We start from the raw sequence: 72,089 nt of genomic DNA on the forward strand, positions 1-72,089 counted from the left end.
TTTCGTGATAATGTTGACCTTTAAAATGAGGGTTGAGTTTTCTAAACTCTTGATGAAGTTCAATATCGAGGGTATGTGTCTAATGGAAAAGGATACAATATGAACTTCACCTATGTGAATTTTGAGATGGTGTTGTCTCAAAGTAAGAGTTGGAGTTTCTCTCACGGAAAATTCATGAAACAGGAAAGCATATTGCCATAAATAAGTGTTAGGCGAGATATATAGGGGAGGAACACTTAAAGAATATGTGTAAGGTAACGCCAATCTAATCATATGGATTAATGGTTTAAAAGAATTGCTACCTAACATTCCGATTAAACTTTGCGTTGTCCTCGTTAAGGTTAAGTTTTAAATCGAAAGATACCTAACTGTATTAACATTCTTTATTCCTCTTTTTGTGGAATTGATCTTGTCATTATTAGAATAAGTGGGGGATTATTGTAAATTATTAAGAATTAATAATCTTGAGTGTGTTCCAAAACGATAAGAAAATATGCAAGTGAAGATTAATTTTGAATTCAGAAATAGGCAACACTTGTGAAGTGTTGCAGTGAGTTTGAATTCAGAAATAGGCAATGTAACACCCCGATAATAATACGATAATTATTAAATTAAGTTAATAATATATTTATTAATTTAATTAGATAATTGGATTATTATTATTATTATTTTTGGAATTATCGAATTATTATTATTGGGATAATAATATAAATTGGAAAATTATATAAGTGTGAAATAAGGAAAAGGAATCCCATTTTGGTAAAAAGAGTTCTACGTGAAACAGAGAAGCGGCTGAAAAGTGGAAAGTGGAGAAAGGGCAAAGAGGAAGAGCAAGGGCAAAGGTTGGAGAAGAGAAAAGCTTGGAGCTCAAAGATTTGCCGGATTAATCAGGTAAGGGGGGTTTATCGTCGTTTAATGGGTATTATAGATTAACATGTAAGGGGTAGTGATAAACCGTTGATTTGACCCTAATTGGGATGTTGAATGCTGAGAAATTATGTTGGATAAGTGTGTTAAAGTTGTACTTAAATCTGTAATTGAGTGTATTGTGATTTTCCGAACGTATCGCTTCTTACGGAATTGGAATCGGAGGTCCGGAAGTCCTCCAACGGCGGAAAATGCGGAGAATTCTGCATTCTGCTTCGTGTTAGCGCAGGAACAGCTTTCTGTCTTGCGTTAACCGGTTAACCCAGGGTGTTAACCGGTTAACACTGTTGTAATTTGTGAAAAATTGCTAATCTGTCTGCGTTAACCGGTTAACCCAGGGCGTTAACCGGTTAACACTGTTGTAAATGGCCAGAAAGCGTGTTCTGTCCTGCGTTAACCGGTTAACCCAGGGCGTTAACCGGTTAACACTGTTGGAAAAGTGATAAATCGAATTTTGCTCAGAATTTAATGGAATTCGTCGGGGTGAGTCGGGTGATATTATCGTTAATTGTGATGAGTAATTTTGTTGAGTTTATGTTATGAAGTGTCGATACAAGTATGTTGCTGAGTTGTTCCGTGTACGGAAAGTTGTTAAAGATACTGAGTTGTAGGCTTGGTGAGCCAAAGTTGATTATAAGTTGCTTATGTTGAAACCATTGTTGTGTTGCTATTATTATCATGTTGTCGAAATTTTAAGTCGTGCATGTCATGTAAATCCATATGCATTAAGTCGGAGCTTTGCTCACACCACGTTGGCCTGGATTGGCAAAAGTTGAAAGTTGAAGGCTTATGCCTTGATGCCCAATAAAATGGCAATGATTTTTAAGTTGGGAGTTTTACTCCGAATGGTACCACATGCATGACGAGTCGAGTCTCATTAGAGTTGCATTGTGTTGGTTTGTTGTATGGAATATAGTATGAATGGATGTATTCCAGTATTATATGTGTGTTGTGTGTTGTGTGTTGTGTTGATGTTGAGTATGATTGAGTTGATATTGCCGTTGCTGAATGTGTAATCTGATTTGGGTGATGAAACGTGTTAAATTACTTAACATTGCATGATATTTTATAATGCTTATTATATCGATTGAGGAACTCACCCTTACAACTATTTTTCAGGTAACGAGCAGTGATTGAGTAGAAGCTAGTGCTTGGAGTCTAGTGTAGTCTCCTTAGTGGGTCATGCTCTGATAGATGTAACATCGGGACGGGATGTCTTTAATTGTTTTATTGTTGGTTGTGAACCAATTTACATGTAATATATTATATGTTTTGATTGGTTGATTTGATTTCTATCCGCTGCGAATTATGCAAAAATGTTATTTTGATTAAATAAAGAGCATGACAGTTATTATGGTGTGAAGTAGTCATGTGACACCCTTGATTGCATATTTACTCTGATTGATATGTTGTTATTTTAATTATATACTCGGGGTATTTTAGAAGGGTGTTACATTAGTGGTATCAGAGCAGGTTGGTCTGTCCGGCCAGTTGTCGTGTCGTTACTGTGTAACAATTGTGTATTGTTACTAATCTAACTTTTAAGTTGTGTTGTATTGATAAGTTGGAATGGCTGGAAGGAATGATGCTGCAATGGCTGCCGCAATGCAAGCAATGGCACAAGCTGTGCAGAACTTGCCAAATGCTGGTGGAGATGCTGGATCACGTAGCTTGGCGACTTTTCAAAGAGAGAATCCGCCGGTGTTTAAAGGGAAGCATGATCCAGATGCAGCCTTGGGATGGTTGAAAGAGATCGAGAGAATCTTCCGTGTTATGGATTGCACTCCAGCTCAGAAGGTTCGGTATGGTACTCACATGCTAGCAGTCGAAGCTGATGACTAGTGGCTAGAGACTCACGAGAGGTTGACCGTGGCAGGTGAAGTCATTACTTGGGATGTATTCCGTAGGGAATTCATGAGAAAGTATTATCCGGAAGATGTCCGTGGTAAGAAAGAAATTGAGTTCCTTGAACTGAAGCAAGGAAACATGTCTGTCACTGATTATGCTGCAAAATTTGTGGAGCTGTCCAAATTTTATCCTCATTACACTGGTGCTGGTGCTGAGTTTTCAAAGTGCATCAAGTTTGAAAACGGACTGCGCTTTGAAATTAAGAAGGTTGTTGGGTATCAGAAGATACGCATTTTTACTGAATTGGTTGATAGCTGCAGGATATTTGAAGAAGACAATAATGCTCATTACAAGATTGTCAGTGACCGCAGGGGCAAGCAACATCAAAACCGTGGCAAGCCGTATGATGCCCCAGTGGGAAAAGGGAAACAAGGAGCTGCTCCGGCTCAGAGGACTAGTAGGGGAGGTGATCCTGCTGGTATAGTTTGTTTCAAATGTGGTCAGGCTGGTCATAAGAGTAATGTATGCACTGCTGAAGTAAAGGGGTGTTTTCGCTATGGTAAGACTGGCCATGCAATAGCTGATTGCAAGCACAAGGAAATGATTTGTTTTAATTGTGGCGAAGAGGGGCATATTGGAAGTCAGTGTCAGAAGCCAAAGAAATCTCAAACTGGAAAAGTGTTCGCATTGACCGGAACTCAAACCTCCAGTGAGGACAGACTTATCCGAGGTACATGTTTCATAAATGGTACTCCTTTAATTACTATTATTGATACCGGTGCTACACACTGTTTTATTTCTGCTAACTGTGCTCGAAGACTGGGTTTAAAATTGTCCGCTTTGGATGGTGAATTGATTGTTGAGACCCCAGCTAAGGGATCAATAACTACTTCTTTGGTATGTTTAAAATGTCCTTTGTCGATCTTCGATAGAGATTTCTATGTTGATTTAGTATGTTTGCCGTTGGATGGGATGGATGTAATTCTTGGTATGAACTGGTTAGAGTATAATTATGTTCATATAAATTGTCATCATAAGTCGGTAAGGTTTTCCACTCCTGAAGAGGAAGGAGTTGACTTATTACCTTTCGGAGAATTGCGAAAATTGATGAAAGAGGGAGCTCAGATGTTTTCTTTGATGGCGACGTTGTCGGTTGAGAGTAAAGCTAAGATTGAGGAACTGTTAGTGGTGAAAGAATTCCCTGAAGTTTTTCCTGATGAAATTCCTAGTGTGCCGCCAGAGAGGGAAGTTGAATTTACTATTGATCTGGTACCTGGTACTAGGCCTATTTCGATGGCACCGTATAGAATGTCGGCATCGGAATTGTATGAATTAAAGAAGCAATTGGAAGACTTACTTGAGAAGAAGTTTATAAGACCAAGTGTGTCACCGTGGGGAGCTCCAGTGTTGCTAGTAAAGAAGAAAGATGGTAGTATGAGGCTTTGTATTGATTATAGACAATTGAATAAGGTAACGATCAAGAATAAGTATCCACTACCGAGAATAGATGATTTGATGGATCAATTAGTGGGTGCTTGTGTGTTCAGTAAAATTGATTTGAGATCGGGCTATCATCAGATCAAGGTGAAAGATGAAGACATCCAGAAGACAGCGTTCAGAACTCGGTATGGACATTATGAGTATTCTGTGATGCCTTTCGGTGTTACTAATGCGCCGGGAGTATTTATGGAATACATGAATCGTATTTTCCATACTTATCTGGATCATTTTGTGGTAGTATTTATTGATGATATTTTGATTTACTCTAAGTCCGAAGAAGAGCACAAGGAACATTTGGGATTAGTGTTGGATGTTTTGAAAGATAAGAAACTTTATGCGAAGCTGTCCAAGTGTGAGTTTTGGTTAAGAGAAGTCAGTTTTCTCGGCCATGTAATTTCAGGAAAAGGTATTGCTGTAGATCCTTCCAAGGTCGAAGCTGTTTTGCAATGGGAGACCCCTAAGTCGGCTACCGAAATTAGAAGCTTTTTGGGATTAGCTGGATATTATAGAAGGTTTATTGAAGGATTTTCTGAGTTAGCACTTCCGTTAACTAAATTAACTGGTAAAGGTAAAGCTTTCGTGTGGGATGTTCAGTGCGAAGAAAGTTTTAATGAATTAAAAAGGAGGTTGACGTCGGCGCCGGTTTTGACTTTGCCAAATCCGGAGGAACCGTTTATAATCTACTGTGATGCTTCATTGATGGGTTTAGGAGGTGTGCTCATGCAAAATAATAAAGTAATTGCTTATGCGTCGCGACAGTTAAGAATTCATGAAAAGAACTATCCTACGCATGATCTTGAACTTGCTGCTGTGGTGTTTGTGCTAAAAATCTGGAGGCATTACCTTTATGGTTCCAGATTTGAAGTTTTCAGCGATCATAAAAGTTTAAAGTATCTATTTGATCAGAAAGAGCTGAACATGAGACAACGTAGGTGGTTAGAATTGCTTAAGGATTATGATTTCGGGTTGAATTATCATCCAGGAAAAGCAAATGTTGTGGCCGATGCTTTAAGTAGAAAGACCTTGCATGTGTCAGCAATGATGATTAAGGAGTTGGAATTAATCGAGCAATTTCGTGATATGAGTTTGGTTTGCGAAGTAACCCCGCAGAGTGTAATGCTAGGAATGCTAAAGATTAATAATGATTTTATGGATAGTATCCGAGAGGCACAGACATTGGATGTGAAATTAGTAGATATCCTTAATCGTTGTGGTCAATCAGAGAAGAGTGACTTTAAGATTGATGCGAGAGGTGTGTTGAAATTGGGGGAAAGAATTTGTATTCCTGATGATGCGATTTTGAAAAGAAGCATTCTAGAAGAGGGTCATAGAAGCAGTTTGAGTATTCATCCAGGAGCTACTAAAATGTATCAGGATTTAAAGAAAATATTTTGGTGGCCCGGAATGAAAGAAGATGTGGCTCGTTTTGTGTATGCGTGCCTAACTTGTCAGAAGTCAAAGATTGAGCATCAGAAGCCGTCTGGGCTAATGCAACCGTTGGCTATTCCAGAGTGGAAGTGGGATAGTATCAGTATGGATTTTGTTTCTGGTTTACCGAGGACAAGTAAGAGTTTTGAAGCTATTTGGGTGATTGTTAATAGATTGACGAAATCGGCTCATTTCATTCCGATTAGAATGGATTATCCGTTAGAGAGATTAGCTGAGTTGTATATTGAGAAGATTGTAAGTTTGCATGGTATTCCGTCGAGTATTGTTTCGGACAGAGATCCTAGATTTACATCGAAGTTCTGGGAAGGTTTGCAGAGGGCTTTGGGAACTAAGCTGAGATTGAGTTCTGCATATCATCCGCAGACTGATGGTCAGACTGAGAGGACGATTCAGTCATTAGAGGATCTTTTGAGAGCTTGTGTTTTGGAAAAGGGAGGTACTTGGGATTGTTATTTACCTTTGATTGAGTTTACCTACAACAATAGTTTTCATTCGAGCATTGGTATGGCGCCGTTTGAAGCTTTGTATGGTAGAAGATGTCGGACACCTTTATGTTGGTATGAGTCCGGTGAGAGTGCTGTGGTTGGACCGGAGATTGTTCAACAAACTACGGAAAAGATTAAGATGATTCAGGAGAAGATGAGAATTGCTCAGAGTCGTCAGAAGAGTTATCATGATAAGAGGAGGAAGTCACTTGAGTTTCAAGAGGGAGATCATGTGTTTCTTCGTGTTACTCCGATAACTGGGGTTGGTCGAGCTTTGAAGTCAAGGAAGTTGACACCTCGATTTATTGGTCCTTATCAGATTCTAGAGAGGATAGGAGAGGTAGCCTATCGTATCGCTTTACCGCCGTCACTTGCGAATTTGCATGAAGTTTTTCATGTGTCTCAGTTGAGAAGGTACATTCCTGATCCGTCGCATGTAGTCCAAGTGGATGATGTACAGGTGAGAGATAACCTGACTGTTGAAACATCACCTATGAGGATCGAGGATCGAGAGTTGAAGCAGTTGCGGGGTAAAGAGATTGCCTTGGTGAAGGTAGCTTGGGGAGGACCAGCGGGTGGCAACGTGACTTGGGAACTGGAGACTCCGATGAAGGAGTCTTATCCGGAGTTGTTCGCTTGAGGTATGTTTTCGAGGACGAAAACTCTTTTAGTGGGGGAGAGTTGTAACACCCCGATAATAATACGATAATTATTAAATTAAGTTAATAATATATTTATTAATTTAATTAGATAATTGGATTATTATTATTATTATTTTTGGAATTATCGAATTATTATTATTGGGATAATAATATAAATTGGAAAATTATATAAGTGTGAAATAAGGAAAAGGAATCCCATTTTGGTAAAAAGAGTTCTACGTGAAACAGAGAAGCGGCTGAAAATTGGAAAGTGGAGAAAGGGCAAAGAGGAAGAGCAAGGGCAAAGGTTGGAGAAGAGAAAAGCTTGGAGCTCAAAGATTTGCCGGATTAATCAGGTAAGGGGGGTTTATCGTCGTTTAATGGGTATTATAGATTAACATGTAAGGGGTAGTGATAAACCGTTGATTTGACCCTAATTGGGATGTTGAATGCTAAGAAATTATGTTGGATAAGTGTGTTAAAGTTGTACTTAAATCTGTAATTGAGTGTATTGTGATTTTCCGAACGTATCGCTTCTTACGGAATTGGAATCGGAGGTCCGGAAGTCCTCCAACGGCGGAAAATGCGGAGAATTCCGCATTCTGCTTCGTGTTAGCGCAGGAACAGCTTTCTGTCTTGCGTTAACCGGTTAACCCAGGGTGTTAACCGGTTAACACTGTTGTAATTTGTGAAAAATTGTTAATCTGTCTGCGTTAACCGGTTAACCCAGGGCGTTAACCGGTTAACACTGTTGTAAATGGCCAGAAAGCGTGTTCTGTCCTGCGTTAACCGGTTAACCCAGGGCGTTAACCGGTTAACACTGTTGGAAAAGTGATAAATCGAATTTTGCTCAGAATTTAATGGAATTCGTCGGGGTGAGTCGGGTGATATTATCGTTAATTGTGATGAGTAATTTTGTTGAGTTTATGTTATGAAGTGTCGATACAAGTATGTTGCTGAGTTGTTCCGTGTACGGAAAGTTGTTAAAGATACTGAGTTGTAGGCTTGGTGAGCCAAAGTTGATTATAAGTTGCTTATGTTGAAACCATTGTTGTGTTGCTATTATTATCATGTTGTCGAAATTTTAAGTCGTGCATGTCATGTAAATCCATATGCATTAAGTCGGAGCTTTGCTCACACCACGTTGGCCTGGATTGGCAAAAGTTGAAAGTTGAAGGCTTATGCCTTGATGCCCAATAAAATGGCAATGATTTTTAAGTTGGGAGTTTTACTCCGAATGGTACCACATGCATGACGAGTCGAGTCTCATTAGAGTTGCATTGTGTTGGTTTGTTGTATGGAATATAGTATGAATGGATGTATTCCAGTATTATATGTGTGTTGTGTGTTGTGTGTTGTGTTGATGTTGAGTATGATTGAGTTGATATTGCCGTTGCTGAATGTGTAATCTGATTTGGGTGATGAAACGTGTTAAATTACTTAACATTGCATGATATTTTATAATGCTTATTATATCGATTGAGGAACTCACCCTTACAACTATTTTTCAGGTAACGAGCAGTGATTGAGTAGAAGCTAGTGCTTGGAGTCTAGTGTAGTCTCCTTAGTGGGTCATGCTCTGATAGATGTAACATCGGGACGGGATGTCTTTAATTGTTTTATTGTTGGTTGTGAACCAATTTACATGTAATATATTATATGTTTTGATTGGTTGATTTGATTTCTATCCGCTGCGAATTATGCAAAAATGTTATTTTGATTAAATAAAGAGCATGACAGTTATTATGGTGTGAAGTAGTCGTGTGACACCCTTGATTGCATATTTACTCTGATTGATATGTTGTTATTTTAATTATATACTCGGGGTATTTTAGAAGGGTGTTACAGGCAACACTTGTGAAATATTGCAGTAGGTTTAAATTCGAAAATAGGCAACACTTCGTGAAGTGTTGCAGAATGAAAGTATGCAACTTTTGAAGAATGTTGCAGTATGTGAAACAACGTAACTTTTGGTAAAAATACATAACTTTTGGCAAAAGCTTGTAACTCTTGGTAAAAGGAAGTTGTTTCACCAAGGGTCACAACCTTGTGAAACAACATCAATATGGACTATAAATACTTCATTCCGAATTCAAAAAAAAAAAAAAAAAAAAAATGCATCATCTTTACTAAAATTCCATATACTCTTCTTTACATTCGAGTTTTCATCGGTCTTGTGCAAACTCGAGTATATGCTGAATTATCTTGGGCATTCCTGCGTTTCAACTCTACGACATTTGAGAGTGCTTGAAATACTTATAAGAAAAGTTATTTCATTCGCGATTGTAACCTCGATGAATTTGATTTAAATTAACTTTTTAACAATCTTTAAATGGGAGCTAGATCACTTAAAAAGAAAGAAGTTGAAATAAGTGTTTGTGATTAGGCTTGGTCCATGTGATCGGATACACTAGAGATATTTAAGGCAGTTTGAATAACTTTTTTTTAGGTTTTAAAATTTTATTTTTGAAAATTTATTTTTAAGAAGAGAATAGAATAAAAATATGTTTGACACACATATTTTTAAAACTATTTTATAGATAAAAAATGAGAAAACTTTATTATATAGTTTAAGTTTTTAAATCTATTTTAAAAATAAGAAAATAAAAATTTCATTATGTTTAAATGTATATTATGAACTTATAAATAATCAAATCTATATTATTAACCAAAAGAATTTTATAATATATATTTTAAATTATAAAAAATTATCAAATATACATTTTTTATATAAGGCATATATAGATTAAAGATGCATCATAAATTATAATTAATTAAATTAAAGTATTTGTTTATATACTTGTTGCTTGAATATTTAAAGATATACATACATGTTTTAAGTATGGTTTTATTGTCCATTAAAGTATGTTTATCTAGCATCATTAAAATTTATTAAAATGTATTTAGGTATTACCCAAAAGTGAAATTAAATACATATTTAAGAATAATTAATTCAAACTCATAAAATTTATTCAAAGTATTAATGCAAGAACGTGTTTTAAATGTTTGCAATTGCTAGTTATATGTTTGCTTCGACAATGAAATGACAAATTTCAATGGGCTGAACTTTGTTGATTGGTTTTGAAAACATCAAGTTTCAATTAAGTATTATGGGCTTGGGCATAACATTGATAATGAATGAGAAATCTACAACCATTACGGATGATTGTACAGAAGATGAAAGGATTTCCTTTGAGACTTGAAAAATGTTCAACAAGTTATATTTGAACTTGATGAGAAAGGACAACGTCTAGGATCATTTAAAAAGCTTCTCGAAAGTCATGGTAAATATGCACAATATACTATGCCTTTAAAACCACAACAAAATAGTGTGACCGAGACGCAAAATTATACTCTCATGGATATGGTTAGATCAATGTTAAATTATAGTAGGATACCATTATCATTATGGACGTATGCAATAAAGACTATTGTGAATTTCTTATTAGAGTTTCTAGTAAGACAATTACTAAGACTCCTTATGAACTATGGACAAGAAGGAAACATAGAATAAGACATCTTCATGTTTGGGGCTGCCAAGCAGAAGGAAAAGCGTATAATCCACATGAAAAAATGCTTAATGCAAGAACCATTATGGTTTTTTCATTTGGTATTTTGAAAATCATTAGAGTATAAATTGTAATGTCTAAATCATAGTACGGGAATAATTAAGTATGATAATGCTTGGTTTATTGAAAAAGGTCAATTAAGTGGGAGTGAAAAATCATGTAAAGTGGATATTATGGAGACTCGTGGTGAATCTTATTCACCTAAAAAATCTCCTCAGGTTGGTCTCCCTCTAGTTTTGTTACCAAAATACAACACAACCAGACAACAAATAAATATTCAAAACTCACAATATGAACATGTATTTGTTGAGCCAATTGACAATGAGTAGGAACAAGTGATAGAATAAATATAAGAAATGACAGTAAGAAGGTCTGAAAGACAAAGAAACCCATCTATTTTGAAAGATTATATTATTTATTCACCCGAGGATGAATGTCACATGAGCATTGATGAGGATCCAATCTCATTCACACAAGTCATAGAAAGTTGCAACGAATGATCTTAGGTACTTACAACGCACCAAAGGTTACACATTCACATACAAAAGTTTGGATCACCTTGAAGTGGTTGACTACTGGGATTTAAACTTTGTTGGATGTGCTCACATTTGGGTTGTTTTTCTTTTGACTGTAGGAGTATTATCATGGAAGAATAAAAATAATATATAATTTATACTTCTACTATGAAGGCACAATTTGTGGCATGATTTGAGGCAACAATTAAACCATTATGATGGTGGAGTTTTAACTTAGGGCTTGGTATTATCGATAGTATAGTTAGATCACTAAGGATCTATTATGATAATTATAAAGTTGTCTTCTTCTTTAAAAATGATAAGTATTCATAAGGTGTTAAACACATGAAGTGAAAGTATTTACCAATGAAAGAAGAAGTGTGGAAACAAAAAATTTCATTTTAACATATTGATACTAATTTAACGATAGCAGATATGTTAACTAAAAGTTTGTCGCCCAAGAAATTTGTTGGTCATGTGAAAAGGATTAAAGTTATATAAAAGTCATTGTTAATATTATAGTATGATCAATATATACATGTATAGTTTAATGTTTGTATTTAGGAGGCCTATTTGTTCTAACTTTAAAAAAATATATTTTTTCTTTATATTTTCAAAAAATATTTTTAGGAAAACGTTTTTCAAAATATTAAAAGTTTTTTCAAATTCATTTTTTATAAATTGAAAGATTAATTTTGACATCTTATAACATAAAAATATATTATTGAAGATAAAATTATAGTCAAAATCATAATTTTTACAAAAAGTTATATCTTAAAAATTATTTTTATGAAAAATTATTTGAAATAACTTCAAAATTAAGTGATTTTTGAAATTTTGATATCAAAAAAAGTTTCAATAAGTTGATAAAATAACCTAAAATAAAATTTTAAGAACACTTATTCAAACCAAATTTTTATTTGAATCTTTTATTAAAAAATTCTTTGTAAATTTTTTTAAAACAAAAATAAGTAACACTATAAAAATTATTTATAAAAAAAAACTAAAATAAACGGGTCCATAATAACACTTGTGAATTCAATTAAGGTTATGTTTCTGCTTTATTTTGTTATCCACATTATGTTGTATACATTATTGTCAATATGTGATGACAAATGTATCTTGTAAGAGACATGAAAGACATATATTGGTGTATCCTTTAAAGTTATTTGAATTGGATTAATTTGTGAAACATGGAAGGGATCAAGTTGATGAATAACTCGTGATCGTCATGGTTTGATCATTTCAATTAAATTAAAGATGATGGCTTGATAATTTTGATGAGTGGTGTACAATTATAGTATAAGATTAAAACATCAAGTTGTCACATGAGTCAAGTGGGAGACAGTTGGGTTAATTTATTAATCCATTAAATATGACTCATGTAAATAATAGTTTGACATTAAATCAAAAATAAACTAATGTGATGATTCACTAACACATATGACAATGATTGTGAAAGACATATAATGACGGTTGTATGACTGTTGTTATGTGTTGTGTGATTGTAAGTGTCTTATTCACAATCATAATCTATTGCATGTTGTAGTAAACTGGAAAGCATGATACCTATAACCATGGTTGTATTGAATAATCATAGTGAAATATTTATAGGCCCTGTGTTCGATACCCAATAATGCCATTTTTGGCATTTGTTATTTTAGATAGTGCTCTACCTATAACAACGGATCTATTAAACAACTGTTGTGAAATTATTATTTTTTTAATATATTTTTTATTTTACAAAATTCCCAATTTTTTAACTTGAATTTTTCTTAAACGTATCATACCAGAAACAACAACACACCCACTTGTGAATCGTATCAGACCAACTATTATATTACAACAAAGTCAAATTCACATTAAGAACCAAAAGTTGTATATTACATCAAAATCAAAACAACACAAAACAACCTACAATTTACACATCGTTACATCAAATAATAGTATCTTGGTGTCTTTGTGTCTTGACTTTAAACACCTATAATTTTAAATAATAATATTTTATTAGTAACAACCGTAGAAATTATAACTTACAATAAATTATGAATAAAGAATAAAAAAATACTGACTTGTTAATTTTCTCATATGCGTTCTTCATGATCGGTACGGATAACATGCATATCATCTATATCAACTTCTTTATATGAAATACTAGGGACTTATGTTGCGTAAGAAGGAGTGGAAGGAATATCAAATTTTAAATCATGATTTTCATCACTATGAGGAATGTATTTTCCTTGAAAAATAATTGACCATCTCCTCCATAAGTCCAAAGGGTCTGTCATATAAAAAAATTAATTTGCTTGAGTAGCCATGATGAATGATCAGTCATATAAGTTGTATTGCCAAGCTCAACCCGTGTGAATCCTAACTCATCAGTTTGTACACTATTGTTATTGGAAATTCAATTGCTTTTAAATAAAGGCACTTTAAAGATAACATAATCAATCTCAAAAATCTTCTCAATGACACCATAGAATGCTTTAAATGCCGATATAAGATTCTTACCTTTCGAACTAGTGAAATACATGGATTTGGCCTCAATCATAACCTCACTATTTTGCATTGTACTACGATCATAGTTTGATTTTGTATAAAAGGAAAAATTACTAATGTCGTATGTAGTCCAAGTTATCACATTAAATTTTGCCATGTAAGATAACCATTTAACTATCTCGAATGCAATATCATCATTAGAAATTCATTCATTAAACCAACTTATGAGATTATTGTTATGCTCTATCAATAATCACTTGTCATTCATTTTGGGATATTTTTTCTTCATAAGTATTTTGTGAGTACCTATGTAAAATTGAACTTCATCAAGATTATTTATTATATAAAAATGTGTTTGAAGAACTATGTCCCAAGCCATTGACTTAACATTTAAACCTTGATCACTTCTACCTTCATATCTATTAGCACGATGAGACTTTGGAATTCCTATAAAATCTGCTTCCGACAAATTATTTGAATAAAACTCAATAGCTTCTTATGTGATGTACCTTTTAACGATCGAAGCTTCCAGTCGGTGATGATTCTTCATACATCCTTATAAGATACTCATGTATCGTTCTATTAGATACATACACCTTAAATAAACTAGACCAAATAATTTGATTTCTCTGGTTAGATGAACAAGTAAGTAAACCATAATGTTAATAAATAATTGAGAAAAATATATCTCCAATTGACACAAGATTATTTCAACCCCATCTTCTAATTTTTTGAAATAAATAGTTTTATTACATATAGAACGAAGATAAGTACAATCTTCTTATAATTACTCTTACACTTTTTTGAAGGATACCACAGATAGCCACTGGTAGAAGTTGTTGCATCAAGACATGACAATCATGATATTTTAAGTCAATTAACTAGAGATATTTTATTTATACAAGTTTTTTGATGTTTGATGAGTAACCTTGGGGAACTTTGATATCATGCAAACACTCGCAAAAAATTTTATTTTTTCCTTTTTAGTATAGTGTGACGCCGAAGGCAAATACATTCTTTTTCCTCTATCTTCTAGAGCCAGTTGTTGTATATCCATCTCCATCGTATCTAAACGAGAATTCTTTTTCATACTCTTTTACGTATAATATGCAATCATTAGGGCATGCATATATTTTAATACACTCCAAAACCATTAGACACAATATCTTATTGGCCTCATAACAATGATCCGAAAAATTGTTATCTTCTGTAGCATTTGTTTCAATAAAACAAGCAATTCTATGAAACTTTTAATCGACCACCCACTTTTTATCTTCAGATTAAACAATTGTAACAACGCATACAATCGTGTAAAACTTGTGCACCCCTTATATAAAGTTGCATCGTTATCACTATTCAAAGTATCATAAATATGTGCTTTCATAAAAGACGATTCTCCAATATCATGGCTCATATCTTGTAGTCTATCATCCATATCTTCATCGACTTCATACACTTGCGATATCACATTTCAAGTTTTAGCCACTTCTTCATGCCACATCTATATTGTATAATTTTGACATATTCTATCATAACATAGGTGGTGTAATATTTGTTCCTTTGGACCTTTTTTGATATTCTCGCAATTAACACAAGGACAATAAAAGAGATAATTATTGTCTGGAAGATTTTGTTTTACGAATTCAAGGAATTCAAGAACTCATTTCTCATACAGCAGACTTAATCTATAAACTTTCATTCAACTATGATCCAAAATAAATTATGAAATTTATATTAAAAGACTAATGTGAATGATACACTAATGCTACATACATAACATACTAATATGGTTATATGCATATGCATATTCATCACAACAATATAACATTTAACAACACCAAAACCTAAAGCATATTCATAACCACAAGTATAATTGATGACATCAATCAACAACACCAAGATCTAAAGCATATTCATAACCTACACATTTCTTTCTTTAACACCAAAACCTAAAGTATATTCATAACCACGAATATAACAATCCAACATCAATCACATAGCCCTGTAACAATAAAAACATCAAAAAAACTGAATAAAATCAAAACACAAAGCCATCGATAATTTCCAACTCTTGTATTCAAATCCAATTGCAACAAAACGAAGGCACTATGCCAAACAAGGGATTAGACAGCGCTTTTTTTGACATTAGACAGCGCTTAAAAGCGCTGGCTATACTGGCGCTGGTATAGGTCTTAGACAGCGCTTAATTTACTAAAAAAGCGCTGGCATAGGGGGGGTTTAGACAGCGCTTTTTCAGTAAAAGCGCTGTCTAAAACCCCCCTATGCCAGCGCTTTTTTAGTTAATTTCATGTTGAAATTAACTAAAAAAGCGCTGGCATAGGGGGGGTTTAGACAGCGCTTTTACTGAAAAAGCGCTGTCTAAACCCCCCCTATGCCAGCGCTTTTATTAAAAAAGCGCTGGCATAGGTGGTTAATTCAACAAAATATAGTGTAAAAAAGCGCTGGCATAGGGTGGGCTATACCAGCGCTTTTACAGAAAAAGCGCTGGTATAGCCCACCCTATGCCAGCGCTTTTTTACACTATATTTTGTTGAATTAACCACCTATGCCAGCGCTTTTTTGATAAAAGCGCTGTCTAAGGTCAAAATTAAAATGCCTTTACCAGCGCTTTTTGCCTAGAAGCGCTGTCTAAGACTCCAAATTTTGGAGGATCTTTTTATACGTTTTCACCACATTATTTAGCACCTGTAAATTGCAAATTTCAGCAGATTTTCATAAATTGGAGCTTGAATCCAATCTATATGCACCTTATAGTTCAACACATTGTAGTTCTATCTTCTGAATATGCACATATACTTGAAAATCTATATGCATTATAAACACATTATAGTTCAACACAATATACTTCTAATTTCAGCAGTTTTTTGAGTATTTATATATATACTTGAAAATGTTTGCCTTTACAAAAAATCTACACATTTCTAATAACCTCCAAAAATGCTAATCAAAATGTATTTCAACACATTCTAGTTCTATCTTCTAAATATGCTATATAACCTGAAACAACACCAAATAAAGATTGTAGTAAGCAAATGGAATTCACTCAAAGTTATTCAGATCACATTCAAAATTAAAGTAAGAGTTCAATACCTCACAAAACCTGTAGCTCGATAATGAATTGACACAATTCCTCTTTAATTTCATCCAACTGATCTTTTGAGTAATAAGCACATCTATATTCATCAAAGTACTACATAATAATATAACATAGTATGATTTAGTTAAATCTATTTAATTATGAGAAATATGTGTTAAATATGAAAATAACTCATAAGTTAGAAATCCATACATCAGATGGAATATCTGTTCGATCCATAAGAAGAGTTTCTTTCATAAACCTCAACGTGTAATATCCACAATCTATATTATTACGCTGTCGAGGACACTACACATGGAAAAACAATATGGATAAATATCCTAAGTTTTATCATGTGTCATCACTAATATAATCAAAATTGTGATAATTAATATACCTCCACTCTATTCCATGTAATGTTATTGGCTTTTCTCTTTGGTACTTGAATTTTTCTTTGTGCTCGAACAGTTTGTATAATGCTATAATGAAATATAAACGAATATTTAGAACAATTCACATAAATAAATAAGTATACACACGAATATTGGGTTATTTGCACTTACGTGTCAACTATCGTCTTCATAGCAGGGTATGTTGTCCAATCCTTGTGTAAAGAATCCAAATAATACACAATTTCTTTAAAAGGATTTATCGCGACCAACAACCAATGTCCACTGTAATAAAACAAATGTTAGATGGAAACTTTCTACACGACGTCAAAATATGAAAAATTATAACAGATGAATTTAGATTGAAGAACTAACCCGTCGCCGGTATTAAACGGTAAAAAGAACAACTTTTCTCTATCTGTGTCGGCCATAAAGCGCTCGACTACATACGTCCTGACTTCATCTGGTTTTCTTATCATTTCGGTTAAGTTCGTTTTCATGGGATTTAAGAATGAGAATCTTTGCTCCAACCCACGCGGACCCATCAATTTGTCATATAAATACCTTATATAAAAACATCATTAACATTTAGACTATTCATATGAAACGAGTAAATAACTTGTTCAAGAATTTAAACAAAGTAGATCGGATATACCTCATGTATGTGTTGATAACACCAACGCTTAATTGCGTATGATACAAAATTTGATCAAAATCCTCTTTACCCAATGGCTCGGCATACTCAAAACCAAAAATAGCTCCATCCATAGGTATTAAACGAACACATCCATCCGAAATATCTGTCGTTTCTAAATATGTATGGAGGCACGCTCTATACTTGGAAGGATTTTTCTTTTTAGCCCCGGTCCTCTTGGAAATTTCAGTCTTCTTAGCAACAGGAATCTAAATATCATATAATTAGTAAGGTGAAGTGTAAGATGACGAATTAACAGGAATCTAAATAGCATATAATTGTGATGTACCTCTTTTTGCGATGCAACTGACTCGATTTCCCGCGCAATCCCCTTATCTTTTGCTTTGGATTTTGTGGGAGTCTAATTAACATTAACATGTAAAAAATGTGTACGTAAAATGCGCGTAAAAAATTTGAATACCTAAAGGTTCATAATGGTTTTAAGCATACCTCATATCCTACGATAATGAGGTCTGTCGGCCATGCAACAAATGAACCTATGGCATCTCCCAATAAAGTTGCATCCGAAACATCGTCAGGATGTGGTAATAACGCATCCTTCTCCAAAGCAATATCAACCGAGACTTTCAAAGATCCAGTAGGGAGCGGTTTAGTGTGAAGTAATTCACCCAAATTGTTATGAACTTTCCCCTTGCCAACCATCCGATAAGTCGGTCTCGCTAAGTAGAGGTGACAAGGTGAAATGCCCTAAAACCAATAATAAATATGACATTTTTAATGTGTATATATGACAATTAAATAAATTAAGCTAATTTAATTTCATAATAAGATATATAATTACCTCTGGAATAGTCGGTTGAAAATTACAATTGATACTATCTTTGTCACTAGTATCTTTAAAACCCGCTGCTCGATCTCTTTCTCTTTCCTTTCTTAATTCAAGAACTTCAGCTTTTAATGCTTCCAAAGTTTGCTGCAGTTCTTTATTGCTAGGAGTCTTTTGTTTTTTAATATTCAAGGATTTTTGAGTGATCCCAAATCCCTTGCCCCTCACCCGACCAGAATACTCGGGAACATCTAATGCTCGACTCAGTATGCTCCTGCAATCAGTGTCTTCATATGGAACTATAGATTGAGATAGAGTCTCCTGAAAATCATATGAACATACACACAATAGTAATGTTATTGTCTTAAGTAAGTGTCAAAGTCAAAGTGTTCGAAATTGGACGATTCAAAAGTGTCAAAGTCAAAGTGTTATTGTCTTAAATAATGCTATACTTACACATTTCTCAAATATTTGTTGAACGTCTTCTTTAATCTTTCCATCCTTACCGACACGGGCTTCCTTCCACAAAACATGTGCCGGAAGAGATGTTTCAGAACTATTCTCCTTTGTTAACTACACATTAAGCATAATATGATCAAATATAACTCATGACAAAATATGATCAAATATAACAAGTATATCAATGCAATTTATAGATACTTACTATAGACTGCTCTAAGCGTCCATATCCAACACGCCCTTTTCTATAGGGATACGCCGGACTTGATGCTCTTTGCCGGTTTGTTTCACTTACACTCTTAAATTCTTGGGTTTTTCGTTTGGATTTAAACGTTTCCCATTCTTTAGGTGAAATCAAACTTGCATATTTAGATGGAAGCTCTGCATCAACAAAAGTACCTTCCGTATCCCTAAGAAAGGTGGTTGATAAAAAGGTTCTAAACCCTCTTAGTAACTTTCCGGCCAATTTGAGACAATGATCTCTTCTGTTTTCTTCGATGTCGAAACACCTCTACGAAAAACATACACACATTGCGTTAGTACAATTAATTTAAAGACATAATCGTCATTAAAAACAAATAACATCACATATGGTACCTTTATCTCACTCCATATTTTGTCTTTAGCTTCGTTCAATTGTTTATTTCTCCAATTATCACAAGTAATTGGAACTTCATTCCTTACCAATGCACCAATAAAACTTGTCAATGTTGAACCGTTAGGCTCAATTAGTTGTCCACCTTCGTTCCAATGCACTTTTATTAAAACGCCTCGATCTCTATCTCGAATAACTTTCTTCATAACCGTTATTCCACGTTTAATTTCCCTTTCCGCACCACCAACGGTCTCATCACCATGTGGGTGATCCTCGTTACTAGCCATCTGTAATAAAGAAAAACATAAACACAATATTAAGCAAATATGAATACAATTCAAGTAAGTGTCAAAGTCAAAGTGTATTGAATTGGACGAAAATTACATGGTAGCCTACAAACGGGCCAAAGGACTCAAAAATGAACTCGATTCGTCCAAATTCCGAGTGGAAGCATGTTTTTTGTAACAGTACAGCAACAGTAAAATCAGGGAAAAAGTTGTCCGAATCGAAAAACAAAGTATACCATTGGCTCCGGAATCGTGGAGAAAGTCTATTTTCATTAATCACATGCATTAAAACTCATCACGATTCAAAAATATAAAGAAATCATGCATTATCAGATATAACTTATAATCAAAGCAATTGAAAACAAAAATATAATGAAATCATGCATTATCAGATATAACTTATAATCAAAGCAATTGAAAACAAAAGAATAAAGAAACCATGGATAATTTACCTAAGTCACTAACATCTCTTTCTTTTCTTTGTTGGAATATTAATCACTTGTTTCTTAGCAATGCGTACGGATGAATTGATCCAAATTCCCTCATTATGATCGTTTCTTATATATGACTCATCCGGTATAAGATCATCAACTTCATCATTTCTATTCAACTCATTCCGTCTAATGCATGACTCATTCTTAACATCAATATCACATTGATCGACACCGCTATCATCAGTGACTTTGTTAGAGAAAAGCACTATAGACCATTTTGTACTCTTCGGGTCATTCACATAGAACACTTGTTTAGCTTGAGATGCTAGAATAAAAGGTTCATCTTTGTACCCCACCCTAGTAAGATCAACTTGCAAAAATCCAGACTTATCCATTCGTATGCCACTACTATTCACCCACTTGCAACCAAAGATGGGAATCTGAAACTTCTCGTAATCAAACACCCAAATGTGCTCAATAACTCCAAAATATGACAAATTTGCATATTTGGGGTTTAAGTCCTTCATACTTGATATATGCATTGCTTCAGCTAGCACGGTGACACCACTATTTTGCATAGTACTCTTATCATCTTGTTCTTTGGTATAAAATGTGTATCCATTAATTGAATATGCGCTATGAGAAAACACATGCAAACTTGGACCATATGCCAAACATCTCAACCTTTCTGTTACCGAAGAAGGATCTGAAGAGCGCTTCAAATAAATATGATCCTTCAACCATTGTATGAAACTTTGATTGTGCTCTATAACTATCCAATTTTCATTTCTGTTCGGATTTAACCTTCGGAGTACATCCTTGTGCATTTCAACATATGGCTCAACCTCATTATTATTGTGCAGAACATACAAATGAACTTGATCCCGTTCATCCCTTGATATTGTCACAATTTTATTCCCAATTAATTTTTTACCTTCCATTTTGTCGAAAATCTGAGCTCTGGGGAGTCCAATCGATTGAACGTTAGACAAATATTCAGTACAAAATTCAACAGCTTCTTCAACAATGTATCGTTCAACAATACAACCCTCTGGTCGACTTCGGGATTTCACGTACCCTTTTAATATTTTCATATACCGTTCAGCAGGGTACATCCATCTCATATAAGCTGGTCCACACAACTGTGTCTCTTTCACAAGATGAACAACTAAATGAACCATTATGTCAAAAAAAGACGGAGGAAAATACATTTCAAGCTCACACAAGGTAATTACAATCTCTTTTTGTAGTGTTGGTAAGATCTCGGGATCGATCACCTTACTACAAATTGACCTAAAGAAAAAACACAATTTAGTTATGGCACTTCTTACTTTTTCTGGCAAAATAGAACGTATACCTATCGGTAGAAAATGTTCCATTATAACATGGCAATCATGTGTCTTCAAATTCTTCAACTTGAGGTCTTTCATAGAAACAAGTCTTCTGATATCAGATGAGTAACCTTCTGGAACCTTAACTTCACTCAGAGACTTACACAAAATTTTTTTCTCCTTTCTAGATAAAGTAAAAGCGGCAGGTGGTAGATATGTTCGTCTTCCTTTCTTCACGGGTGCTAATTCAGTTCTCATTCCCATTTTTAACATGTCCTGCCTTGCTTTAAGGCCATCCTTAGACTTGCCTTTTATATTGAGTAATGTACCGATAACACTTTCAAATACGTTTTTTTCAATATGCATAACATCGAGAAAATGTCTCACGTACAAAGACTTCCAATATGGCAATTCAAAAAATATCGACCTTTTCTTCCACCCACCTTTCACAATCTTATGTGCAAAAGGCTTGCCAAACTCAGTACGCACATCTTTCACCTTTTCAAAAACTTGTTCACCTGACAATGCGGGTGGAGCTCTACGATGTTCGGTGTCTCCATTGAATGCTTTTCTCCACCCACGGTAGTGATGTTTAGAATGTAAGAATCTACGATGACCGAGAAACACATTCTTCTGGCAAAGTTCCAATCGAATCGTATCGGTTCCGTCTTCACAAACAGGACACGCACGTTGACCTTTAATGCTATACCCAGATAGATTCCCGTATGCTGGAAAATCATTAATTGTGCCAAACAACATCGCCCTCAAATTGAAACTTTCTTTCCTATATCCATCATAAACCTCCACACCGTTCTCCCACAAAATCTTTAAATCTTCGATCAGAGGTGTCAAGTATACGTCTATGTCATTCCCTGGTTGTTTAGGCCCAGAGATTAACATAGATAACATCATGTACTTACGCTTCATACATAGCCACGGAGGTAGGTTATAAATCATAAGAATCACAGGCCATGTGGTATGTGAGATACTTTGAAGACCATGTGGGTTCATTCCATCAGTAGATAATGCCAATCGAAGGTTTCTTGCTTCTGATCCAAACTCAGGATAATCATTATCAATCTTCGACCACTGTGGTGAATCAGCCGGATGCCGATACTTTCCATCAATAATTCTTTCATCTGCATGCCAAGTAAGATGTCTTGCATCGGTTTCACTACGAAACATGCGCCTAAATCTCGGAATTATCGGAAAATACCATAAGACTTTTGCGGGAGATAATCTTTTCTTATATCGAGACAAACCGCATTTAGGGCACTCAGTTAACATTGCATATTCGTTACGAAACAAAATGCAATCGTTAGGACAAGCATGTATCTTATCATAGCTCATGCCAATAGAGCACAACATTTTTTTTGCCTCATAGGTTCGATTAGGAAGAACATTATCATCCGGTAGCATTTCTCTCATAAGGGCCAACAACTCTGTGAAACTTTTATCCGACCATCCATTGCCCGCCTTTAAGTTGTACAACTTTAATACCGCAGAAAGTCTTGAGAATTTAGTGCAACCTTTGTACAACGGTTTCTCTGCATCGCTTACCATCCTCTCAAACATTTCAGGACAATCATGAAGATCTTCATCCAGTGCTTCTACAATCTCTTCAACTCGATCACAATCGTATGTTTCCGTGTCTTTGTCGTATGAAGCATAGGTCGTATTACTTTTCTCCCTCTGTTCAACATTCTCGTTAATTTTCTCACCATGAAATATCCAACACGTATAACTTCGATCAATTCCACGCATCAGTAAATGCGATTTCAATCCATCTGCGTCAACCCGACCCATATAACAACAACCCAAGCAAGGACATTTCATTCGACTGGGGTCTTTGACATGTTCAACAGCAAACTTAACGAATTCCAATACCCCATTCTCGTACTCTTTCGACAATCGATCGGCAGACATCCATTTTTTATCCATGGTTTTCCTAAATTATTCACGCAACTATTTCAAAACAACATAAAAGAAGAATTTCCTAAGATAAACACTTTCGCGTCACAAAAAGAAGATTATTACAAACTAATAAATTATATATATATATATATATATATATATATATATATATATATATATATATATATATATATATATATATATATATATATATATATATATATATATATATATATATATATATATATATATATATATATTCTTCTACTAACTATGAAGTGAAGTAACTATAACTATGTTGTAGTTATGCTATTAAAATCATGACAATTTGGATATTTATTATGATTGAATGTCAAATGATTGGAAATAATTTAGAGGACTAACACCCTATATGAATAAACAACTTATTTCCGCGTTTATCATATAATTGCTTATATTATAAGTCATTTCTATGAAAAAAAGAAGAAGAGGCAATAAGTTACTACCTTTTAATTGTGGATGTCAACAAAGCTTGTTAGCAATAGTCCTCAATTGAGTCCTAAGGAAATGAACACCCTATAAAATAAACAACAGCTTATTAGACATTAAACAGATCAAGCAATGTATCAATCAGTCAGTAAAGTAATCAACTAAAGTACAAGCAATTCAAGTAGGGTAATATGTCAATCCAAACTAGTTCAGCATTGTCAAAAACCAATTTAATACCAATCCAACTTAGCAAAATATTTTCCAAACCAGTCCAACACATTCAAGCAAATAACAAGTGTAGTTCAAATGTGCAATATAGTTCAGCAGTCCAACATAATTCAAGTTTAATCAGTTCAGTTTCATGGCATCAGAAAAAAAACAATTCAACAAGGTAAAATCACAAGCCAAGTCAATGCAGTTCCATTCAATTAACTTTGACTCACATCATTCCCATTCTAACAAGCTAGCCTTTCTTTAACTGTCTAACAGCTGACCTGCATTTTCTAAACTTGCATTTCAGTTTTTCATTCTAACACTAACCACACTAATTAACTATTTCATTAACACTAACACCATCTCCCTTTAACAGTTCTATCTAATCCTATCCAACTTACACGCCAATGTTAACAATCACATTTAACACTTGCTACAATTCATCATCAGTATAATAGAAACCTAATGGAAGCTAACACAAACCATCTCCCTTTGACATGGTGATTAATATCAAAATATATACATTTGTTAACATACCACAAAAGAATCAACTGCCCTAACACACAAAAGAATCAACTGCCCTAACACAAGAGAATCAACTGCCCTAACACATGAACCACAAAAGAATCAACCCAGAAGCAAACCTTTATCACTAATAAACTGCCCTAAATAAAGAAAGATGAAACGAACAGAAAATGCACTTACAAAAATGTAAACGGTGATGAACGAAGTGAGTGATGAACGCAGGAATCAAGAATGGAGGTTTTGGGAGAAGCAGTGATGATGAACGCAACGAGTATGAACGCAGTGAGAAGAAGGTTGTGGGAGCGAGGGAAACAAAATGGGTCTTAACGTACTGAATGAATTCATATATTATAATTTACTAAAAAAAAATTTGGTAAATAAGGCCTTAGACAGCGCTTTTATGAAAAGCGCTGGCTAAGCTCACAAATTAAAATGGCCTTAGACAGCGCTTTGAAGGAAAGCGCTGGCACAGGAGGGGTCAATAGCAGCGCTTCTAAAAGCGCTGTATAAGGTAGGCCTTATACAGCGCTTTTTTTAAAAATTTAAAAGGCCTTAGACAGCGCTTTTGGGAGAAGCGCTGTATAAGGTGACCTTGTCAAAAGCGCTGTATAAGGTAGGCCTTATACAGCGCTTTTGTTGTGATTAATTTAAATAATTTTAAGGCCTTATACAGCGCTTCTCCCAAAAGCGCTGTCTAAGGTGACCTTCTAAAAAGCGCTGTATAAGGTAGGCCTTAGACAGCGCTTTTGTTGTGATTAATTTAAATAATTTTAAGGCCTTAGACAGCGCTTTTGGGAGAAGCGCTGTATAAGGTGGACCTTCTCAAAAGCGCTGTCTAAGGTAGGCCATTTAGCAGCGCTTTTAAAAAGCGCTGTCTAAGACCATCCATTTAGCAGCGCTTTAAGCCATCTACGTATTCAGTTTCCTTATTTTTATTTTTTTTTACCGTGTAGCAGCGCTTTTGGAGAAAAGCGCTGTCTAAGGGGCGCTGCCAAAAACCTGTTTTGGCGTAGTGAGGAGAGATACCAAGAAATGAACAATAAACAATAAACACACAAAGGTAATGTACAATACTTTGAAGAGGAGGAAGAGACCAAGAAATGATTTTCGTTCCGAGAAATTAATGGAGATTGTGAAGATGAAGATTTCACAATCATTGTCATTCACTAGGGCATGTGTTATGAAAGAAATAAAGAATTTCACCACGGTTGCAAATGGCAACCGTAGTGAAAAATGACACATATAACCGCAGTTGATAAAAACAATCATAGTTAATGGGCATGCGTTTTTTATATAAAAAATGGAAAAGTGTAGATGCTGGGATTCGAAGCTTGTACCCTTTAATTTATCACCATGATTGTTATTATGAACCGTGATGAAAAGTCTTTTGATAAAATAAAATAAAAAAACCAATCGCGTAAACATGAGATATTACTACGGTTGACAAAATAATGTTACCAAAAGTCTATTTTGTACTAGTGATTGTTAGACTTAATGGTAATTAGAGTCGTTGGAATTTTTATTTTGAAACTCAAAATAAAAGTAAACTTCCCCTCCTCTCTCTTTATAATTGTTGTAAATATGATTCTTGGAAATAAGGTGTATATAAAGTAGGAACGTTTAAAAAAACAATGAATTAATTTCTCATTCTTTGTGTTTTCTCACAAACAAACAATATACAATATCTTCATCATCAAAGATACATAAAGAAAATAAGAGAGAGAAAATTCAAATGAAAAAAACAAGAAATACTCGACATTATGAATCCCGATATACTTCATTACATTTTTATAGAAATTAAAATAATGTAATAATCATAATATCACAATTCAAATTTAATTTACTAACAAATTTTTCATACCATAAATTAGTATTATAAAACTTGATATCAATATCTATTATGAAGCAAATTTAAAAAATGCATATCGAGGAGAAGGAGTATACTAAGCCCTCTCTCATTATCTACACTTCTATTATAATATATTAAATCTGAGTCACGATTTATTTTATTGACAAATCATTATCTAATTTATCACATTAATTAAAATCTGAAGTGACACTCTTTAAAATATAATAATTTAAAACTTATAATATTTATTTCACTATAATGTGTAATATTCCATTCATAAAATAAAAAAAAATGACATTTCTATATTCCACTAAAATTGTAAATAATCTTTTTAATAAAAAATTAATAATTCATATTTAACCGTTTTAAAATTATAGTACAAAATCTCTTATGTCAATGCTTAAAATAAAATAGTCCTACAATGTTTTTAAGTTTAATTATAACTTTCAAACTAAATTTTATATCCCACTAAAATTGCAAAATAACATTTTTAATAAAAGAATAATAATTTATATTTAACCGTTTTAAAACTATACTACAACAATTCTTATGCCAATGCTTAAAATAAAATAATCATACAATATTTTTAAGTTTAATTATAACTTCTAAATAGATACAAATGATTCAAAACATTCTTAGAGAGTATAAAAAATACAAAATTTTATGCATATATTTTACAATTTCAATTTCAATTTTAATGTTTTGTCTTGTATTTATATGATTCTAACATATTTCTTATTCATTTAAAATTGCATTTTTTTTATTCTCTTCATCCTATTGTCTTAATAATAAAAAAAATATATTAGAAAAATAAAACTCTATCAAAATTAATACTACTTAAATAATGCATGTGCGGGTCTCGATCTAATTTATATATTAAAATTGAGTAATATTGAGTGCGATTCTCGCACAACTTCTTTCGTTATAGATATAGATATAGGTATTACCTTAATTAATTGTTAATAAAATATAGAATTAATATTATATGTGACTAAGAAGAAAATATAATATAGTATAAAAATTAATTTAAATAGTTGAAATAAAAGTGGTAGAAGATATATTTTAATCTAATGACTTTTAATATAATTGAGTGAATAATTATAAATATGATCATTATAGTTTGATTTTAGAGTAAACTCAATTAAGTAAATTATAATTACATTTATTCCATGTATAATTATGATCAAATAGCCATAATTATAATTACATTTGTCCCTTGTATAATTTTTAGAGTAAACTCAATTTAGTAAAGTATAATTTTAAATGTTATTTAGAAGATAAGATAATTAAAAGTAATGTTAACATATGCTTTAAATAGGTAAGTTAAGAGATAAATATGAAAATAATTATTTAGAAATTGTGCATTAATTTTATTAAAATTTTATAATTGTTTTTTTATTGTTTTTTCAATAAAAACTTTTCATTTATTTGTAAGTGTCTTAACATGTGTTCTTAAAGTACAAGTTAGTAATACTATTAAATTTCACTAACTTATCAATGACTAACAAATATTTGTCTTGTGTCGGTTTGAATGTACTTACACTTATAGTTATTTTTATTTTATATTAATGACATTAATTAAGTATTTAATAATAAAAATGTGCTTTTTTATAATACACATCAATTAAATATTTGATTAGTCATAAAGAGTTGTTTCATGCATGAATTGTAAATCTTAATGTTAAATTTAGTTATAAACATCAATCAAATATTTGATTTGTATGTGTGTGTAGATTTATAGTTCTTTAATGATTAATTTCTTGAGAAAGAAGGTGAATTTTTTATATAAAGAATTATAGTGTGTATTATAACTGTTCTCTTTTTTATATGGAATATATTAAAAAATATAATAATTTTAAATAGTTTTTAAAAATCATTAAAAAAATCTCAAAATTAATGAGTTGAATATAAATATAATTTTGAATAGAATATTATTACAAAATTTGATCTATATAGTCAAATCACTAAGTAGGCTACAACTTAATGTTATTGGTGTTGTATACGTTTCTCCAGCATATGATTTTCATAATAAACTTTAATTAATATATTATAATAATGTTTAATTTTATTTTTAAATAAATGATAGATATAATCAAAAAGATTAATAAAAAATCATTATTACAATCATTTAATTTTTTTAACAATGCCTTTTAGGGACTTACTTTTTTAATAGTCAAAATAGTTGTGTCACAAATTTTTGTTTTACGAACAAAAGATTATTACGAAAATGACCATATTCCTATAAAATTTAAAGTCAAACTAAAAAGACTTATATGTATTTATTTTTGGTGATAATGTATTCTTTTTAAAGTTTAAAGGAGATGATAGAATTATATTATTGATATATGATATAAAATTATCTGTGTTTTTTTATTTTAAAAAAATGAGGTGTTTGTCTGAATGAATGGAGTATTTATTAAATATAATTAAAAAATAATAATTAATAATATATTTTAAGGTCAATTCCTTCGTACACCGGATTCTCTGTTGCAAGTGTCACTCAACTGCAACATATGAAGTGGTCTTCATACAACGGATTCTTCAAATGTCAATTCCTTTTCTACCCTCTAACGGATCTATTATCCAAAGGATCTCTTCATCTCCTATATTCTGAATAAGATGAGAGAGAGAGAGAGAGAGAGAGAGAGAGAGAGAGAGAGAGAGAGAGAGAGAGAGAGAGAGAGAGAGAGAGAGAAGAGGAGAGAGAGAGAGAGAGAGAGAGAGAGAGAGAGAGAGAGAGAGAGAGAGAGAGAGAGAGAGAGAGAGAGAGAGCGAGAGAGAGAGAGAGAGAGAGAGAGAGAGAGAGAGAGAGAGAGAGAGAGAGAGAGAGTAAAACCTTTAAATTGAATATAAACTAATGATTAATTAAATAAAAATACTAATTATTCATTAGCTTATATTCAATTTAAAGACTATGGTTTGTAGTAAGTTAAAAAAATTTACTCATATATATATATATATATATATATATATATAATATATATATATATATATATATATATATATATATATATATATATATATATATATATATATATATATATATATATATATATATATATATATATATATATATATACTCCTAATATTTCAATAAGAGTATATTTTAAAATTTTAATACATGTATACAATAAGGTAAAATTAAAAGGTGACATCTAAGGTGAGTCATCACCTAAATGGTTCATGGTGAACTATGAAAAGAGTCATTGAGGCATACCTTAATTCTGGTGAGTCCATATAGTCCAACTCACCTAAATTTTTTGTAAACAAAAACAACTAAATCTTATTTCACTCAGTAGGATCGTCTAGACATATCAGATTCTGTTATAATATTCTATCCACTACCGTATGCGTGTCCAATTCGTTAATCTCAAAATCTTTTTAAATAATTTTTCTTATAGTTTTTCTAGGTTTTCCTATAGCTCTAGTTGTTTGACTCCTCTTCATTTGATCTACTTTCCTAACAACAAAATCTGCAAATATTTACTCTACATTTCTAAACCACTTAAGTCTATTCTCCACAATCTTTTTTTACTAAAGGTGTTACCCCAACACACTCTCTAATATTATCATTTATAATATTATCTCGTATAGTCTTATCATACATCCAAATCAACATCCTCATATTTACTACACTTACTTTATTCCTATGTTGATTCTTAACCTCCAAACATCTTATCTCGTACAATATCGCAGGTCTTACCGTTATCCGATACAATTTTTCCTTCATATTGAGTGGTACTTTTGTGTCACATAAAATTCTTGAGGTCCTCCACAATTTTATCCACCAACTTGAATTCGATGATTTATATCCCTTCTTTTTCTCAATCATTTTGTATTACAGACCTAAGATATTTAAACTGTATGACTTATGGGATAATCAGTCTATAAATTCCACCTGCAAGTTAGAATCGCTTCTTCTTTTGTTGAAATTATATTCCATATAAATCTTATTACTTCTACTTACGAAAAAGTCATGTGTTTCTAAGGCTCGTCCCCAAGTATCCAACCCCTCATTTAAATCCTCCTTCGACTTTTCAAGTATAACTATGTCATATTTCAAAAGCATACGTCCCGTGCTAGATATCATATATTGTTGTGAAAATGATGCCGAAATTACAAAGTATAATTGGTTTCTTGATCGGTAAGAAACCGACAAGGATAGAAAAGAAGAAAACAATAAGAACACAATGAAATTTGTTCTAAACTGTTATTATTTACTTTCTCTTTGAAACAAGATTACAAGTGCTACAAATTAGCAAATAACCTCTTTCACCCTAATTAGGATTTGCGTTATACAATGATGACAGACTAGTATGTTATTTATAAGAAAACTAACATACTAACCTAATGGACTTTTACACACATGCCCATTACACAAGTTAACATAGAGAACAAACTAACTTAAACAATTGGGCATAACAAACAAGCCCATTCCGACATGCTAACAATCCTAGCATACTTCGACTATAGCATGTGAACAGACTTCGACAACACGTTAATGATCTTGTCAAATTGTCGAACCAAGAAGCTACCATTCGACCATACTAGAGTTCGATCCAATATCTCACAAATCTCCACCTTGGAACAAACTCTGTAACATCAAAGGAACAAACTCACTTTATTTTTTCTATGTTTGTTAACACATTGTCCATGACTTCGACTCCCTTCAACACTTCTAAACAACCCTGTTAAATAAGTAGGGCTTTCATCTTCAAGTGCCACATACCAAAATCTTTCAATCCGGTGAATTTTTCAATCTCATACTTTATTGACGGCATCTTATCCACGCTCGCCACACCAATTTGTTGTAAAATCGATGCTAGAATTACAAAGTATAATTGGTTTCTAGATCGGTAAGAAACCCACAAGGATAGGGAAAAAAAGAAAACAATGAGAACACAATGAAATTAGTTATAAACTGATATCATTTACTTTCTCTTTGAAACAAGATTGCAAGTGTTACAGAATATCAAATAACCTCTCTCACCCTAATTAGGGTTTGTGTTATACAATGATAAGAGACTAATATGTTATTTATAAGAAACCTGACATGTTAACCTAATTGACTTTTACACACTGACCCATTACACAAGTTAACTTAGAGAATAGTATAACTTAAACAATTGGGCATAACAAGCATGTCCAATTCGACATGCTAACAATCCTAGCATACTTCAACTAGAACATGTGAATAGATTTTGACGACATGCTAATGATCCTATCGGTTTGTCGAACCAAGAAGCTACCCTTCAACCATACTAGAGTTCGGTCTAATATCTCACATATATGTTACATGAGTACATCCAAAATTAAACTAAACGGATAAGGATTTATGGTTAAACCTTAGTGCATACTAGTCGATGTCTTTTCATACATATCACGAATAACTTGAATATAGACAATCCTAGTTTTTATTTTTTCTAGGAAATTCCATAAAATATCTCTAGGCACCCTATCATATGCTTTTTCCTAGTCAATGAAAGTTAGCTGTAAGTCTTATTGGTCCATCTGATACTACTCCATTACATGTCGTAGTAGATAGTCCGCTTCCATGGTTAACCTCTCAGACATAAAATCAAATTGATTCTCTGTAACTTGGCTCTATTTTCTTTGTCCATGTTCAATCATTTTCCCCATAATTTCATGGTATGACTTATAAGTGTAATCTCCTATAATTTGCATAATTTTGTATATCCCCTTTGTTCTTATAGATTGCAACAAAAGTACTTCTTCTTTATTCATCAGACATTTTCTTTGACCTCATTATTTTATTAAAGAGTTTGGTGAGTCACTCACTTACTCACTCTACAAGAAATTTCCACACTTTAATAAATATGTTGTCTAGCCCAACCGCCTTACTATTACTCATCATTTTCAACGCTTTATTTACCTTTTTTTTATTTGATGGTAATAATTATAGTTTTGACCCCCTCCTCTAATTACGAGCATGTTAGAGTCATGTGAGGTATCATATCATTCATTAAATAAATAGTATAAATATGTCTTCCCCCTATCCTTTATATAATTTTCTTGAACCAAGAATTTTCCTTTTCATCTTTAACATACTTCACTTGATCAAAATATGTTGTTTTTATTCCTCTTCACTTTGCAAACCTATATATATATATATATATATATATATATATATATATATATATATATATATATATATATATATATATATATATATATATATATATATATATATATATATATATATATATATATATATATATATATATATATATATATATATATATATATATATATATATTCCCTCCTTGGTTCCTAAATATTGGTATAAACCGTCAGAATTTTGAGTTCTTGTTCACTCACCACCTTCTTGGTAACTTTCTTAATTCCAACCCATGTGACTTCTTCTCTTTTATCTCCTATTGACTCTTACGTCCATAACCAATACTTTGTGCTACGTAGTCAAGATCTCAAATGGTATAAATTTATAATCAAAATAAACCTTCCTATATGAATTTCTAATAAGAAAGAAATCTATCTGTGAACAACCCACCCCACTCTTATATGTAATAAAATGTTCACCTCTTTTCATAAAGCATGTATTTGCTATAGTAAGATCAAAATCTGGTGAAAACTCTATGATGGATTTACCTTTCACATTTGAAGTTTCTCTGCCCTCTTAAGGTTTCGCTTTTGAAGCTTATTTAGTTTCAATATTATCATATATAGATTTTTTATTATTAAGTCTCCTCTATGTTAGATTTATACATATCTTTAAATTAAGTTCAACGTATTCAATGGTGTTTTGCATGCGTTAAATAGAACCATAAGATAAAATTAGTTGCAAGTGGTTCTTGTCAAATTAGTTGATTATTTGAATCAAGAAACACATGAATGAATAGATCTCATCATACTAGCTTTAGATTAAATATTACATTTCAATTTTCTCAAAAACTCAAATTTTAGAAGGTGATTCGAATCAAGGTTATATATGATTCGAATAAAAAACTGAATGTGAAAAATAAACTTTGTCACTGCCAATGTGGTTCAAATCACATGTTTCTCTGACTCGATCAGACGCAAGCTTGATCTGAATCAAGCTAAAGGTTGACTCGAATCAAAAATACATTTCAAAATCTGTATTTCAATCCTGTCAATGTGATTCGAATCAAAGATTTTTAAGACTCGAATCATTGACTTGAATCATAATTCAAATCACAAAGTCAAAATTTTGGTTTTTAAAGTTCTTGACTCAAGTCATTTCTCATTCGACCGAATCACACAAACTTCACTTGAATATAAATCATATTGTACCATTTATATGAGTAACAACTTTGAAAATTTTCAAATCAGAGTGTTTAGCTTTCAAAGTACACTAAATCATAATATTCTTTTGAATTTGTATTCATCTTCAACCTCTAGCAAGACACCATGAATTATTTGCCTCTAAATTCTTAGAGAGAGTGAAATCTATCATAGAGGAGGATTTATTATCATAGATGTTTGTGAAGTTATTGATGTACAAAACAAAATTAGGATTGTATGTTGTTGTTGGAAATTAAAAATCTAGTAGGAGCAAAAAGAATTATTTCTTCTCCACCAAAGACTTCGTTAGTGTCAAGGTAAGGTAGTTTCAGAATGAAGTTGGGAGTTTATGTTCCGTTAGGTTGAATCAAGATCTCTGACAAAGGATTGATAAGATCGAGTGAATATCACCGCAAAACGAATGCTTAGAGATGATCTTGAATTTAATTAAGAGCATAATCAAGACTAAGTAAAGGTCTTGGAGAATTTGGTTGTGTGGGTTGTATACAACCGAAGAAGGAAAGATTCAGATTGAACCTGTTATTTCAGTTTTGGTTTTAGCATTTGGTTTCTTAATTGTATAAAACACACATTGTATAATTGTGAATATAGTGAAAGACTAAGAATTTTCAATGGCTTGGCATTGAAGACTATATTAGGCACAAAGCAAGGACAAACACGTTGAACCAATATAAACCATGGTGTAATCTTATCTTTCCCTTTCTCCTTTTAATTTTTTGTATAGAATTTCATGTTTAGGATTTTATCGTTTTTCTTAGAAACCGCGTGTTGTTAGGTTCACTTCGTTCATAGCGTTTTGTTATATAAATTATAGGTCTTTTATTGATTAAGTCGTTCACGTTATATTTCTTGTGATTAAAGTTATTTGCAACTATAATGTTATTTATTCAATAATCAATAAAGTTATATTTAGAAACCTTATTTTAATTGAATTTAAGTTTATTAATTCACTTATTGAATAGATTATTCATAATTCCATATTTCATTCTATTGTCTGAACATAGATTAACATCTGATATCAAATCTAGCACATACATAATATTTTCCTCTATCGATTTTTTAAAAACTCTGATTATTTATAAAACCTTTTTGAAAATAATTTTGGTAAGGTAAGGTCTACTCAATCCTCTTTTCTAGACATTTCTCACCCATATTACCCCAACAACATTTACCTCCCCATGACTATACCCACATGCACACCCTTAAAACCTTTTGCTACACTCCCCACATGTCAATCTAGATCCCCTTTTAGAAAAGACTTATCTCCATTGGGTATATCTTTAAAAAAAATCCATCTAAATCCTTCCAATATTTTTCTTGAAGGTGTTTTGCTAACCTAATCAAAGGTGTTAAACACTAATACTATTAAAGGTGTCTTAATCCATTATAAACTTCAGGGTTATGATATGATCTCATACTCTTTTCACATCCAAGGTATACTTCTTCTACCCCTTGTCTACAATAATCCCCATCTTATTTCTTGATCTAAATTTGTTGGTGTACTAAAGCTTAAAACATGAGATGTCCAATACTTTCGCATTTTCACCCCCAACGCTTAGTTCCTTGTAGGCACATAAAATTGATCGTCTTCCTAACCATAAAACCTACTATTTCGATATACTTTATATTAAGTGTGTCTAAATTCCACGTTCTAAAACAAATCTTACTCACATGAACTAATTTCTTTACCCACACCCGTTCACAAAAATAATACACCTTATCTTCATATGAAACTTTTTAACGCAATGATCATTGCTCTTTTGAAATTATACGCGATCCATATAATGTATTGCTTATGAGCAACAATATAATATTCACACTATTAATTAATTGATTCATGTCATATATATGGTTGTATTTAGGCTCGTGCAATCTAGCCCGTTGCACAAAGCCTCTAAAAAATAGAGGTCTCAATTTCAAAATTTAATAAAAATATATATTATTTGTTGAACAATTAAAAAAATTATCCTGCGGCGGCGTGTGCGTCTTTTTATAGTAAGGTCATTACTAGTTCGAACCTTGACAAGATTAAAATAATTTCATTTTATTATTTTCTGAATTTTGCTTGCAATGCGAGAGTTTGAGATATATTTATTACTTATTAAAATGCTATAGTATCTCTTATGAAGATAAGATTGAAAATTATAAAGTTTCAATAACCATTATGTTTCCTTTAATTTTGAGATGAAATTGGCTTGCAGGAATTCATCTACAATTCTCTTGGTGGCTTTAACTTTCTCGGGTGATGGACGCCGTCTTCTCTGGGTGATGTACTTGGTGAAATAATTAATGTTAAATTGATGGAACCACATGCTAGGGCCAATGCTTGAAATCTCCAATGGAAATACTGCAAATACGTTGACTTTAAGGCATGTAATGAGTCTATCTTCCACGAGCTTGGAAGAATTTTGTCAATCTTCACAATTAGTGTTGGATTATCGTAAAGTTGAATGGATACAAAGTAATCATCAGAGAATGTCCATGGAATCTTCATTTTGGCTTCAAGGGGAAAATCTCTCTAGATCGTGCTAATCTGCATACATGGCTTCTTTCAGACGTTCGTCGAAGTCCGTGTTAATGTCATATACCATGTGTTATTCCGAAGAGTTGTCCTCGTTCACCTTCCCTTTTTCCTGGATGGCAGTTGCATGTAAGTTTCTCAATACAAATTTATGGCAATGTCGGGCTCCTACCAGGTCTACGCACATGGTTACTACCTTGTCTTTAGCACTGTGGTATTTCATCTTCAAAATATATGTACATTTTTCAGAAAATTCCTTAGCTTGCATCATTTGCTCTCTTTGAAGACATTTTTATTTTTCAAAATTAACACAATGAATGTATTATTTGAACCGTTCAGTCGTTTGTTTACTATTTATTTAACGTGTTAACAAAAACTTTCAAAAAATCATTTCCATGTGAATCTAAACACTTATAACTCTCATAATTCCAAAACATATTTGTACATCCTGGAATTCCCTGAGACCGAACTGGTGAAGCAAGCACGTCGGATAATTGAACCCGTATATACAATTCAGGATTCAGTTAAAATCCATTAAAATGAGTACGTTGGGGTCGACTTTGTATACAAGTCGGGGCCAATATCAATGCGAGGACGTCATGTGAAAATTCACAAGAGATGGTTATGAAATGTTTGATGATGATGTGAGAGTTATAGATATTGATTTAAAAGCGTTACTTGGCAATTGTAAGGATGAAGAATGTTATATGAGGCTGCCTTTATGAGGGATATGAAGAGGTAAGGATTGATAGAAGATGGATGAAGCAAAGGCATATAAATACGTGATTCCCTATATGAAGTAGGGGGAACAAAGATCATCTGAGAAAATACATAACAAACACCTATAACCAACCAATTAGGGCTCTCCCCGACGCATAATAAGAAAGTCAACCTTTTAGTGTTTTTTAGCAAGAATATTTGACGCCCATCGTGGGGCCTCGGTAAAACTTGCCCAGGCCACACAAAAACCATAATGAAAGTTGTTAATAATTTAACTGTACGATGTCTGGATTATCTCCCAGTCAAAGCGATCCACCACCACCACCATGTATAACTCAATTGCTCGCAATGGTGGGAGCTTTCCATCAACAAAATGAAACCTTGCAAGATAATGTTCATGTTTTGAAAACATATAACCAACAAGGGGAACACAGAGGAGAAACCTCTAGATTTCCAACCTTCGTCTGAGGTTATCTGGGATGATCAAGTCCCAAAGAACTTCAAACTGTCATCGCTGATGTTTTTTGATAATAAAACTGACCCTCAGAGGCATATTATTACGACCAATAGTCAGAGGGAAGAAGTATGGGATTCAAAATCTCTTAGGCCTCTATGATGGTATACGAGCTTACCTCAATTCTCGGTTGTTAGCTATCAGGACTCAACTAAAAGATGATACAACATTCTTCAGCAAACAAACATAGAAAGGTGTCGACTACCCGTGGGTTTAACGACCAGCAAGGACACTCGAACCACTACATCAAAGGGGAATACGAGCATATGAAGGACTATCCCAACTCCGGACTTAGAGACCTCGGTTGTTGTTCTATGTTAAAGACCTCGGAGGACAGCCAAAGAAAAGAATCCCATCCAGAGGAGATAATAACTCGGAAAATCCTATGCGGGAGAATGGAAATAACTAGGAGGTTGGAGTAACACATATGTTGGTTCAGACTGAGTCTCAATTAATCGTCAGCCAAGTCAGGGGAAAGTTTTAGACGAAAGATCGATCGTTGGTGAGATAGTTACAAAAGGATCTCAAGATGTCTCGTACATTTGAAGAATTTGAGATAAACCATATCCTAACAGAGGAGAACGTCATACCCGACCTCTCGGCATGGTTAGCAAGCACCAAAAGTGCTAGGTTAAATAAAGCAGTAATTCAAGAAACTCTAGAATCACCAAGTACAGAGGTCAAGGAAATTATGATGGTGGATAATGCAAAAGGTTGGATGGCACCTATTGTTCGGTATTTAACCCGTAATGAAATTTCTGAATAGGAGGTGGAGGCCAGATTCATTAAAAGAATATCTTCTAGATATCTCATGTCGGCCGATAAGTTATACAAGATGGGAAGGTCGGCTCCATGTTGAGGTGTATTCCGGAAGAAAACACGATGTTTATCATGAAGGAGGTACATAAATGGATTTGTGGCAGTCACATTAGAGGAAGAGCACTATCGGAAAAACACTTAGAGCATGATATTATTGGTCGAGCATTGTGCATAATTTGTGAGCCGATGGGGGAAATGCCAAGTTTTTGCTCCTTTCATCCACTCTCCTGCAGAATTATTGCATTCAATATTCTCACCATGGCCATTTTATCAATGAGGCTTGGATATTCCGGGTCCATTTCACGAGGCAGCTAGATAACTGAACTTCTTAATATTGGTTGTCAATTATTTCACTAAATGGGTAGAGGCAGAAGCAGTGGCACGAATCATAGCGGAAAGAGTACGTCAATTCTTATAGAGAAACATAATATGTTGGTTTGGTATTCCATGGGTTATTATGTCAAATAAAGTCACACAATTTGCTAGTTCATATATGGTAGAGTTTTGCAAATATTTGGGAATACAAAATCGGTTCATTTCAGTGGGACACCCACAGAAAAATGGTCAGGCAGAGGCGACAAACAAGACCATTTTTTTCGTAACGAAAAAGAAGTTGGATGAAGCCAAAGGATTATAGGCCGAGTACCTGCATGAAATTTTATGGTCTTACCATACTACGCCCTATTCAATTACTTGGGATACTCCTTTTAGGATGGTTTGCGGAGTCAATGCAATGACATCAGTCGAAATTAACACTTCGACTTGGAGGCATATGGTTTTCGATGAGAGCACCAATTCAGACGGTTTGGATAATTCTGCAGATTTGTTGGACGAAATTAGGGAAACTTCCCACATAAGGGAATTCACAGCTAAACAAATAATTTCAAGGAAGTTTAATATCAAAGTAAGGCAAAGAGGATTTCATAAAGGAGATATGATGGTGAAGAGGGTGACTGGTCCCAAGAAAAAAAGGAAAGCTAGCTCCCAATTGGGAAGGGCCTTTTCGTATCAGTCAGAGGTTGAACAACAGGGCTTCCAAGTTAGAAAGCTTAGAAGGTGTTGAAATACCTAGGACTTGGAATGTAACTAGTCTTAAGTTTTATCTTAACTGGACTGTGTAATAATTATCATAAATAAAAATTATGGGAATGCACTCTTTTCCCTTGCAAGGGTAAGGGTTTTTAATGAGGCACCCATAGTTAAAGAAAATGTATTGTATAAAGTAGAAAAGCGGTCCTAGGACTCAATCCAGGATGAAGCCCAAGCAACTTGAAGTCTCTGGCATAATCGACTATGGTCGGGTAACGTTTAATAAAACCTCTAGCCTAACTGAAGTCCAAGCAACTTGAATCCTCTGGCATAATCGGCTAAGATCGGGTAACGTTTAATAAAACCTCTGGACTAAATAAAGTCCAAGCCACTTGAATCCTCTGGCATAATCGGCTAGAATCGGGTAACGTTTAATAAAATCTATGGCCTAACTGAAGTCCAAGGAACTTGAAGCCTCTAGCATAATTGGCTATGTTGGGTAACATTTAATAAAACCTCTGGCCTAATTGAAGTCTAAGAAACTTGAAGCCACTGACATAATCGACAACGGTCGGGCAATGTTTAATAAAATCTCTGGCCTAATTGAAGTCCAACCAACTTGAAGCCTCTGACATTATCAGCTATGGTCGGGCAACATTAGTAAAAGTCTTTCACCTTCATTTAACATCAAAGCCATGGGGCTTTGAGCAACGGTCAAGAAAAGTTAACATATCTTTAAGTTTAAGTAGTTTGGTTAATTTTTCTTAGCTAAATATCTGACATGATCTACTCGGAGTTCGCTGGTCTGTGTTCGAGATTAACAAGACCCCTCGAATCATTAAGGCCTTACTTACTAGGGCTTCAAGCCTATATGGTACAAAATTCAACTAAAAGGACAAACTGACTCGCTTTAAGCCGACCGTTTTATCTAATTAACATAGTTAAAGCTAAATTGCAATTAGACGAGGTCCACTGGGAGGCTCCGACTTATATTACCGAGCTCTACAACGACCAGGGGTCGAGAACCTACTGGGGCTATCTGAGTTATCTTGGTCTGGAACCTATCAAGTTTTGTGACCCAAATAAGATAAATGTGCCGATCCACAAGGTTGACTATAAATCTGTAAATCAAATAATAAGACGGGCAAGATAGGTGAGGTCAAAGGGAACACACAAAAGGATACAGAAATAATAGCATCATAAGACCCTTTGAAAGACTTAATTGTCTGGTAGGAAAGCAAAATATTATACAAAAAGTACAAAGTGCACATCACCATGAAGGAGAATTGCGATCCAAAACGCAGCGGAAATTAAAATTTTCTCCTTTAGAGATCCTTACGAATGGTCATGATCAGTGATAGAATATTTACCTCTTGTGACGATTGAAACCTTTGGTGCAGATCTCTTGTGACGATCAAAACCTTTGATGCAAATCCACGAAGCGATCACGAACGTTGAACGATGACAACGTCTCTACTCAGTCCACACGAACGGGTTCCTTCAATCTCAGTGCTAGCTGGTATGAATGAAGGCTTTGAGTGAGAGAGAGAGAGAGTGAGAGAAAACGAAAATAATGCAACCGCTATTTTTGCTTCTGCACAAGGGTTTTATTTATAGAACCACTTGTGTGGGCTTCAAGCTAAAAAGCCCACTTAAGTGTATTTTGGCCCATATCTTATAATATGCCCAAAATCACTTAAGCCCATGGTACCTTACCATATTTCGTATTCTACTCAAGTACACCGTACCTTACGATGTTCTATAATTCACTTAAGGGCACCGTACCTTACGGTATTCCTTAGTTACTCTATCTCTCATCAAACCGTCCTTTGTGTGTGACCCTGTAGGTTTTCGTGACGTTGGCAATTATATTAAATCACGCATTTAACATAATAAACAGTGAGCGGTATCTAGCAACACATCACTGCTACCCAAGACACGAAAATGTCATGTGATCTGACAATTCCTTCTGTGATAATAATTATATGTATAATTACCCCTTTGCCCTTATGTCTATATTGAACACAAGGTATATACCGTGTCACCCTTGTCCAGTTCAATATTGGGCCCATAGACATTTATCCTGTTACGCAGGATGGGCAAATTCCATCTAGGACACTCATGTCCCTCAACATGCTTTGTGGAGTACCCATCAACTGTCTTTATGGTTATCCAGTTACGGACAACGTTGGATCAGCAATAAAGCACTCGACTCTACATCTAGGATCCATAGTGGTTTCAGGTCGAAGAGTGGTATACACTATTATCACCATGAGAATAACTTATGATACTTTACATAACTTTCTATATAGTATTCTCATAGCGGGTCAATCCGGTATAAATATTACTCCTAATATTCATACCTATGTTTAAGACTTGATAACTCTTTATCCATGATCCATGAGATGTGATCATCAGTCTACAAACATAATAGTCTTAATGCTTTAATGTTATCCCACTTCACACTAAAGCTCGACTACAGATACTTTAGGAATAGTGTCCTTATGTTTAATGTGTTCTCATGATTAAGTCACACTTAATACATTAAACGGACTATCTATTCCAGGGACTTTATTAATCAACCATAATAAAGAAAATGCCTTTTATAATTCGATACAAGTACCAAAAAGTATTGGCCTCTAGGGCTTACACCAACAATCTCCCACTAGCACTAGAGCCAATCAGGCATACCCCGTATGTCCATTGATCTAGTATGGCCATCATGCTTCTGCTGCACAAGAGGCTTTGTCAGTGGGTCAGCTATATTGTCAAGTGTAGGTACTTTATATATTTTCACATCTCCTCTATCTATTATCTCTCGAATGAGATGATAACGCCTAAGTATGTGTTTGGATCGTCGGTGAGATCTAGGCTCCTTGGCTTGTGCGATAGCACCATTGTTATCATAATAGGGACCAATGGGATCCACAATGCTAGGGACTATGCCAAGTTTACTAATGAACCTTTTTGATCCAAACAACTCCCTTTTCTGTATTTGAGGCAGCAATATACTTAGCCTCGGTTGTAGAATCAACAACTGTATCTTGCTTTGAACTTTTCAAGCTCACAGCGCCACCATTTCAGCAAAACATATAACCATTTGAATCATTCATATTAAAGCGTCTCAGCACCTTGTCTATGTACTCTGACTTAGGCCAAGCATTTTATGATCTATCTCTATAGATTCTGATTCCTAATATATAGGCTGCTTCACCTAGGTTCTTCATAGAAAAGCATTTCCCTACCCAAGACTTTACTTGTTGCAGGGTAGGGATATCGCTTCCAATAAGTAATATGTCATCTACATATAATACCAAGAATACGATCATGCTCCCACTAACCTTCTTGTAGACACAAGGCTCATCTTCGTTCTTGATGAATCCATATTGTTTTATTGTTTCATCAAAACAAAGATTCCATGAGTAGGTCACAGGCTCATCTTGATCCATGAGTAATACATCACCTTGATCCATATATCTCAGGTAGGTAACGTATCCTGCCTGACCTACGCTGGTCTTGTTCTACTTGAGCAGGTTGCTCTTACACAACTACTTGTGTTTCCTGCTCCAATTCCTCCATAGGTGTATCAATGCTTTGTGATTCTTGAATTTGTTCAAGCTCTACTTTCCTCCCACTGGTTCCTTTGGAAATAAAATCCTTTTCTAGGAAAACTCCAGTTTGAGCGACAAACACTTTGCCCTCAAAAGGATTGTAGAAGTAATATCCTCTTGTTTCTTTAGGATACCCCACAAATAAGCATTTGTCAGATTTGGGCTCAAGCTTAGTTGAAATTTGTTGTTTCACATAAACTTCGCAACCCTAAATCTTCATGTAAGACATATGTGGTTTCTTACCACTCCATATCTCATATGGTGTCTTCTCAACCTTTTGGATGGAACTTGGTTAAGTGTGTAAGCTGTTGTCAATAGTGCATGTCCGCAAATGGAGTTTGGAAGATCGGCGTGACTCATCATGGATTTAACTCATTAGGTTTCATCCTCTTAGTATTAATGTTATAAGTTGGCATTATGAGATCAAAGACATATAGTCCATTGTTCATCTGTGCAGAAGCATAGAATATATCATTTAAATAAATTAAGCAACAATTGTTCTTTATTATAAATGAAAAACCAAACTTGTCCAAACAAGAAATGGAAATAATATTCCTGCTAATTGCAGGTACATAATAACAGTTCTCTAACTGAATTATTAAACCACTAGGTAAAGTCAATACATAAGTTCCTACGGCTAAAGCAGCAACCTTTGCTCCATTGCCAACTCGTAGGTCAACTTCACCTTTTGCCAAATCTCTACTCCTTTTCAGCCCCTGCACATTTGTACAAATGTGAGAACCGCATCCAGTATCTAATACCAATGATGCAGAAGTAGATAAATTTATTTAATAACAAAAATACCTGAAGTTGAAGTCTCTACTCCATTCTTCTTATCTTCCAGGTACTTCGGGCAGTTTCTCTTCCAGTGTCCGGTCTTACCGCAATGGAAGCATGTGCTTTCTTTTGCTATGCCTCCATTAGGCTTCAAAGCAGCAACGGTGGGTTTGGGTTTGGCAACTTCCTTGCCTTTCCCTTTATCACCCTGCTTAGTGGGCCTTTTGTTCTGTCTCTTTCCATTTCCGATCATCAGAATGGACTTCCCTTTTGACTTCAGATTCTGCTCGGCAGTTCTTAACATGCCGAGCAGTTCAGGAAGAGATTTGTCCATATCAATCATATTGAAATTTAGGACAAATTGACTGAAACTATCTGGCAACGATTGCAAGATCAAATCAGTCGCAAGTTCCTTTTCGAGGGGAAAACCCAATCTCTCAAGGTTTTCCACATACCCAATCATCTTGAGTACATGGGGACCTACAGGGGCTCCCTCAGCTAACTTGCTTTGGAAAAGGGCTTTTGAAACTTCAAACCTCTCATGCCTTGCTTGCTCTTGATAGAGCAGCTTCAGGTGTTCGATCATATCAAACGCTGACATGTTCTCATGTTGCTTTTGCAATTCTGAGTTCATGGTAGCTAGCATGAGACAAGCAGTTTCATTGGCATCATCGACATGCTTCTTATAAGCATCTCTTTCTGCCTTAGGTGCAGAACTATGAGGTTCCTCTTCAGGAACAGGTGTCTCCAAGACATACAGCTTTTTTATCATGTTTGAGGACAATCCTCAGGTTTCGGTGCCAATCCAGAAAATTTGTCCCAGACAATTTTTCCTTGTCAAGGATTGATCGCAAGATGTTGTTAGAGGTGTTTGCTGTCATGGTTATCTACATAAGGATTAAGAAAATATAAGTATCATTGACATATTTAATTAGGCCTTTAATCAAATATGCTCCCACTATTTTACTCAAAACAAATGACCCTCATCATCTGATTCGGAAAATCCCATTGGAAGATTTTCTAGTGGGTCGAGATCCATATTTCACTTCGTTCTAAGTCCGCGTAGGCGGATTACACAAAACTAGGTTATTTAGGTAGGAACTCCTTCCAATTGTATCTCATACAACTCTCGAAAATTTCAGTTGGGTGAATAACTCCTTATTCCAATCCATCATATGGATCATTCCCAACTCTTGCTTCTAAACATATATAAGAAAATTATAATCAAGTTTGACTCATCGTTTTAGCAGTTGGATATTACAATTATCCCATCGCACCTTAACTAATACAAAACATGCACCTCGCGTAGGCGAAACCTACATTATTTGATACCAGTCTTGATGAGTGCTAAAACTTGGAAAGCAAACATATATAATGTTCTTATAATTTGTTTAGTTAAGTTTGACCCATTGTTTTAGCAGTTGGATATTACAATTATCCCATCGCACCTTACTAATATAGAACATGCACCTCGCGTAGGCGAAACCTACATTATCCGATACTAGTCTTGATGAGTGCTAAAACTTGGAAAGCATAAACTTAATATTTAGTTTGAGGGAATTGCAATTTTATGATCTCACCGGCTTATTTATCATATAAATCGTCTCTCACATGCATCAACATACATACACATGCATTAACATACATACAAACAAAATGAAACAGTTATGGCCCCTAGCGCAATTGTTCTCCCAAGCCAATGAGAGAACCTAAGCTAACCTACAACGATCTAAGCTTCTCCAAGCAAGATCTTCAAGGTTGCCCTCCTTTAATATTGAATTCTTCTCTAAGCTTCTCCAAGCAAGATCTTCAAGATTGTCCTCCTTTGATCTTCAAGGTTGTCCTCCTTTGATATTGAAATCTTCTCTTTCTTCATAACATTGTCTTCTTCTCTTTCTTCATAACATTACATTCCAGAAGAAACTCGTTTTACATACGAGGGTTTGAGATGAGAAAAGAAGTTACATTAAGAGATCAAAAGGAGAGGCACGACACGCAGGTCGTATTTAAAAACCCAAAACAAAATGAAGGAAGACTAAGGCCATAACTGATCACCACAAGGCAATAATAATAAACACATTATTATTATTATTAATTTTAATTCCTTTAATTAATTAAAACCAAATTAAATTTCAGCGACCGATCACACTACGCAGAGTTAGCCGGGGGTTCCGCTGCCCGGTCAGCGGACGGTGGTTCCGCTGACCGATCAGCGGACGGTGGTTCCGCTGACCGATCAGCGGACGGGGGTCAAGGGGGCAGCGCCCCTGTCCAAAATTTTAATGAACAATTCATTTGAAATGGACATTGTTTTGCATCAACACAACCCTTGCGTAGTCACAAAACAGAAACCCCAAGAATTCTGACCCTGTGAGTGTGACGACCGTCACAAGCATGTTACGACCGTCATAGGTCACAAGCATGTTACGACCGTCACAGTCATATGTTACGACCGTCACGTGGCCAGAAACAGAAATGCCTAGAATTTTGGATCTGTGAGTGTGACGACCGTCACAAGGCATGGGACGACCGTCACGTACTTGTTACGACCGTCATGCGCTTGTTACGACCGTCACGCATCCAGCTTGTTACGCTTGTTACACTCGTCACACGAGCTTCACGCGGTCAAAATAACAGAACTTTGAAACAATCTACAGACCTGTTCCAAAAACCCTAAATTCACAACTCCTTGACGGCACAACCCTTGCGCCGTCACCAACCCTAATGCGCCAATTTCAGACCGTCAAACACACCTCGATTGTTGATTTAGTATGATTGATCAACAGGTCATTGCTTCACCATACTAATGTCGGATTCCGAAGTAAATGACCATTGATCGCTCAAAGGAAAACAACCACTTAGTGTTTGAATGAACGAAACAGAAACAGTATATCACATATACCGTACTTTGTATTAGGATTACTTATATCATATATAAGCTGATCGGTCTCAATTGCGTAACCTATGGACGATCGATGTATCGCTGCTTCACCATACTAATGTCGGTACCGAAGCATAGTCAACATCAATCATCCAACTCGTACACTCATGATGCCAAATTTAATTACCCGTTTAATTAATTGATTCATTCTGTCTTTTAATCATATTAATACAGAAAATAAACAGATATCCGAGTCATGGTTTCGTAAGTGGCTCTGATACCACTGAAGGAGAATTGCGATCCAAAACGCAGCGGAAATTAAAATTTTCTCCTTTAGAGATCCTTACGAATGGTCATGATCAGTGATAGAATATTTACCTATTGTGACGATTGAAACCTTTGATGCAGATCTCTTGTGACGATCAAAACCTTTGATGCAAATCCACGAAGCGATCACGAACGTTGAACGTTGAACGATGACAACGTCTCTACTCAGTCCACACGAACGGGTTCCTTCAATCTCAGTGCTAGCTGGTATGAATGAAGGCTTTGAGTGAGAGAGAGAGAGAGAGTGAGAGAAAACGAAAATAATGCAACCGCTATTTTTGCTTCTGCACAAGGGTTCTATTTATAGAACCACTTGTGTGGGCTTCAAGCTAAAAAGCCCACTTAAGTGTATTTTGGCCCATATCTTATAATATGCCCAAAATCACTTAAGCCCATGGTACCTTACCATATTTCGTATTCTACTCAAGTACACTGTACCTTACGATGTTCTATAATTCACTTAAGGGCACCGTACCTTACGGTATTCCTTAGTTACTCTATCTCTCATCAAACCGTCCTTTGTGTGTGACCCTGTAGGTTTTCGTGACGTTGGCAATTATATTAAATCACGCATTTAACATAATAAACAGTGAGCGGTATCTAGCAACACATCACTGCTACCCAAGACACGAAAATGTCATGTGATCTGACAATTCCTTCTGTGATAATAATTATATGTATAATTACCCCTTTGCCCTTATGTCTATATTGAACACAAGGTATAGACCGTGTCACCCTTGTCCAGTTCAATATTGGGCCCATAGACATTTATCCTGTTACGCAGGATGGGCAAATTCCATCTAGGACACTCATGTCCCTCAGCATGCTTTGTGGAGTACCCATCAACTGTCTTTATGGTTATCCAGTTACGGACAACGTTGGATCAGCAATAAAGCACTCGACTCTACATCTAGGATCCATAGTGGTTTCAGGTCGAAGAGTGGTATACACTATTATCACCATGAGAATAACTTATGACACTTTGCATAACTTTCTATATAGTATTCTCATAGCGGGTCAATCCGGTATAAATATTACTCCTAATATTCATACCTATGTTTAAGACTTGATAACTCTTTATCCATGATCCATGAGATGTGATCATCAGTCTACAAACATAATAGTCTTAATGCTTTAATGTTATCCCACTTCACACTAAAGCTCGACTACGGATACTTTAGGAATAATGTCCTTATGTTTAATGTGTTCTCATGATTAAGTCACACTTAATACATTAAACGGACTATCTATTCCAGGGACTTTATTAATCAACCATAATAAAGAAAATTCCTTTTATAATTCGATACAAGTACCAAAAATTATTGGCCTCTAGGGCTTACACCAACACACCATTGATGGCCAACAACAAGACTGAAGTAAATTCAAATTCCATCCTCGTATGCAGAAGCTTCTAATGTCGGATCATCTACTTCCATTTCCTTCGAGCCTTCTGCTTCAGGGGAAGCTTCTTCCAGGTTGACTAGCTACCCGTCCACCACAACTTTGAAGAAGTCTATCCTGGACACATCCAGGTCTGGTGCGATTAAAAGAGCTTAGGCTTTGGCCCTCTCAAAGGCTTCATCACTAGTGAAAAGTAAATCCACCTGGGTATCTTGCAAAGATTTCTTTAGAGTCTCGTTAAGAGTTTTATATTGCATTAGTTCCTAGGTTTAGCCAACACTAGTCGCTTCCAGTTCCAAGCACCTGGTTGTCACGGTCTCCTTCTACTTAGTCATTTTCCATAATTGGGATTCCGACGTCTCCTTTTCCTTTTTCATCTCTAAAATTTTCTTGGTCAACTCCTCTATATGGTTAGTATGGACCTTTAAATCATCCCTTGACTGGTTTAGCTCTTTGTTAAGGTGAATCTCATTCTATTCGTGCACGTCACCCACTTCAAATAGACCCCTAGTCATGACGGCGCATCTCACCAAATATGCCCCAAGATTTTGGGTCAATTATTGGGATCTTATTGATTTCACTTTCTCAATATCTTCGATTGCGTTGAGATGTTCGTAAATATATCTCAAACCATCAGAGCTATTAGACCAGAATTTAAACTCGGAGGAAGGGTTGGTCTGCTGATTACTGCTTGAATCCTACATCAAAGTAATGATTATCAGGTGGGCTCGACTAACATCATCACTCATCAGAGTCTTCATTTTCTTTGGAGAACTCGACTTTGAGTCCCCAAGGGAAGGAACAGAGATCGGCTTTGGATCTGATACGATGGAAATCGCCTTTGTAACATCCATTTTTTTTTCATTTTTAGGGCCCGAGTCTAAATACCCATCATATCACTCCTAGAAGCAGATTGATCTCCCCGCCTGGTTTTGGCTGCGGCCATCAACTTCTTTTGTTTAGAAAGTTTGAGGTTTTTCACATTACAAGAAAACGACAAATAAACACACATAGACATTACCAAAAAAATTAGAAATTTGTTTAGGGTCATCAGACTTCTCTAAAAGATCTCTAACTTTCATTACCCAAAATGCAACAAAACGGCAAAAGACCGAATTTCTAGAACATCCAACTTATCATAGTCAAAGTCAGAGATCGACAAAGGACTATCCGGCCAGTAGATCGAAAAGCAGTATTTCCCGTCTAGTGCATACATAAATTGTGGACATCTTTTCCCACTCTTAACTTAGAAGAATTTACCCTTAAATCCTTTATAGTTTGTGGTGTAGGCTTGTAGAAAGCTCTTCCCAAGAATTCCGCTAAGGAAAACCAAACCTTCTTTTTCTGCCCCTTTTAACTCAAAAAGTGAGAAGAATAAACCTATGGTCGTAGTTATATCCAGCGTATCACAAATGATTTCAAAAGTCTTGATAAAACTCCACCAATGGGGTGTAACTGAGAATGGGCTATATTTAAGGTTTTGAGAAGATCAGACTCAAAATCAGTAAAGGGAATGTGGATTTTAAAGTCCTCTATTACTCCTGAATAGAAATAAAAATACTCCTCTGACACTCCTTTGGGCCGAGTGATACAAACACTCTCACCAACTATGCAGGGTTCCAGTATAACATCTTCTTCGTTCCTAGTTGAAGAAATTAAAGTATTATAACAAAGCTTTGAGATATAGCTTTTGCCAATGATGATATGATCATAACTTAAGACTTATTTGTTTATCAAAGATCATGTTGCTTCCATTTGAGTATCCAAAAAACATGAGGATGAAGACTCTGAATCAGTGTTACTAATAGGTGAAGGTACTTCACCATAAACTTCTCTAATAATCTAGTTGAATCTGCTCTATTTAAATAACCCTCACACTCTCGCATACAGACATTCTAAATCCTATTTCTATCACTAGCAATAAGAAAAAATGAACATTCCTTTGAATAGTCGTTGTTTTGAAAGGAAGACATGAATAAAAGAATGAAAAATGAGAAAGGAAATGATACCTGAAGCTTGGAGAAATCGAGCGAGGGATGAAGGGTAGATCAGTGCGTAAACGTTTAGGAGAAGATCACTTGGGGAAAAAAAAGAAAAAGAAATAGTCCAATAAGAAACTAAGTCTTTAAAAGCAACAAAGTTTTGTACAATGGTCAAGAATTTCAAAAAAAGACAATGGTAAAAAGTGAGAGTTCCCATAAAATTGTCATGATGATGAGAGAGAAAGACTTGCCATCATTAGATGGCTAACACCCAGAAGACCGACTTGGAAAGAGGGAATTCCAAGATTGTCTTCTCCGAACACTTTGTTCCCATTTGGACCTCGTGATCAAGGATATGAGGAGGTAAACATTAATGGAAAAGGGATGAAACAAATACATATAAATAGGAGATTCCCTATATGAAGAAGAGAGAACAAAGATCATCCGAAAAAAATACATAACAAACACTTATAACCAACCAATTAAGATTTTTCCCGACACATATCGAAGAAGTCAACCTTTAAATATTTTTTAGCAAGAACAATATTCTTAATCTCTTATTCAACTCTTTCCCATAGAACACCATTTTTTAGTTCGGGAACGAATGTAATTTTTACATGAATATAGTATGATAAAAATAAATTAATATAATCTTTTTGACCGATAGTTAAAAGTTTGTTATGCAATATTGTCACACTATTTATCGATCCACGTTAAATTGGAATCAAATAAGTACAAATTCCCTTTTAAATAGACACATCACACATGCATATATCAAGCCAATTTCAAAAGGAAACTTGTCTAGTTTATGGCTTGCACGATATGAGATTGATTCCTCTTACTGCGCCAGAGTTTGTTGCTGAGTCTACGAATATCTCATCCATTCTTTTTATATATGTTTTCTTCATTATCCAAGCAACTATACAGTATAAGAATCATATGAATAATTGTCATTTATTTATTTTGGATTTAATCTATAGAATACGTAATTGTAACCCAAAGTTAGAAATTTAGTTGTTTTAGGAGTCAAAGTTAGCCATTTTTGGCACGAAACAGAACTCTTTGAAAGCAACTTCTCATGAGAGGTATATTTGAGCATGGTTATGATTTATGTTGTTTTTTTGTGAATGTCTTGTATTTGAGCAAAAGATTTCTAAGCCGTTAAGGTATTGATTTTCCATTGTCACTGATCAGAGAGAATCTCAAGGAAAAAACTGAAGCAATTCTAGATGAGGACCACAAAATATTCCAATGTACATAAGATCAGAATTTTCCCTAAGTATACACATGTGCATGTAAGCTTTTATACTTAATATCTGTAGGTCGCTAGGTGATACAGTTCAAGTCCTAAAAGAACATTACTCCCCTCCCTTATTAATAAGTTTTATTTTTTGATTTTTTATATTTATCAAAAAAAGTTAATTAATATTATTATTTTTTAAGCAATATTTTTTTATATTTTTTATTATTTAAATATAATTAATATTATTTTGAATTTTGTAAATGACAATTAAAAAAAATTATCAAAAAATGACACTTAAGAAGGAACTAAAAAGATATAATTTAACTTCACTATAATTCATCTACTGTGAAAAAAAATATATTTTTATTGAATTTGGTTGGATACCCCTTTTCACATTTCATTTTCTGGAAGTACTATTTTTTTCCTTTTGATAATTAATGATTGATGTTGAGGTTTTTTTATTTAAATGGAAACTGATTATTGGTTAAATTTATGTAAAAAGAAATATAGATATTTGTTATCAAGATTTATCTTGATAAGTTTTATTAAATTATAATTTAATTATATTAAATTATAAATATTTTTGTCAGCCGTCTTATACGTGTCAAATGCGATCATATAAATCATTAACTCTAAGACTTAAATAATAAGATCAATATTATATTAAATTGATTGAAATTATAAATTATAATAAATACATTAAATTAATTTTTTAATGAATCATTTAAATCATAGAGTATATATTATTACTTTCTCAAAAAAGAAGAAGCAAAAGTGCTATGTAAAATGTTGATATTTCTAGAGAGATTTTTTTACTTTCTCCAAAATTAGTTTTTTAAAATATTACTTTTATTTATATTTCATTCTAGAGGGACATTTTTAAATTAAATATTTTTTAATTATTTTAAAACAGATTTAAATCACATACAACATTCCTAATAATAATAACCAAAATTTTCTAAATACTTTTTTTTCTTCTCATTTTCAAATTTGTGTTTGATTTAAATTACCAATTATTCAATGAGTAAAAATAATAATGGTTCAATGAGTCACTTTTTTAATGATATATATATATATATATATATATATATATATATATATATATATATATATATATATATATATATATATATATATATATATATATATATATATATATATATATATATATATATATATATATATGCGTGTGTGTAAAAAGAGAGATAAAGTACAAGGAATATAAAGACCAATCAAACCAAAATAAAGAGATCCAAAATAAAAAATCTAAAACACTCAGAACAAGTGATATACAAAATATTTCAAAATCAACAAAATCTAACTTAACCAACCATCAAAAGACAGACAAGATTCTCGGATCGTATGAAAGGACATAGAGAATCCCTAGAAAGAAAGAAGCTAAGGAGAGACAAGGAGCACACCAATTGAAAGTGGCAGTCGACCAAACAATACACCATTACAAACCCAAGCTTAAGAGTGTATCTTGCTCTCAACCTCAAAGAGAGAGGTCTAGTCCTAACAAACGAGAACAAATTCACTTCTAAGAGAGACACATTACAAAGATCACACACTAATTAACCAATAAGCTTTTTGTGTAAAAGAATAGTTTTAAAACTCATATTCCCGATAGTCCACACCAGTGAAATCCAGATCCCGACCAGACCTGGAGTTACCCTCTTACCTCTATATAACCCTTAAAACACCTAAATACCTATAAGACCGTCTAAGGAAGGGGAAAATACCTACCTACCCACTTAAGAACCATATACCACGCCAAAGACGCACCATGACACAGAACAAACAAGTGGTTTATCGACTCAAGTTGTCCTTGACACACATCTTATTCCACTTCACTGCCTATTTGGATGATGTCACACATGCTCATATTGATCCTAGTGGTCTACCTATATGGAAAAAGAAACTAAGAGAAAACAACAACTTTGGAAGGCGCCCAACTCTTCCAACAATTAAGAAGAGTACCCAACATATCTTCCTTCAAAACATGCAATATTCGCTTCCACTTAAACTCCCAAATCCATATACCACCCTCTTAACGCCCCAACTTTTCCATCTCTTGCGACTTTTGATAAACGATGAGGAACAACCTCTCAAAAGTCACCTTGAGCCATTTCACCCCAATCCATTCATCATATGAGAAATAAGTATTCAAACGATTCCAAACTTGCTTATGGATAACCGAAGCAAATCAATCTGACAACTTCCTACCCTTTAAGCCAAGAAGAGAAATGTCTCTCCATTAGGGTAACACCTTACTATGATTCTCTTTTCCACCCCTTTGAGAGGATCTCACCACTGAGGACCCATATCTTTTTGAAAGAATATCCTTCTATAAGACAGACTCATCCTCCAAGAGACAACAATGCCACTTGCTAAGGAAAACCAAATTAACCCATTTCAAATCCTTAACTCCTAACCCTCTTGACTTCTTCGACTGACACACATCCTCCCACATTATCCAAAAAATCTATTACCACCATTGGATCATCCCTAAAGAAAATGTCTCTGCAACCCAACCAACTTCTTTTGAATAGAAACTGACATCTTCATAAAGGACTTGAAGAAAATTGGATTAGATCTTAGAACCGAATTTAGGAGAACCACTTTATCGCCAAGACTCACAAACCTATTCTTCTAAGAGAAAAGTCTCATAGAGACCATCATAACTAGAGACTCCTAAATGTCACACTTCCTCTGACTAACACCCACCGGAAGTTGTAGATACTTGAAACGAAGTTGGCATACTTTGCAATGCAAAAAAGACTCCGCAACCTCCAGAAAAGTCCTTCCAACATTATCACAAAAAATACAACTCTTCAAAAAATTCACCTTAAATCCTGATGCCAACTTAAAACACCTAAGAATTTCCCTTAAATCCTGATGCCAACTAACTGAGTCATAAACCTTTTAAAAATTCATTTTAAAAATAAAATACTCCTATTTAAGAACCCGACTAGATTGACCATCTCATTGAGTACCACCCCCTTCTACTAAAAAAAAATGAAAGACAAAGATAGTAGTATAGGGTGTTATATATAAGGAATAACAAAGTAGATGTTAAAATAATACACTTCATTAGTTCACTTAAGAATAGATCAAAATTATTCATAATCATTTCATTTATTACCAAATACGGAGAATGACAAAGTAGCCTATGTAAACATTGATATCATTCGCTGGTGTGTATAAATTGTTTTGGAAATGTGCTCAAAATAGTTAAGCAAATCTCATAAGAATATTCATACTATATGTTGTTTTAATATTCTAACTTAGTTAATACATACTACTAACTAGTAATTACTTATGTCAATGATATTTTACCTATAAAAGCTATTCAATTGAAAAAGGATACAACATGGGTCCATTGGTAACAAAAAAATAAAAATATAACGAAAGCATTACTAATAATATCTAAAATATTGAATGCTAATCTACTCTGAAAAGGACACCATATCTTGAATGCAAAATCCATGGACATAACATTACTAATCAAACTCCAAGTCTTCACATTTTAGTTGCAAAATGAAAAATAGTGTTGACTAGTCTATATTTTTGCAACCTTTCTACAACCATATATTGTAGTCCAATAAAAAAAAGGAAGAGTGAAAGACAAAGCAAAGCAAGTCAAAGCTTTAGAGGCAAAAGACTCATTCAAAGGCAAAAGAGTGAAGGGGTCTTCAAACTTAGGGCATAGGGGTCTTAAAAGCAAACAGAACATGCGTGCTTCAATTCCTTTGGCTTGTAAAAGAAACCAATTTTCTGACTCTTTTCAAATTGGTCTCTCTGTAAAAGATAAATTTAAAAGGTAAAGTGAAGCATTTTGATAGACCTTACGTTTTCTCTCTTTTTTATCAACTTTTTTTATCTTTCGTTTTCTTTTTATCCTTCTTCTTTTCTTTGCCTTTTTGGAAGTTTCTCACCACCATCCATGTATTCTCAACATCTCAAGTAGCATCTCTATGAAACTTGTATGGTTTTTCTATTGTCAATTTTTTTCTCCAAGTAAGAATGTTAAAAATATAATACCCCATGTTGTTTCTAATGATTCTTTTATGATTACAAGTTACATATTGTATTCCTATATTAATAGAGCAGTTGAATAGTACAAAAGATTTTTTTTTGACTTAACTAGTACAAAAGATTTAACCACTACACAATCCACAAAAATTAATTCATATCTTTATATCGATTTTTATTTGAATTAAACTGAGCTCACAATTACTGTACACTACACAGTACACCTATCTTACTTTTTCCTCTATACCCCACTCTTCTCTTTCAGCTCCAAATAACCAATTTCAACCAATTAAATAAAAAAAAAAACACCCCAAAATAAATACAAAAAGTTAAAGTTAAATTAAACCCCTCTTATTCCTCTAATAAAGCAAAAATTTCAATTCCAAAGCCATTAAACGAAGTGAAAAGTTAAACTTAACTCTCTCTCTCACACTAACTACACTCCTTTCATTTTGTTCATTCACCTAACTCTATTATAAAACCCAAAACTCAACAACCATATTTACCAACAAACTCTCTAGTCATTCTTTCCCTCTCTCTCTCTCTCTCTAGACTCTTCCATGGACGCTCTCAACTTCTTGAAGTTCTGGAGAAACAACACTTCAACAACAACAACAACAACCTCAAACATCACTGTTCCTCATCTTGTTGTCGAAACCGACACTGAATCAGACGAAGACGATTCCTTCTTTGATTTAGAACTCACCATCAACGATTTCAACAACATTGAAAACAACAAAACCAATAATGACCCACCTCTCAAAACAACAAACATTACCACCTACGAAACTGAAGTTAAGGTTCCACATAAAACAACGGTTCCTCTGTCACCAAACGAACCCATTTCGAAAAGAAAAGTGCTTCCAATTGAACCTACTACGAAACCTCAATCACCCATTTCGCTTCTAAAATCAGCACCGAGTTTCAGAATCTTCACGTTCAGAAAACAAAGAAGAATCCCTTCTGAAAAAACAGAATACGAACAGACTCAGACTCAGACTCAGACTCGGAAGAAAGAAACCAAAGTCTTCGCGGTGAAGGTTAACATGGACGATTTTCATTGTACTCCATCTCTTAGCAGAGACAACAGCACGAGAAGCTTTGCAAGCAAAGCTCGGAATCAGGGAACAGAGGAAGCTAAAACAGAACGCGTTTCGAAAGAGATTTTGCAGAAGTATTTGAAGTTGATTAAGCCTTTGTATGTGAAGGTTTCCAAGAGGTACAGTGAGAAGGTGAAATTCTCCGGCGAACGGATGACTGTGGTGGGTTCTCCGTCGTTGTCACCGGCAGTTCAGAAACAAGGGAATTTTCCGGCGGGGATGAAGGTGGTTTCTAAGCATTTTGGTAAAAGTAGGTCGTCGGGTACGGTTGTCGGAGTTTGTTCTCCGGCGAAGAGGAGTGATGATACGCTTCTGCAACAACACGATGGAATCCAAAGTGCTATACTTCACTGCAAGAAATCGTTTAACTCCAGAGGTACTTTTTGTTTGAAAAAAATGACTTTTTTTTTCTTCAGATTTTAATTATGCTAATTAATTAAGATTTTTAATATGATTTGAATTGTATATTTTTCAGATTGTTCGATGGGTGTTTCTGAGGATAAATCAATGTGTTCAACGAGAAGTTCTTTTGAAGATGAAGTGTGAAAAAAAATGAAAGAAACTAGGTCATAGAAGAGAAATGAAAATGTTTGATTTTGTAAAGGAAATGAAATTAGAATAGGAGTGATGATTAATGTGATGTGTACATGGATGGGCCATAATGAAAAGAATCTAATATTTCTCTGAATTTGGATCTTTTTGTGTTGTGTTTGTGTGCAGTTTGCACTCTGCTTGAGGTTGTTGTATTATCTCAAGTAGTATACTGTAGTATTTTGATTAGATGTTATCAAAAGATTCAAAGCATCAACATTTCTAGTGTGAATATTGGATTGATAAGACTTGTAGGAGTATGATGATGTACTAGTATCTGAAACATTATTAGTATCTTCTTTCTTTTTGAAATGGATATAGTGGACAAAAGGGTAAAAGAGAGAAGGATGCCTATGTCCTTTTAGGCCAAATAGTGTTTTAAGAAGTTTAATAAATTAGGGCCGGTTTGAAATGCATCTTAAAAATTCTTTTTTAGTTTTTGAAAATTTAAAATTTTAAAACTTGTTTGAATATAATATTTTGCAAAAGTGTTTTTAAAAACTCTTTTCTATTTTTCAGTTTTTAAAAGCAAAAAAGTGAAACAGTTTAGTTGTGTTTTGCTTCTTACTTTTTAGTTTTTAGTATTATAAAACTTGAAGAAAAAAACATAAAAATTTATAATTTTCATTAATAGCATTAATGTAATTTTAATAATTTTTATATTTTAAAAATAAAATAGAAAAATGTATTTGAAAGAGTAAGATATTTCTTTTATTTACGCTCTTTTTATGTATAAGTAACCTTTCCAAATATGTTTATTTATTTTACTTAATTTTTTTTGTGTTTCTTAATTATTTTTACTATATAATTTTTTTTTCTATTAAATGTGGGATTGTTTTTTTCTTATTATTATTACAAATAAGTGTTATGTGATTTATAAAATTAAAAAATGATTTAACCCAATTATTTGTATTCGATCAAATATCAATTAATTTTCTTAAATTTATAATATTTTATACAATAAAATAGATTTTAAAAATAGATGACAAAATATGTATTTTTATTCTCTTCTTAAAATACTATTAAAAGATTAGATTATCAAACAAGTTTTTTCATTTTTATATTTTCAAAACAGTTTTTAAAAATTAGTTTATCAAACAAATTTTTTGTTAATTTTCTTCTTAAAAATAGTTTTTTAAAATAGATTTAAAAAACAAATTTTAAAAATTAAAATTGAAAAGTGTTTCAAACAGGCCCTTAGTCTTTTAAGTTTTCCCCCCATAAATTTGTCATAAATATGTTTTACTTCTAAAATAGTTTGGTTCTTAATAATACTTCATTTGTTCTTTTATAATTGTCATTTTTTGACTTTTTATATTTATTAAGAAAGTTAATTATTATTGTTATTTTTCAAACAATAATTATTATTTTACTTATAATATCCTTAATTATTTATTATATTTATTTTATTTTTTTTCTCTTTGAAATAATTATTTAAGGATATTTTTGACAAAAGGACAATTAATACTACCTTGAAATTTATAAGTGACAATTAAAAAGAAATAATTTTTTTAAAAGAAAATGGCACATAAAAAAGAACATAGCGAGAGGGAGTAATAATAATAGTAATAATATTTTTTTAAAATATATATTTTTATTGAGAAATGAAAGAAAAAATAAACAATATGGTGATGTATATGTTACTTTTGATTTTTGACAAGGCTAAAAATCTTAGAAAAAAGCAAAGCTAAAAGTATTAAGAGGATGTGTACCTAAGAGAAGTCTCGGGCAAAGAGATTTGAGACTTGTATTTTTGAAAGAGATTTGAGACTTGTATTTTTGAAATATTGTAGGAACATTTCAATCGTATGGAGTTTCGATAATATCAAGAGTGTCGAAAAAACAGTTATTTTACATTTAAATATGAATAATTGCATGGGGTTTTCTTTATGAAGGACACATAAAGAGAGGACAAATGTGAGTTGCATGCAAGTCTTCACATGATAAACGCGGAAGATAGAAATGTTAGGAGCAGTTATTTTCGTATTAGTATATATAGGAGTTCATTTTATTACAAAAATCTCACTTAAAACTCTAAATACCAGCGTGCAGAGAAAAGAGTCATGGTCGAGAGAATGTATGAATAATGAAACACCATCATTTATCTTCAATGCAAAGTCCATAAAATTCACTTTACTTTGTCTTACCAGTTTGCTTTTAGTTTCATTTAATTGGATTGCTTGTATATTTTCAATTCTTGTTACTTTCGTCACTTTATTTACATTTTCAACATGCGAAGTTTGCATCTTTCACACGCTTTAAGTCACTATTTCGACCAAGTCGAAAGTATGCTGTTTACCAAAGGAAAATTATAAAGCAAGATTTTTTGGCACTATGTCCTAAGATTCGCTAGTTGATCCTGCAAGTAACCTTTAATTAAGAGACTAACGCTTGTATATCAATTTTTCGTGTAAACAAATTGACACGCCCAGTGAGACATGTGCTAAATTACTATATTCATGAATTTTTTAGAGGTAGTTTGCATGCGATTAAGAAGTGGAAAATCTTTGTCTAAAATGTCGCATTCTCCTGTAGATAATGTCAACCCCCAAAATAATCCTCAAAATGTAGTACATCAACCAGTCGTGTCAACGGTTAAAGAGTTTGTTGCCTCAACGCCTGTTAGGACAACGACTTCGGTGGTGTCAGCAATGCCAACCACACCAATATTGTCACAGGGAGTAACTCCCCCACCACAATCAGGGAATCCCTTTATTAACCCTGCAATTGTGAGACCTTTATTCGGGTTTTCAATGCCACAAAGTGGCAGAGACTACCCTTATGGGATGCCAATGTCGATGATGGCTAACCTTCAGACGAATATGTCAACCTTTAGTGACAATGCAGTGGCCACAACGTCACTATACAATCCCTATAATGCCTCAGCGCCAACCATTAATAATATGGCGTGACCAACAGGGATAAGTTACATGCCTCAAAGTACATCATCTTTAAATATGACCTCTATGATGGTTATGAGGCAACAAATGGACGATAGTAACTTAGAACTAGTCAATAATCTTACCCAACAAATGAGAACCATTTTCAACCCTTTGATTGCAAATACAAATCAGACCTATAAATTATTGGCAAATCAAACGGGGCGAATTGTTTATTTCTTTGGAACGCCTCCAGTACATGTGCAACCTACCCTTCAAATATTGAACATTAGGTCGGTCGAAATCTCTGGGAATAGGATAGCACAAGCCACTATAGGTCAAAACCTAGGGTTTCAACTACCCGATCCTCCTCATAGGGAAAAGGTAGAACAGATAGAACAAAATAACCCTAGGCCTTTGATGGTCCAGATAAATCAGAATGTTGAACAAGTGCTTAGGCATGTCCAACAAAACAATGTTCGGGGACATTACAACATAGCAAACATGGTCGAGCAAATTTTGCCCCATAACGGCCTCAATGAGGGACTCTATAAACCCAACTTTATATCCCTTTTGTCATAATACGTTCGACAAACGGAGTTGCCCAAGGGATGGAAAGTCCTAAAGTTAACCAAATTTGCTGGAGACACCAATGAGTCGACAGTTGAACTTGTCGCCCGATACCAAACAAAGGTTGACGACATTGTTGACAATGAGAATCTAAAGATGAAATATTTCCCTAACTCTCTAACTAAGAATGCTTTCACTTGGTTCACAACACTTCCTTCACACTTTGTCCAATCATGGAGTTAGTTGGAGAGACTGTTCCACGAACAATTTTACATGGGACAATCGAAAATCAGTTTGAAGGAGTTGGCTAGTGTTATGTGAAAAGTCCCTGGGTCGATAGATGACTATTTGAATAGATTTAGACTTCTTAGGGTAAGGTATTTCACCCAGGTGCCTGAACATGAGTTGATCGAAATGTATGTCGGTGTCCTGGACTATTCAATTAGGAAGAAATTAGATACTCAGTATCTTAAGGACATGCCACAATTGGCAAACAGGATTCGCCAAGTCGAATGCCTGAAAGCTGAAAAAGCTAGAAGAAATAAATACCATAAAAAGGTCAAAGTCGCTTATATAGAAGCAGATGATTACATCTCAGATATATGTGATGCTTGTTCTGAAGAGGGAGGGGTCAACGTGGCTGAACTTAAACCAGGACCCCCTTATGTGTGTAAATTACTAAAACCATCCAATGGAAAAAATCTTGTCGAGACCAACAAAAATGAGAAGCTCGCCACTAGAACTTATACGTTTGATATCACAAAATGTGACAAAATATTTGACTTGTTGATCACAGATGGACAGATTATTGTGCCTCCTAGCCTAAAAAATCCTTGTAGTTTCAGGATTAGCCTAAGAGGGGGGTGAATTAGGCTTTATAACATTTTACGGTTATTTTATCGGTGGATGAGTTTGTGTCGTCTAAGTGTCTAGGTTATGAAAGCAATAAAGCGAAAAATAAAACGACACCAAGAATTATCCTGGTTCCCTTCACAAACCCAAGGTACATCCAGTCCCCTTACACCTCATAAGAGATTTTATTATAGTTTTAGATTGTACAACCTATCACACCATAAACCGGTGTAGCCTACGTTCTAACAACTATACAACAATCAAGTGTGCAAGAACAATCCTCTTGCAACACCAACCCTTGTGTCCAACAATCCTGGATCACAAGTCAAACAAAAATAGATACATGTTGTCTTCATCAAAATTCTTGATGCTTTGAATTCTCTTGAAGCTCTTATCTTTTTGCATTGATACATATTGTCTTCATCAAAATTCTTTAGATTGAAGCATGCTTCTACAATCCTCCTTTAGAACAAAGGAATGAAAGTGTGAAAAACACAAGAAATGGGGGTTTGAATTGAGTTTTAAAAACAAAAGCTATTTTACCAACTCAAAAACACCATACACAATGTTAAGAATAAAGAGAAAAAAAACACAAGTATTTTTATCCTGGTTCGCTTGAAACTCATAGTTACTCCAGTCCATCCGCCAAGGTGATTTCGCCTTATACACAAGGACTTAATCCACTATAATAAACTAATTACAATAATCACAAAGAATAACTTTCTTTGTCTTCTCAAGAATCCGACTATACCTTAGTCTCCTTAAGGAATCACAAAGAACAACTTTCTTTGTCTTCTCAAGGATCTGACTATACCCTAGTATCCTTAAGGAATTACAAACAACAAATTTGAGTCAAAGGTTTTTGTGTTTATAAGTTTCTTCTACACAAGCAGATTTTACACAAATGAAAAACAAACACTGAAAGAAAAATTGTGTACAAAATGATTGCTTTTCACAAAGAAATAGTCTTGTCAAATATTGTAGTGTGTCTCAGCTTTTTCTTCAAGTATCCAAGTCCTACTTATATAACATAAGAAAAAGATCGTTGGAGGGAAAAATGAGGATACCAAATAGAGCGGTTGTCCACCGTTTGATTGGTGAAAGGAATGATACATAGTACATTGCTTCGCCCATAATTTAAGTGACTTGTGTGATGTATAGTACTATCCTTTTTCCATGATATCAGGTAGTGGAAGGAATATTTGATTTGTACCATCTATTATTTTATCATGTATCCATTTTGAACTTATCTTCAAATTTATTGGCTTCTGATGAATAGATGATGAAGCATGAAATGAAGAAACATACAGTTGGATTCAGGAACTTCAAAGTCTTTAGTCAGAACCTTGACAACATCAGCAGTCTGGCTTGAGATCTTAAATATCTTCAGAATCTTCAAAATCTTTAGAATCTTCAAACTCTTCAGTCAGAACCTTGATAACCTCAATGCATGGCTTGAGATCTTCATAATCTTCAGCTAAGTAACAAAACTTCAGAAGTTTGCCATTCTTCAGAAGCTTAATGATCAGAGTCACATTCATAAGCATAAACCAAGAGATCGTTGCAACAACAACATATCGTCTCTTCAGAAACTTCTCAGGAGTGAATCAACACAGAAGCAGGAAGATCATTGCAGCAACAAGTTGAACATCTTTCATAACTTCTCATGATTAGCGCATAAGTGGAATTTGAAACACAATATTCAGAAACTGATGACGTTGCATGTCATAACTCAGAATCAGAACTAGTTGTTAAAGCTACACAATAAAAAACCATTAGGGTACCAAAATTATTCTCACAAAAATACAACATTTTTATCATTAAAACTTAAGGTATAAATGGAAAACCAAATCTTGTTCTAACAATCTCCCCTTTTTTTATAATGACAAAACATGTATTTTGATGAACATTTTTGTACAGGGTAATCACAGAAAGATACATCTTACAGAAGCACAAAGCTTTCCCTGAGATGTATAATCCTAAAAAGATAAAATCACAATGAAATAACACTTTCCTGATCAATCTTTTTGAAGCACCAGAATGATTTTCGATCAGAATATGGTTTGTCTTTAGAAGTTGTTTGATGTTGTCCAAAGCACTGGTTATTAACATCAACATTCTGATAAACTTTACTTCAGAAGCTTTAGAGTCTAGTTCTCTTTAAAATTCTCTTTGAATCTTTGGAAGAGCTTTCTGAGTCTGGTTGCAAATTCTTCTTAAAGAACTTTATAGCCTTGTTATAAACCTTAGGACTTGGTTGAGTCAAGTCTAATTAACATGGAATTCATAATTCCTCAGAACTTGATGCCGAGTTTTCAATTCCTCAAAAACTGGTGCCTGGTTCTGATTTCTAGTTGAAATCTTTTTCAAACAACAAGGTTAAAGATTCAGACTCAAATAGTAGACCATTTCTTCAGAACTTGGTAACTTTAATTTGTGATATAAAATACTTCAAGAGCTTCTGATGTTCTTGACATTTCCTTGTAAGACAATTAACAAGCTATTCTTCGAAGTAGTTGTCATCAGAAACATTAAACAATGTTTGGGTTCTGATTCACGAATATAGGTATATCAAGATCAATTACGATTCTCCCCATAAATATGTTTCTCCCCCTTTGTCATCAATCAAAAAGACATAGACAAATTAAATAATAATAATGGAAAGAAAAAAACATGATTTTATTGAATTATGCCAGAAGGAAGAAAAAGTACAATCATGTTACAAAGGCAGAAACACAAAACACTTAAAATAAAAACACAAAAGTACTCAAACAAAAACAAAAATACAAAAGTGCATAGAATATTTTGAAAATCAAGGGTTTTGTGGTGGATGGGGCGGCATAACAACTGGGTAGTCATCAGGTAGATTAAAGGGATCCACCAATGGATCAATATTATCCTTGAGGCATATTTCCATGTAGTACACCAAGATTTTTGGAGGATCGATCTTAATGAAGATATGATAGTTTTTGATGGGATACTATTACCGCAGATTTCTTCGTTTGAGGGATGAGTGTTCTTATCAGTGATTGACTAAGGAGAAGATTGAGGTTGAGCTTGTTATTGTTGTTTTTGATCAGCCATTGAAGGAAGTTAAGGATGTAGAAGAACAATTGCACAGAGGGTATTTAAAGTTTTAAAAGAGAGAAAAATGTGGGAGTAGTTGTGAGCATAGTGTGAAAAGCTAATAAACACACAGTAAAAAGGGGGAAGCGAAAGAGATTTTAACCTAATTCCAATAAATGTGAAACCCAATGTGTCACGCCAACATCACACATGCTTAGAAATGGGACAACTGTCACCACTAAGAACCACACGATATTAAACGAAAATACAACCATTTAATGCAATGACTGTTCAAAATCAGGTAGACAAATCAATAAGATTGCTTCTGATCAGAACCTTTTTTATTCATGAAACTTCCTCACTTCAGAAAGATCATGTCTCATAATCAACAAATAAATTCTAAAAACCTAATTAAGAGTTCTGGAAGCTTAACATTCTAAAATTCATCTTTTCATTATGGACAAAAGTCCATAAATAAGTTTTTTAGAATGAAAACAAATCTATCTTCAGCAATGGGTTTTGTAAAGATATCAACCCATTGATGATGTGTATCAATAAATTTTAAGTGAAAAATACCCTTCTGAACAAAGTCACGTAAAAAGTGATTTTTAATTTAAATATGCTAAGCCATAGAATGCAAGATAAGACTCTTAGACAAACAAATAACAAAAGTATTATCACAGAGAATAAAAATGTTACTCTCAAATATCTAATAATCTTCTAGATGACTCTTCATCCGGAGTATCTGAGTGCTACATCTAGAAACTGCGATATACTTAGCTTCTGTCGTTGAAAGCGCAATTGTTGATTGTCTCTTGCTGGACCACGAGATCAAATTGTCTCCTAGAAATTGACAACTTCCAGAAGTACTTTTCCTTTCTATTATGTGTCCAACATATTTAGAATCAAAAAAGCCTACTAATTTGTACTCACTTGATTTTCTATAAAACAAACCAAGGTTAGTAATACCTTTTAGATACCTAAAGATTCTCTTAACAGCAGTTAAGTGAGTTTCCCTAGGATCTGAATAGCTTCTGATTTTCCTTACTTCTTACCTCTTTTTTCTCCATAACGCATGTAGGAAGCACTGAAGTCTTTGCTTGCTTACATTCTGACAAGTTAAACTTATTCAGAAATTCTCTTGTATACTTGTTCTGATGAATGTACGCTCCTTATGAACGTTGATCAACCTGGATTCCCAGGAAGAACTTGAGTTCTCCCATCATACTCATTTCAAATTCTGCATGCATTGACTTATCAAAATCCTTGCACAATGAAGCGTTAGCAGAACCAAAAATAATATCATCAACATAAATTTTCAAAACCAGAATATTAAAGGTTTTACAAAAGAGAGTTATGTCCACTTTCCCTCTGGAAAAATCATTTTCCAAAAGGAAGTTACTTAGTCTATCATACCAAGCTCTGGGAGCTTGTTTTAGAGCAAATAACGACTTTTTCAGTTTAAAAACAAAATCTGGGTTTTGAGAACTTTCAAAACCAGGGGGATGGTGCACATACACTTCTTCAAAAATGTATCCATTTAATAATGCACTCTTAACATCCATTTGATAAAGAATGGGGTTATGATTGATTGCAAACAAAATTAAAAGATGAATAAACTCTAAACTGGAAACTGGAACAAAGGTTTCTATATAGTCTATACCTTCTTGATGACTATAACCTTGTTCTACCAGTCTAGCCTTGTTGCTGACAACTTCTCCCTTCTCATTGAGCTTGTTTTTGAAAACCCATTTGGTTCCAATGACATGGAAACCCTTTGGTTTCTGAACAAGATCCCAAACGTCATTTCTGGTGAATTGATTCAATTCCTCTTGTATAACCAGGATCCATTCATTATCCAGAAGAGCTTCAGATGTGGGATTTACCATAGATACCAAACCTAGAAGAGTTTCTTAAGAAGCTTTGAATGAATATCTAGTTCTGACTGGTGCGTCTTTATCTCCAAGAATCAATTCTTCAAAATTAGAAGTTCTTGGTCTATTCTTCTTTTGATGAGTTGGACCAACGAAAAATTCTGGTTGAGTAGCTTTTGAGTCTTTTTCTTCAAATTCTTTAGCTTTGCCTTCTAATTCTTTTTCTCCAGAATCGTTATCCTTGGATTCTGAAAGATTGACTTCATATCTGCAAATTTCTCAACTAGCTTTGACTTTTCAGGTTCAAGCTTATCATTGAATCTAACATGAATTGATTCTTTGACAATTCTTGTCTTAGTGTTAAAGATTCTGTAGCCTTTAGAGCGTTCATAAAATCCTAACAATAAGCACTTTTGTGCCTTAGAGTCAAACTTGCCAAGATTCTCTTTAGTGTTCAACATAAAACACTTACAGCCAAAAGGATGAAAGTAATAAATGTTAGGCTTTATGTTCTTCCACAATTCATAGGGATTCTTACCCAGAATAGGTCTAATAGAAATCTTGTTATGAACATAATAAGTTATATTAACTACTTCTTCCCAGAAATGCGTAGCCATATAAGTTTCTTGGATCATGGTGCATGCCATTTCTTGCAAAGTCATATTGTTCCTTTCTATGACCCCATTTTGTTGTGGAGTTCTAGGACATGAGAAATCATGGGAAATTCCATTTGCATCAAAAATATTTTCAAAATGTTTATTTTCGAATTCGCCACCGATCATTTCTAACTCTGACTATTTTACAATCCATCTCTGTTTGAACTCGAGAGCGGAAATAAGAGAACACAAAATGTGACCCATCCTTGTGTTTCAAGAACTTTACCCATGTCAAACGACTATAGTCATCAACAATGTCCAATCCATACTTCTTACCACTGATAGAGGCATTTTTCATTGGCCCAAACAAATCAATATGCAGAAGTTCTAACGGTTTAGAGGTAGAAACAACTGTTTTCGCTTTGAAAGATGTTTTAGAAAACTTGCCTTTCTGACTTGCTTCACAAAGAGCATATGAAGCGAACTTTAGGTTGGGTAAGCCTCTGACTAGTCCAAGCTTATTTAGTTGAGAAATGCTTCTCACGCTAACCTGGCCCAAACGTATGTGCCATACCCATTGCTCCTCATTAACAGACATTAATCATTTTACATTTTGATCCTCAAGATTAGAAAGTCTGATTTTATAAATGTTGTTCTTTCTCTTTCCGTTAAAAAGGATTGTACCATCTTTCTGACTAATATCCTTACATGACTTTTGATTAAAAATGATATATAACCATTGTCACTAAGTTGACTAATAGACAATAGGTTATGCATCAAACCATAAACCAAGAGAACATTAGTAATAGAAGGAAGTTTACCGTTACCAATAGTTCTGGAGCCAATGATCTTCCCTTTCTTGTTTCCTCCGAAAGCAAAAAAGCCTTTTGGCTTAAGTTCCAAATCATGGAACATAGACCTTATGCCTGTCATATGTCGCGAGCATCCACTGTCCATGTACCATGACTAGTGTTTCAACTGAGCTGCTAAGGGTGTCTGTAACATAGATGATTTTATCCTTAGGTACCCACTTTATGGGTCCTTTCTTGTTAGTTTTCTCATAGCTTCTTACAACTTTGGGTCTTTGTGCAGAAGGATAATCACAGGGAATTTGTGCTTGATACTTAGGTTTCAGAACCGAGTTCTCACCCTTTGTATGTTTCTCTTCAAAATCGGAGTCTGATTCTAATAATGACAACACCTTGTCTTATGGTTCTTCATAACCTTTTGGATCAACTGTAGTTGCCATCAATGCAACATTGGCTTGTTCTTCATCAGAATATTCTTCTTCGGATTCTAAGTCATCCCATGTAGCTATCAACCCCTTCTTTCCTTTAGAAAACTTCTTCTTAGGCATTCTGTCCTTTTTCAGCTTAGGACACTCATTCTTGTAGTGGCATGACCCTTTGCACTAAAAGCAAATAATCTCTTTACCAAAATCTTGCTTCTTCTGTCCAGACGAAGAATCAGAAAGACCGACAATCCTTCTAGCTCCTATGAACTTTCTTGACCATTGTGCCTATTCTTCTAGAGTCTATTGACCCTTTTAGAAATAAAAGAAAACTCATCATCATCTTCTGAGTCTTCATCAAGAACTTATGATTCTTCCTTAGCTTGATAAGCTCTTGTCTTCTCAGGCTTGGACTTTAAAGCAACAGATTTACCTTGCTTCTAAGGTTCATCTTCCTCAAGTTCAATATCGTGGCTTCTCAAAGAACTAACAAGTTCTTGAAGACTAATACTATTAAGATCATTTGACAACTTCAAAGCAGTTACCATAGGTGTCCATTTTTTAGGGAGACTTCTGATTATCTTCTTGACATGGTCCGCTATAGAGTATCCTTTGCCCATAACTTTCAGTCCTACAACAAGCATCTGAAATCTTGAGAACATAGTCACAACGGTTTCATCGTCTTCCATTCTAAATGCCTCGTAATTCTGGATTAAGGCCAAAGTCTTTGTCTCCTTTACTTGAGCATTTCCCTCATGAGTCATTCTCAAGGAATCAAAAATAGACTTAGCAGAATCTATGTTAGTTATATTCTCATACTCAGTATAAGAGATATCATTAAGCAATATTGTTCTAGCCTGATGATGATTTTTGAAATCCTTCTTTTGTTGAACTGTCATTGCACTTCTTGCTATATTATTTCCTTCAGCATGAACTGGGTGAATGTATCTATCAACTACATGATCCCAGAGATAAACATCATATCCAAGAAAGAAACTTTCAATTCAATCTTTCTAGTAGTCAAATTTATCACCATCAAAGATTGGTGGTTTAACATTGTAGTGATTTCTCTCATTGTTGTTAACAACGTTAGCAGCGGTCATTGTTTCTCACACAAACTGGATCGGTACTGAACACGGTGAAATGTTGATAAATATTTTATCACAATCAGAACCGGAGCTCTGATGCCAATTGAAGGTGTGAAAAACATAAGAAATGGGGGGTTTGAATTAGGTTTTAAAAACAAAACCTTTTTACCAAATCAAAAACACTACACAAATGTTAAGAACAAAGAGATAAAAAATACAAGTATTTTTATCCTGGTTCGCTTGAAACTCAAGGCTACTCCAGTCCACCGGCCAAGGTGATTTTTCCATATACACAAGGACTTAATCCACTATAATCAACTGATTACAATAATCACAAAGAATAACCTTCTTTGTCTTCTCAAGAATCTGACTATACCCTAGTCTCCTTAAGGAATCACAAAGAACAACTTTCTTTATCTTCTCAAGGATCCGACTATACCCTACTATCCTTAAGGAATTACAAACAACAAGTTTTAATCAAAGGTTTTTGTGTTTACAATTTGCTTCTACATAAGCAGATTTTACAAAAATGAAAAACAAACACTTAAAGAAAAATTGTGTACAAAATGATAGTTTTTCACAAAGAAACAGACTTGTCAAATATTTTAACGTGTCTCAGCTTTTTCTTCAACTCTCTAAGTCCTGCTTATATAGCATAAGAAAAAGATTATTTGAGGGTAAAATGGGGATACCAAATAGAGCGGATGTCCACTGTTGGATTGGTGAAAGGAGTGATACATAGTACAATCCATCACCCATAATATCAGTGACAAGTTTGATGTATAATACTGTCCCTTTCCCATGATATCAGGTAGTGGAAGGAATATTTGATTTGTACCATGTACTATTTTATTACGTATCCATTTTGATCTTATCTTCAAATTCATTGGATTCTGATGAATAGATGATGAAGTATGAAATGAAGAAACATACAATTGGATTCAGAAACTTCAGAGTCTTTAGTCAGAACCTTGACAACATCAACAGTCTGGCTTGAAATCTACAGTATCTTCAGAATCTTCAGTCAGAGCTTTGATAACCTCAATGTAAGGCTTGAGATCTTCAGAATATTCAACTAAGTAACAAAACTTCAGAAGCTTTCCATTCTTCAGAAGCTTGATAATTAGAGTCACATCCAGAAGCATAAACCGAGAGATTGTTGTAGCAACAACATAACGTCTCTTCAGAAACTTCTCAGGAGTGAATAAGTACAGAAGCAGAAAGATCATTGCAACATCAATTTGAACATCTTTCAGAACTTCTCATGATTAGCACAGAAGTGGAATTTGGAACACAATATTCAGAAACTGATGACATTGCACGTCATAACTCAGAATTAGAACTGGCTGTTAAAGCTACACAATAACAAACCATTAAGGTACCAAAATTGTTATCACACAAATACAACAATGTTATCATTAAAACTCAAGGTATAGATGCATAACCAAATCTTGTTCTAACAAGGAAGAAGAGAGGTTTTTGTAAGTACCATAATTTTCTAGGTCCTAAAACTTCTCAATGTGTGCTTTTCAGGGATTTGGTTCAGAAAGATCTAAAAGATGGAAGGTTACAATTTGGAGAAAAGCCAAAGTCATCAATGAAGGTGGACTCAGATCCCATGCAAATAGAAGATGCTTACTATGCTAAGCCTATGGAGATTCTGATGGTTGAAGCTATTGAGGGCTCCATCATGGATGTTGACAAGGGTGAACAAATCTTCGCTACTGGCATACAAGCAGTGTACCCCCAGTCTGAAGAGGGGTTGATTGATTTCTTTGAGCACTGCAAGCTTAATGATTCCAAGAAGATGATGTGTCCATGTTGCAGTGTTGTGTTTGATGAAGAAGTGGCAAAAAAGCTAGATGGTACAAGGAGATTCGACCCCAGAAGAGGATGGGGTAGAAGTCGAGCTACTAGGTTTACTCCAAATAATAGGGTAGACCTCGTAGAAATGAAGAATATAGGAGGCAATTTCAACAGCCTCGATAGAGGAATTTCCGACCACCAGCAAGCGCACCTAAGAAGAGATGGGTGAAGACTTTAAATCAGAAAAGGGAAAATCATCCCAAATGGAAAGAGGTTGACCCCAAGGTGGGGATGCTGAATCACAGTGGGCAGAAAGTTTCGAAGGGGAAATCTCATGTCCCTCTGACCTACAAGGGAAACAATCCTATGACATGCACCCAATTGAGGCGTCATCAATGAGAAAAAAGGATGAAAGGGAAGCGTTAATAATAAAGCATCACGCCCCAGAGGCGAAGCACAATACAACTATGTTGAAGGCTTGAAGGAAGCCTTACTCGAAGAAATCGAGGAGGATAAGCTAACAGTCACTCAAAGGCCATCCTTGATGGGAACCCGCATGGGCAAAGGGGTATCGAGGGTAAGGGCGAAGATGCCCAAATACTTTCCATGGTATGAGGATGAAACTTTAGAATACACTCCCCAGGCTGAAGAGGAGGAGCCCCACTATACTTCTCAGACAGAGGATAAAGATCCGGAGTACACACCCCAATCATATGATGAAATGGTTGAAGACAACTTTAACGAAGGAACTGGGGATGACTTAAAAATTAACTATGGCATAGTCTCAGTGCTGCCAACT

At 34.1% G+C, this 72,089-nt stretch overlaps 2 protein-coding genes across 5 annotated transcripts; one reads left to right on the forward strand and one right to left on the reverse strand.

The window, feature by feature from the left end:
• Positions 1-16,544: 16,544 nt before the first annotated feature.
• On the reverse strand, positions 16,545-24,964 carry LOC127096999 (uncharacterized). 4 transcript variants are annotated; one of them, XM_051035520.1, is made up of 14 exons: positions 24,807-24,964; positions 23,906-23,975; positions 19,457-19,741; positions 19,065-19,370; positions 18,857-18,973; positions 18,416-18,721; positions 18,064-18,321; positions 17,903-17,974; positions 17,575-17,822; positions 17,295-17,483; positions 17,094-17,204; positions 16,928-17,009; positions 16,744-16,839; positions 16,545-16,644 (listed from the first exon to the last, which is right to left on the reverse strand). In XM_051035520.1, the coding sequence occupies exons 3-14, from the start codon at positions 19,739-19,741 to the stop codon at positions 16,546-16,548; spliced, it is 2,169 nt and encodes a 722-aa protein (XP_050891477.1). In that variant the 5' UTR covers positions 23,906-23,975; positions 24,807-24,964; the 3' UTR covers position 16,545. The 4 variants fall into 4 exon arrangements, with proteins under 4 accessions (XP_050891477.1, XP_050891476.1, XP_050891478.1 ...); XM_051035519.1 differs by lacking the exon at positions 24,807-24,964 and having other exon boundaries at positions 23,906-24,048; XM_051035521.1 differs by lacking the exons at positions 23,906-23,975; positions 24,807-24,964 and adding an exon at positions 20,194-20,210.
• Positions 24,965-56,042: 31,078 nt separating this feature from the next.
• Positions 56,043-57,560, forward strand: LOC127093412 (membrane-associated kinase regulator 5). The gene is made up of 2 exons (XM_051032333.1): positions 56,043-57,113; positions 57,213-57,560. The coding sequence occupies exons 1-2, from the start codon at positions 56,198-56,200 to the stop codon at positions 57,281-57,283; spliced, it is 987 nt and encodes a 328-aa protein (XP_050888290.1). The 5' UTR covers positions 56,043-56,197; the 3' UTR covers positions 57,284-57,560.
• Positions 57,561-72,089: the final 14,529 nt, after the last annotated feature.

Source organism: Lathyrus oleraceus, chromosome 6 (assembly GCF_024323335.1).
Source record: "Lathyrus oleraceus cultivar Zhongwan6 chromosome 6, CAAS_Psat_ZW6_1.0, whole genome shotgun sequence".
Lineage (NCBI taxonomy): Eukaryota > Viridiplantae > Streptophyta > Magnoliopsida > Fabales > Fabaceae > Lathyrus > Lathyrus oleraceus.

Coding starts and splice junctions, on each gene's coding strand:
- LOC127093412 (XM_051032333.1), top strand. CDS start 56,198: ATGGACGCTCTCAACTTCTTGAAGTTCTGGAGAAACAACACTTCAACA. Junction 57,114..57,212: donor GAAATCGTTTAACTCCAGAG/GTACTTTTTGTT, acceptor TATATTTTTCAG/ATTGTTCGATGGGTGTTTCT.
- LOC127096999 (XM_051035518.1), bottom strand. CDS start 20,027: ATGCATGTGATTAATGAAAATAGACTTTCTCCACGATTCCGGAGCCAA. Junction 17,823..17,902: donor CAGTTGCATCGCAAAAAGAG/GTACATCACAAT, acceptor TATGATATTTAG/ATTCCTGTTGCTAAGAAGAC. Junction 17,010..17,093: donor ATGAAGACGATAGTTGACAC/GTAAGTGCAAAT, acceptor ATTTCATTATAG/CATTATACAAACTGTTCGAG.